We start from the raw sequence: 70,015 nt of genomic DNA on the forward strand, positions 1-70,015 counted from the left end.
CCAGACCTGAACCATTTTTTGGCAGCTTTATTTTATGTCTGAATATGAGGCTTCTTTGGATCATTTTCGAATCATGCACAATCTGTCTGGAAATCTATGTTGAAGGATGTTTTGATTCCCAGAGCAGGTATGTGCTGTCAGTTTAGTTGTGAGGATCCTGAATTTACTTTTCAGAAACCTTTCCTGTCCTGAGCAGACAAGGCTTTTTGATTTTCTTTCTTTTTTTAAATGTAAGCATTGGAAAATGACTGCAGCAGTTTTGCAAAATAGTTAAAAAGAAGCCCTCATTTAAGGGTAGAGATAGAACAAAATGGCACCACTGCACTCCAGCTCTGAAGATAAATTTGGACCCAGGTCTGCATGTCATGATTTGGATCATCATGACTTTGATCAACCAACATGACGTTTAATATGTCAAAACAAACTACTAAACTGCCACATGAACTGCTGAAACCTCAATTTTGGTTCAGATCGGGATCTGATCTCAGTAAGCCAGGCTGTGGCGGTGCTCAGCACTCACAATGACATAAATCGGTACATATATATTGCAAGTTTTATCCCTGGGGAAGAGAAAGAAGAGTGTAGGTTACTCAACTGATTTCACATACAGAAGGATGGCTGTTCAAAGCTCTAGGCATACAGGAGACCAACTCTACCTGACAGAACAAGTCATACCCAATCGACACGTTTTTCCTAGGTGGCTCTGGAGAGAGGAGACGTACCAGCGTAGTATCCCAACATCTTGCACTTGGAGTCCATGCAGCTCTTGGAGAGATCCCGTGTGGGGCAGAAACAGGAAAAACATAAATAAACCCACCCTTTTGGTTGTTCAAAGAAACAGAAGTGATTACCTGTACACAGATCAATGGTGCTATATGCATTTAGTCGTGCAAGAGGAGACAATGAACTGAAAGAAAAGTAGTGAGAATCCTCATCTTTGGTATTGTAGCTGTTGAGGTTTTGGTTGCTCTGTTCCTTGTTCTTTTGAAAAAACTGCATAGGCACAAATTAAAGACAATCTTCAACTTTAAGATGACTGAGTTGTCAAATGAAGCAGCAATCGTACTGGCTTTGCTTTGTTCTCGTCCTTGTCAACCCTTTCTTTGAGATCTGCTTCCTAAAATGTCCAAGATGTCTGTCAAAACACAGTGTGTTACTCGTTTGCTTCCTGACGTGCTTCCTTGTTTTTTTAATTTTTATTTTATTTTTAAATGGAACAGTTTGTTGCAGAAGAAGTAGGTGCAGAAAACGTTTCTTTGGTTTCGATTAAGTAGTACATAAAAAAAGTCTCAAGTGTCTCTAAAGAACCACGACCACGCTTGGCTTGCTGCTGCGGACTCGGCCGGCGCTCCAGGAGGGGCCGTTCACTGGTAAGTGCGCACATCGAGCGGCTGCGGCCGTTTCGGCGGCGCGGGTCGGGGCTGCGAGGTGCAGGCGGGGCCGTGGCATCGGTGCGGCTGCGAGCGCGGCGGCTGCGGCCGGGGCTTCGCTGACATCGGCTGCCAGCGCTGCCTGCCCGCTCTGCTGCACGGCAGCCGCCGGAGGTGGAGAGAGGGCTTGGAGTTTGTGAGGCTTCCCCATCGCCAAACAACCACCCGCACCAGCGATGACGGAAAGAAAATGGCAAGTTATAAACATCTTTGGCTTGCAGTAATCCTGTCTCTTTGGTGTGCTGTGTTCCCGCCAGCTTGGGTAACTGGTGGATAAAAGGAACTTAGGGATGCAATAGATCTAGATGGCATATTGAAGCCATATGCAGCGCATCTAAAATGGTCAGTGGCATCTGAAGGGCTTGTTTCTGCTTTTTTCCTGCTTGAAAGTACCATAAAATACTGAAAAAATGAACAAAAATACATTGAACGCTAAATACGTTTAACAAGGACATTGTCGAGGAGAAACTAGATTCCGGGTAACTAAAAAGGATGTATTAATGACCTAAAAAAATCTAGATCTTTCAAAACGTTGTGTTTGCTCCATGTACTGTAGCAGTTAAATTGACCTCCTGAGTGTGCATCTGCATTAGGTACAAACACAGAACTTGTGACAAACTGCAAACTGTGCTTGAGGCTCGTGTGGTCACAGAGGTGTTCCCTACCGACTTTGGAAGTTAGACTGCATCTCGAAACAATTGCTGCAGTGAGTCCAGGATCGTACCTATTTCTATAGTTTCTGGCTTTGTGCTTGATACTTTGAGCTCAAGTGAACTGAATTTTTCTGATCCAAGATCAAGCTATACTTGCTGATTAAATTAAACAAACTAAAAAAAACAAACAAAAACTTAAATTTGATCTTTTTTTTTTCCCTAAAACACTTAACAAAACCATGCCTGAGTTTTAAAAACAGGTTCTCAGATTCTTTAGCGTCTACGTGTCAGACTTTGTGCTCCATTCTCGCGTGGCTGCGCCACGGCGGCGAGCTTTGGTGCAGGGCGGTGTGGCCAGCACCGGCGCCCTGCCGGCAAACGCTGGGCACGGGCAGGCTGCCCAGGCTCGCAGCGGCACCCCTGCCGGCCAGGGCTCTTTGGGGCTCAGGAGAAACTTGCCTCACGAACGACTCCCCTACGTTTCAGACCTGCTTCGCCTGTCCTGAGCATAGTATTGTATAGAAAGAGGTTAATTTTTAACTTGCGCCTGCTAAGACTGACTAAAAGCCGTAAGAAGTGTCCTCTGTTACAGCTGGGCTGGGGTTTGTTTCCAGGAGGATTGTGCTTTAAGTCACCAGTGAAGGGCCCCGCTGCGAAGCCGCTCTCTCCGCCGTGCTGCGCCGTGCCGCGCCGCGCCGGCTGCTCCCCATCACGCTTTGGTACAGGTGCTGGGGGCCGAGGAGGAGCCCCCGGAGCTCAGGTCGTCCTGCCACTTCTCCAGGCTGCGCCGCCGGGCGTTCATGAAGAAGTTGCTGACGGTGGTGAGCTCCAGGCCCAGCTGCTGGGAGATGGTGATCTGCATTTCTTTGGAGGGGCGCTTGTTCTCCTTGAAGATGGCGAAAAGCGTTCTGCGCTGGAGGTCCGTGAAAACCAGGCGAGATTTCTTCTGGGAGTTGTTCCGCTCTTTGTTCGGCTCTTGCTCTTTGCGTTTGCAGGCTGGGGAAGGGGTGGGCAGAGACAGAGAGAAAGCGAGCGTCAGGACGCGCGTGGCTGCCCGCAGACCCTGCCGGCCGCTCTGGGCACTGAGACTGGCACGTGGCGGGTGCGAGCTGTCACCCTCCTGCAGGACCCACAGAGCCAGCGGTGCACAGCTGGCGGCTGAGCCAGCACCGTGCCGGAATGTGGGACCCGAGGGCTCGCGGAAGAATCCCAGGGGGGGCTATGCTGGTGTTCGCGCTCGCATCCCAAAAACCTGCATTTTCAGAAATTATTTTGGATGGGCACCTGATTGTTAGGCATTCGGGCATTGAATTCCTAGGCAATTGGAGCGCTCCCCCCGACCATCCCCAGACAGAGCCCTCAAATTCACTTGCCATTTCTGGACAGTGCACAACTTTGAGATTTTCCACACTTTTTATAAAGCCACCATCTGAGAAATGCGTTGCTCTTCTGTTACACCAGCATTAGAATTAACAATTTAGTTTATCTGATGTCAGCCTAGGAAAGAAAATGCAGAGCACATCCTTTTTTCCCCTCAATAGCTAAGACAAAGATTAATTCTTTGCAGAAACTTCTCATGTGCCATAGCATATAACAACTGCAGATTACTATTTTTTAACAAAACTGTGCAGGCCACTATTCCATAATGTAAACTCCACCCCCTGGGTAATGTACAGGACAGAGGAAATACAACTGGAAATTGCTGTTCATGCATTTAGAATAAATTTATCCATATTTTGGGACAGATAGATAGCCTTTTCTTTGATCTGCCATTCCAAACACATACTTAAAACAATTACCGTGGGCACAACGGTGAAGGCGGGAACCCCCCAAACCTGCTTTGTTAGTACAGTGGAAAGAACAGCTGAGCAAGCAGAAACTGCCCCCAGCCTCCTCCCAGTGCTCCCTACACGATTTGCAACACAAAAACACCCTCCATCTGGGGCTGCGGTGTGTTTTTTGGGCATCAGTTGAAATCTTCAGCACACTGAGCTGCCTTCTTGTCTGACAGCGAATGCAGGTAACTCCTGCCAGGCATTCCCCAGGGAACTGGTGCCGACGCATCCTTCTGCACCCACTTCCCCCGCTCACTCCCACTCAGCGGCAGGGTGGGCTGGTGAGGCGGCCCTGGCCGGCAGGAGGGATGCTCGCAGCACCTGCGCCAATGGGATCCTCTCCCAGAAGATGTCTGCAGGACGGAGAGGTGCTGGCGATACGCCCGTGGACACAGAGGGACGGGTAAAACCCCACGGCAGGGGAGGACACGTGTTCGAACTCCACTCCCAGCTTTGCTCTGACCCAGGACAGGCTGCTCCACTCCCCACATTCATCTTTTCCACCCCCAAAAGGAGGCCTGGTTCTACCTCCCCAACAGCCAGGTCTAACACTTGTACAGGAGTTTTATTACTTTAAACACCCCAAAGCAAACCCTAGTCAAAGCTCCCATGGCAGCAACTTCATGTGACCACCACTGGGGAAAAAACATGTTCGATAGCACAAACTGCCACTGTCCAGCTGAAACTTCTGTTTGCTTGTTTTCTCCCGAAAGAGACCTCTGTGGCCACTTTTTAACCATTTACCAATTTATTTGTGGTTTCTATCCACTGCTGCAACAGCTGCTGTCTGAAAAAGCTGCCAAAACTTCAGACATCTGTTGTGAGATAAACTCATAACTTCTGGTGTGAGACCGTTTGCTTATGGCTTCGCGTAGAAATAACCAGACCACCTAGTGTGTGTCAAATTCTACAGCTCTCTGTGGGTTTGCACTTTCATGTGTGTCCTGGTTTCGGCAGGGATAGAGTTAATTTCCTTCCTAGTAGCTGGTACAGTGCTGTGTTTTGGATTTAGGATGAGAACAATGTTGATGACACACTGATGTTTTAGTTGTTGCTGAGCAGTGCTTACACTAGTCAAGGACTTTTCAGCTTCCCATGCTCTACCGACTGAGCAGGCTGGAGGGGCACAAGAAGCTGGGAGGGGGCACAGCCAGGACAGCTGACCCAAACTGGCCAAAGGGACATTCCATACCATGGGGCGTCATGCTCAGTACATAAACTGGGGGAAGCTGGCCGGGGGGGGCTGCTGCTCGGGGACTGGCCAGGCATCGGTCGGCGGGTGGTGAGCAACTGCACTGTGCATCACTTGCTTTGTGTATTATTATTATTATTGTTGTTGTTGTTGTTGTTACATTATTATTGTTATTATTATTTTATTTCAATTAATAAAGTGGTTTTATCTCAACCCACAAGTTTTTCTCACTTCTACTCTTCCAATTCTCTCCCCCATCCCACTGGGGGCGGGGTGGGGGAGGGAGGAGTGAGCGATCGGCTGTGTGGTACTCAGTTGCCGACTGAGGTTAAACCACAACAATGTGGTCTCTCACAGACTACAATGTTGAAAAGCTATGAAAAAACAGAAAGAAGTGAAATCACATCTTTCTGAGATGCCACGGCAGCAGTACCTGCTGTTTAGGCAATGTCCCTTGTCAGCAATTAGCTCTCCACACATCCCTAGATGACGTGGACATCCAGGCAGTCCCATGCAGCCTTTGCTCCAAAGTCATCTGGCAGCTGCCACCTGATGCACATGGTTTACGGCCAACCAAAGGTTCTCCGTCCTGCCTGCAGCCTCCCCCGGGCACCTCATACACCCTGCACAGCCACTGGCTGCAGTGCAGCCATGCTTGCCAGCAGCTCCATCCTCTTCATCACTGCTTCACAGCGGGTTCTTAGACTGCAATGACTGCATTTTCCATAAGCAAACTCAGAAGCATTGCTGAAACCAGGCATGGCATTACACGGCACGATACACTCACCCTGCATGATGCTTTTCACAAGCTGGTCCAGAAATGAGGTAACACTTCCCAAAGGAAATCATCTTTGAACATGCAGCTTTGCTGAAACACACTGGCTGATTTTTTTTCCCAGTGTCTGCTGGCAGTGGTTACCAGAGCCTGTCTCTGTGGAGGTGACAATACCTGGGCTTCCACAGCGGCAGGTCAGGCACTGGCTCGCCTTGGTCCTTCTCCCGCTCCTCCCCTAGGGTTTTTGCCCCAGCGTGACTCCCGGCAGTGTCACCACCCCAGGGCTCTGTGCCTCTTCTCCCTCCGTCCCACGCAGAGGTCGCCAGGGGTCAGCTGCGGCAGCAGCCCATCACACACTGGAGGATGCTTCTCCAGCCACGGCACAGCAAGGCTGTGCAAGGGGAGGCCTCCAGGCATAAAGCCAGCTGAGCTGTCTAGAAACCTGGGCCCTATATATTTGAGTTTATCTGCATTTGGGTTTACAGCATGCATTTTGAAGCGCCTTCCAGGAGGACAAAATAGTCTAAAATACCCTGGATTGCAAATCTCTTTTAAAACAGGCAAATGTCTTTCTTCTGAGAAGAAATCTCCCCTTCCTCCTCAGATTGTTCTTATCACCTTAAAGCCTGACCCTCTGCTTTCCCGGGCCGGAGGTTCAGCAGGGCCATCCTCCCCGCCCCCCAGCTCGCTCCAGCCCAGGGAGCCGGCGGCGGCTGGGTGGGAAGGGCTGAAAGCCACAGGGCAGCTGCAGAGCCCTCGGGCAAGCCGGCAGTGCTCTGCGGGGGTCAGCAGCATCCCTCTCCCCAGGGCATCTCCCAAGGGCAAGGGCGAAGCCAGCCAGAAATGCCCGTCAGAGCTCAGGTCAGGCAGGGCAGCAGCGCCTGACCATTGCTGTGCCAAGCGATGCTAATGGAGCCTAAAAAAAAATCAGTATTAATAGCTGATCTGTATTTATTAGCACAGAGAGAACATCAAGTACTGAAACGAATACCGCTGCCATAGCATACCCAGATTTAAAAATAGCCTGATAAGGCTGTCTACACAGGGCAGTAAGATAAAAAAAATCCGTGTGTTGACATAGTTAGGTAATGTGCTGGGACAAAATAGGTAGAGTGAATTGGTAAGTGGACGGGTTTTTAAGCAGCCCTATTAAATAATTCTGCAGGTCTAGAATGTGAAATGAGAACCTGCTCCAAAAGGTAAAACTCAGACTGTGGAAATGTCTGTAATTAACCCAAACTCAGGACCGTACCCATCTACCTGTGCCTGAGCATGGCACCACAGGGAGCCTGGCTCAGCCGGGTGTATAATACGCTGATCAGTTTAGTTTTGTGCATGGGACAGTATTGAACAGGATTTCTGCAGGAAACTGGAATATTTTGTTGGAGTGGCTGATCCTGACCCCTCTCTTGCATCTGTTCTCAGCTGCCAAATTCCAGTGGCTGCAGCAGAGCTGCCTCTGGGAGGAAGGTCAGGGTCAGACCATTCAAAATGCCCCAAGAGGGCCAAAATGTAAGAGGAGGGTGCTCCGGAGAGTTGGGTCCAAACCCAGACTTACGGGTTATGGGTGAGCATCCCCGGGAGCGATTCACAGCACAGCCCCCCCGGAGGCAGCGGCACCAGCACAGGGTTTCTGCTGGGACCCGAGGGAGTGGGGTGGCAGCAAGGACGCTCCTGCGTGGGCAGGTCGGAGGCTGCAGGGTGAGCCCGTTACTGCATCCCGATGGCCAGACTTGGGTCTCCGGAGGTGATAAGCCCAAAGGCATCACACAGGAAGAATTTGGGTTCCCTGACTGCATCTCTAACCTACCAGATAACACACTCCACAGGCAATGTTTTACTGCCTGTCTGAGATGAAAAAGCAGATTTTAGGCTGGATTTCTGCATTCAATGCTTTACTTCGCCTTTTGTCTGGAATCCATGCGGCAGTACCCCCAGGACTGGGGATGTGACAAGCGCCTGCATCTTTGCTGCAGTTTCTAATAGGTTCCGGGACACTGGGAAGAGTCTAGTGTTTCCTAACATCACTAATTTATGTCCAGAGATACTCTGCGTTTTACAGTTATTGGTATCTTATAATAAATAATGCAAAGGTATGTGCTTTTCAAGGCATTCAGTAAATACTTTCCTTGAGCTGTTAAGTTTGCTCTTGAAAAGGCACCATAAAGGCAAATGTTGTTCCTTGACATGCATTTATCAGAAGAGAAAAATGGAGTGAGCACTCTAATAAAATAAAGATATTATCCAGGAAACCTGCCTACAGAAAGAGAAACATTTTAATAGTAGAGGGAAGGGAAGCGGCCATCTTGATTCTAAGAACAATTTGATTTATTAACTGCAGTTAATACTGAACATATTCTATGGAAGAGAATGGACAACTGGCAAGAATTGAAAGCCATAACTGTGGATAGCCATAACCAAAAAACTTCCCTTTTCTTCTACACTGGACTAAAGACACTTTACATAGAAACAATATAGAAGGAGCTCAGAAATAGATTCAGTACTGCCTCGCTTAATGTTGACTGAAGTGAAAACCCACCGATTTAAAGGGCATTAAGAGTGGTGCAGACCTGACACTGCACTGTGGGGCTGTGTCCCCAAGGAGGAACAGCCTGTCTTCAGTGAGCGTGGTTTTGTCCTGCAGCTAAAACTAAGAGAATGTTTAAAAAAATGTTGCTTTAAAACAGAATTAGGTATTGCTTAGGAATAAAAAAATAAAATAAAAAGAAGCAGCCAGAGTAAATGTGGAGAGGCAGGAGGCGAGTCAGGCGAGGCACCAGGAGATGACGGGAATGAGCCCCAGAATCTCTGCAGTTCTCAGTGCTAATAAAGTTCCTCTTCAGAAAGACAACAACTATTCAGATGTTCAACTTTAAATATGCAAGACACTCCATTGATTTTTTTATTAGCATTGTTGCAAGCCCGAGGTTAAGCATGTGCTGAAATATTTTGCTAGATCCCAGAGATAGGGAGGGCAGAGGCAGGCAGTCAGGCAGTCATCCCTCCTGGCTAACAGATAGAGCAGCTCTCAAAAAGTTTCACCCAACTCCGCCTTCCTGTGCGAGTGTTTGGCAGTTAGGAAATGTGCCACCCAAGTACCGTGCCCTGTTTGTCAGCCAGGGAAGCAAAACCCCGCCATCAGTCCAGGCTGCCCTGTGCAGCTCCAGCTCCGGGAACTGGGTAAAACCCCACTGCTCCTGGCTCATCCTCCTCTGTCTCCGCTGAGCCTTGCTAAGGGGCTGTCTCCCCGAATTCCCTGCACCCGTAAGCCAGCTCCCCTGATCAGTAAGGCCAGCACTCATTTCACCTAACATTAGCCAGGGAAAGCAGGGCATCCCATGTCCTGGCTTCCCCTGCAGCCAGGGCACAAGCGTCCCCTCCTGCAGGCAGACGCCTCGCTGCGAGAGGGTGACAGCGGGGAAGGACACGGCCTCCGCTCGCATCTGCCACAGACTCCGTCGTGTCTTGGGACACACCTCTCTAAAAAATTTCCTTTAAACTGCCCACACTTAATAGCTTTCAATACAACTCACATGGAAAAAAGAATCATATCACACTGCTTTGGAAGAAATCATGACCCCGCTGTAACCAGGAGCTGTAGTGACTGATGTGTACTGCACCAACTCCAGCATCTGCAACCCCACCTGCTTGAAAGGGATCTGCAGGAAAGTGGTGATTTTTTTAAATTTTATTTCTGCAAGCCTGGCTGAGTTTTGGTTTCCTTGTGAACTTCACATGCTTCTAATTTAAGCTCAATTTTTTTTGTCACTGAGTACCATTAAATTGAATATTTCCACTAATAGTTCATTTGTCTCATTTTCTGCAACAATAACTCTTATTTTCCATTTTCTTCCTCAGAAGAGAGGAACCCAGCCAGCCCCTGCATTACAAATAGCTATAAATCCTGAAAAATATCTAGAAATGTTTCAGTTGATAAGTATTGCCTTATAACTTCCGTTTATAAAGACTGAAGCACTGGGAAATTTACTCTATCATTAAAGATGAATGCATGGCAACTACCAGCAAAAGACAGTGGATTCACTAACGCCGCCGTGGGGGTCTCCCCTCCGCCCTCCTATGATAGGAACGCTCATCCCCCAGGAGCTGTGGTGGTCCCCAGCGCCCAGCGCAGCCCTGCCCGGCCCTGCCTACCCCCCCGCCAGGCTGTGGATCCCACTGCGCTCCAGCCCTAGCCCAGCTCACTCGGGAGAGCCGCGGCAGCTGGTGGATCCCTGCAGGATGGGACCCACAGTCCGGGGCAAGTCCTCCATGAAGCTGGTGAAAGCTCGATAAAATGCAATGGTTCAGATCAGACGATTTGGCATTTTCTCGTGGCAGTTTTTTTCACTGAAAGATATCCACAGGCTCCATCGTTAATGGCTGAAACAACGTGCGGCTCAGAGCAATCAATCTGCAGTGCGTAACGCTGGTCTTATGAAACCCAGAAGCAGCGTTGCATATCCCTATAGGCAGCAATAGTTCCTATCAGCTGTTTATGCATGCACAGAAAGACCAGTCCTTTTTATAGAAACTGCTTTTGCCATATGTAGGCCAAAATTGATTGATACGGAGCTCACCACTGTGAGTGGCAGCACTGCAATAGCATTCAGCCAAATCCTGCCCTCCAAACCCTCAGGCACGGGGCAGGGATGCTCACTGGAGTGAGCTGGGCCTCTTTCCTCCCTCAGCTCCTCTGCTTCCCCGCGCAGACTCTGTTGCTCCGGGAGGGAGACAGCCAGGGAGGAGGACATGAGGGTCACCAGCATCAGGAGGAGGAGGAGCAGGACAGGGAGGGGTCCCAGGGGCTGGGGTGGTGCCTGAGCAGTCCTCGGTGAAGAAGAGGAGCTGCTTGCAGAGCCAGGTGGTCTGGAGGCTTCAGAAAGTAAGATATGCAGAGCTTGGGGGTGTGTGTGTTCACGTGATCGCCGCTGGTGGCTAGTACATCCAGAGAAAGCCTATGTCCCGCACCTGAGAAAGAGGATAGGGACTGTGCCGCTGGCAGAGGATGGGGTGAACTCTGCTCTTCTGTGTCAGCGCTGCTTGGAGCTACACTTGTGGGCAAGCATGCCAACACAGAAATAATGATTGCTCAAGCAAAGGGAAAAGTGTTAATGTGAAATCTTCCACTGGCTAATGCCACCATGGCCGGCGCTGCAGGGAGTCTGGGAAGCCACATCCCAGAGATGCAGGAGCTGGTCCATAAGGGAACCCTGGGCGGTGATGCTTATGGGCAGAGGGGCTTTGCCAACCGGGCTTTAATATCACAAACTGTAGAGACAGGCACAGAGGGACCTGCGGAGACTACAGACCCATCCCATTTCTCTTCCGAGAGCCTGACATCAGTTTCCTTCGGATGTTGGAAACATTAGTGAAAGAGATGGTGTGAACTCATGTCCTGTGAAGCACAAACACAGTGCAAGCCCGGCACTCATACAAACAAAACCCCAGCATAACTCTGATGTCAATCCATCTTCCCCCTCAGGTATCTCTACTTTTAAACAATTAGGCGAGGGGGTTTTAACCAGAAATCCTGGAGGACTACTTAGCAGTCTGAAATTTCTGAGGGCCATACTTCATGGTCTACTTTCACTGAAAAAAGCCTCCCTTTGTCCTCACCTCCTCTAAATTTGGTTCCCTGCAGTTTCTCAAGTTAACTAACACCCTCAGAGAATCACCGGTTTCATGATGTTTTTACTCTAATGGCAAAAGTGACTTTGGAACTATGAAACAAATAACAAATGTTAAGAAGGAGCCAAGTAGAGAACAATATTCCCTTAATCCAGCAGTAAGTCATTTCCCTCTATCGTTCATAAGGATAAGCCGTGAATATTGATCTCCTGTATGTGGTTTCATGCGGGTGTAGTACAAAGTCAACTAAACCCAGTTATCTGTCTGATGGAACTAAAAAATGTTCCTCAATTTGATTTCGGACAGAACTCAATGTGAAGGAAATTTAATTATGCTAGTAATACTGAACACAATGAAATGACCATCAAAAGGTTTTCCAAAGGTTTAAAATGTTTTTCTTTCACTATGATTCACTTAAAGCAACCTCTTGTATATCTGTGTTACTACAATCTCTTAAAAACTAGGCCTCAAAAATCAATTTGATTACCTCTCTGAATTAAGTATGCACAAATGAAAGCAATTGAGATCAATACAAATTAGGTTAAGTACTCCACTGTGTACAAAATCATTATGTAACAAGAAACAATTTGAATGAAGATGCAAATGATCACATTGTCGGGGTGTGCAGCCAGTGCGCCTTCACCTGCTCATTTCCATCGGCTGCACATACACGAAACCTTCCTGATTTTTGTAGTCCTGCATAATCCCTCTGACGGCATTTATCTAGAAAAACAGAATGTGCCCACAAATGAGAAGTGTAGCAGAAAGTGTTAATTTTGTTCTGCCAGAGAAGATCCACCGTTATTGGAGATCTCTTTGCTCACCCAAACCAACCCTCCTGTAACAGCAAGATGTTCCCTACACGGCAATTCCTGTTTGGAGATACAGGGATTCCTACAACACTCCGAGAAAGAAGCGCACAGCCTTGCTGTTTCCTGCCAGGAACGGGTTTTCTTGGTACTCAACCTGATTTTTCTCTCTCTTAATTCTGTCACGGAGGGAATGCCTTCCTGTCTAGGTCTTGCCTCCTTCAGCTATTTGAGAAGGAAAGATGAAGGGGTTTAGGGACTTGGTTCTTTTATATTTCTTTCTGGCATGTAGCAGGTCTCAGGCTATTTGTGTCAAATCTCTTGTAAATCTGCTGGGTGGCTGAAATTGGGCTGTAAATTCTGCCGGGCAGAGGCTGCTTCCTCCCGTGCAATGCTGCAACACCCATCTCAGTGCGGGATCTCTGACAGGGGCCTCTAAGTAGTATTGTAATATACTTCCATCATTAATACAGAATAATAAATAATAGATGGGAAAGGGCCAATTTATTGCACTCTAGGGCAAGAATGAGTGGAGGCTTGGTGAGCATGCAGTACAGTTTCAATGTACTCCTTGTCACTGAGCGGTTGCGAGCTCTAACCATGCACTGAAGCAGTTTTGGCAAGGCAGCCTCCCAGTTTCTCTTCTGTGGCCGAGGCAGGGAGCATCCCCTGACACTCAATATCCAGCCCTCTTTACAAACAAGCTTTTCTGTGAGCTGCAAAAGGAACAGACCCGGTTTCTGACAGATTTCTGTTTCAGAGTTGATCGTGAGCTCGTAAGGTCTCCTTTCCAATAGCTGGGGGATGTATAAGCTCGCCCTCCTGCCAGGACCACCATCCAGCGTGGTGCAAGCTCATGCCGTAGCCTTGTTGCAGGGCAGGCACTTATGGGATCTTCCTTCTCTCCATAGACTCCTGTCTTCACAACAAGGGGTACAACCGCCCACAATTACGTGTGAGACCTCTGGTCCTGGGTGCAATGACACCCTTGGGGTACCCCGCAGGGTACCAATGACGTTGTGCAGAGAGGAGCAGTGGGGCTGCAGGGACAGACAGACACACACCCTGCATAATTCCATCAACCTCGTCGAGGTGCCAAAATACACTTGTGGTGGTTCAGAGTCCCAGCTGCTTGCAGAAGCACAAGCTGACAGAAATTGTAGAAGCAGTAGCATTTAAATGCCGCCACCCGACTGTGATGAGCAGCGTCACCCCGTTTGCAGCGCTGATGTACCACCCCCCGGCACCATCAGCTCTTGCAGCAGCAAGACTGCTCAGGTACTCTATCGAGTCACAGCAAAACGTTGGATCCTTCAAACTGCGCTCTGCGAGTCCTTCACTTCTAACGCCTGGGAGATTTATGTTTCCTCTTGTTCTGGAGATTCTCCCTTTTGAATCCCAAAATAGTTTCCAGCTGAATTATAACACTTTTCTGTAACGAGGATTTATATTCCCTTCGTCAGAGCACAGAGCTGAAACCAAACCTTCCCCACACCGAGTGCTCTGCCTGTTGTAGCAGCATCTGCAAGTGATGCGCCAGCACATCCCCTCAAGTACCAGAATACAGCTGTGACCTTCTCCCTGTGGAGAAAGGGAAGTGCTTCAGGCATCTTTTCCAAGAAAGGACTGGGAATTTAAAGTTGAGGTAGGTGAGCAAGCACTGAATAGGAGTCTGAAACCTTAGGGTGCATTAGAATTTGAAATATCTTGCCTTCTTGTTTTCTGCTGATTACATCTAGCAGCTTTCCCATAGCTATGTTGCTTTGACACCCTCCCATGCTGCAGCTCCCTCCTGGCACCTTACACTTACAAGTCAGAGTTGCGAGCTGAGTCCCATGGGCCCTACTGCAAGGGAAAGTACAGATCTACTGAGTTCTTGCTGTGTGCCTCCAGAACCAGCTTGTTTTCAGAAATTCTGACTCATGGGCGAAAGCAGGAAATGATTATTTCCTTTTAATGGCTGTTATTGATAGGGCACAATTATGAAGAACAGGAGACGACAGGAGCAAAGCTCTGCTGGCTTATCTGCGAAAGCCAGACCTGTGTTGCTCTCCTGGCTCTCCGAGCTCTCCTTGCACTTCAGACAATGACTGCTGAATACAGAATGCAAAAGCAGGCCTGGGAGGAGTGACGTTCTTTGCCATAAAGTCAGGTTCCCATTTCCGTCTTCCCAGGGGCTTACTTCACAGTAAGCTTCAGCAGAAGAGGTAAGTGTCCTTCCTCCCCGAGCACCAACAAGGTAGCGTGTGGATGTGAGGAAGGGAGTGAGCTCCCTCCAGGCAGAGGGGCCGTGGGTCTCCCACCTCCACAGTGAACGTGCTACCATGCAGCTGGTGAATGGGAGGTGGGATGGCTCTTCAGCAGGCTATGTGGGTGATAGCAGTTGCATCAAGTAGTGCTCCTATCACCCCAGTGGTACGAGCTAGCTGACACCGAGCGTGGCTCCGGCATCGGGTCTGTGAGGCCATGCCCCACAGGACACCTCTTCTGCGGTGCACGGTCAGGGCTGGATGTGAGAGGAGAGCCAAGAAGCTCCAGGATCCAGGCATGATGGAGGAGAAATTTGGCACTAAAGATGCCAGAAGGACAGGGGAAAAGCTTTGGCAGCTTATACCTAATCTGTGTGAGCCTCTTCACATTGGGAGCCTGTGGTTGGGGTTGACACGGTGCCGTGGTGCCCACTGGTCCTTACCAGCAATAGCTGGAGGAAAGGTGCTTGTGCTGTGACACTGGCTGCCGTGGAAAGCAGCGGTGTCCTGACCTGATATGGGAACAAGTGGGCATGATAAGCACAGAGGAGAAGGAAAACAGAGAAGATGTGTGGGAAGCTCTCCGAGGAAGACTTCCTCATGCTCTTCCTTTATCTTTTTCAGCTGTGTGCTGCTTGCCAAAGCTTAATGCCTCAGCGCAGGCCCCCGTTCTTAAATGCCCATTATGACAAGACGAGATCTGCTGGAAAATCACCACTACTCATAAATATGTTCCCTGCTTACTTAGAGATATTTTGGTCTCAGAGACAATTTGTGTTTTGGGAAACTGCCAGCCTCTATTGCTTGTCTAATAATTCCTTTGTGCAGCATTTACCAGTGGTTTGAGTCCCCTTTTTTCACAATGGAGTAGTTGATTTTATAGCTCAAAACCCCCAAACAATCCCAAAACACTCAAATTTCTTTTTTGATTGCATTTCTATCTGCCATCAGTGAGTTGTCTGGTTGGTCTTATCACTGAACCCATTTGAGATTAGTCTATTTTGTATGATTTCTGTGTACAAAAATCCTCTATAAATCAGAAAGCCTTTTATGCAAAAGTCTGCAAGATTGATAGAGCTGGATACAAAATCTTTTACCTGGGAAAAAGAGATGTATTATCTGTCCCATTGGACATAATGCTTTCTCTGCATATTCATCTCCAAAATATGATGGGGCTTTTTTCTAGAGAAGACAGGGAGACAAGATAGTAGTCTTAAATACAAACAGATTGCTATCAGAAGAAAGGGAGTCATTTTTTTGCTGTGTCTAGCAGGGATAAGATGAGAAGCAAAGGATTTAAAAGACAAAAAGGGAGATTAAGGCTAGTCATTAAGGATTTTTTTGTACCTGTAAGCCCTAGAAGAGATTGCCTAGGTAGCCTGAGAAACCCCCATCACTGGAGATTCTTGAAGAATGGGGCAGACTGTCAGGACAAGTGATGTCTCAAGTCCTTTTCAGCCCTGCTTTCCCTGTTAGATTAATTCTCCGTATACCTGCAGAGCTCTGTTTCCACTCTGAAGGCAGCCACAGGGGAGCTCCTCTGATGCGAGGAGTCTGCTACTTTCAGTGCGTGGAGACTCAGAATAGATGTGTTGGGTTACTGGCAAGAAGCTTGTCATCTCTGAGTAATGTCTAATTGGAAGGGATGAAAAAGCCACTTGCAACTGGTGGATGGCAGGAACATCTAGGACAAGATTTTGTGACTAATACAAGGGAGGAGTGCTAAGGATGAGCAACCGGGGCCACGGTGCAGAAAAAAAGAAGCGCAAAGTTTGAGTGAAAACGCCCCTATAAAGAATGAGGGAAGAAACAGCGTCAGTTACTGGAAAATAATCCTTTTGGCAAAAATATTCTCTCCTTTATGTGTTCCTTGCCGCAAATAAATTCTGTCAGTTTTCAAATGCAGAGAAATATTTGAGTTTGGGATATTTCAGTTCAAATGGTGATGCCCAAGAGATACTAGGAAAAAATGAGATGCTGGGAAAAAAATCTAATAAGGAAATAGTGAAGAACAGATAGGAAAATCTCAGAATGAGTAACACATTGATAGACTAATTGTTTCTTTAAAAAAGTAGAGGGGAAAAAAGATAGAAATGCATTTAATGACAAATGTGGTCAGATTTATCTTTATCAACCAATCAAGAGACTGATAAAGACTGGCTGCTTAACAAAAATGGTATTCAAATTTCTGCAGGGCAGAAATGTCTTCAGAAATAATGTAGTACAAAAAGATAGGGCAGGATATTATTTCAGAAAGTTGGTACATGAGAAATATAATTTATCACCCAGCACCACAATTTACCGCATGGATTGTTCAAACATAACCACTAATCTATATCTGAAGAGAGTACTAATATTTCAAGCCACTAAGCACCTTTCAAAGAATCTTTATGTATCTGTATATTTAGTTCAACACTAAGAAATAGTTTTATATATAGATAATGCACTTGATACAGATGTTGTTATGCCTGAATTTTTAGCTGTACCTACAGACAACAAAATAGTCTCAAAATCCGGAGAAAGAAGCATTAGGTAGAGCACAAAGAGGCAGAGGACGGGCGGATAACAACAGCCCACACATACACAACCCACCCCTCGCAATCAGCTACAGCAGGGGGGCTCTCCCGGGCGCTGGAGGGTTGAAGGGTACAGTAGGGTCAGCTGCACGAGCGCAGCCCTGGCCTTGGTGGGATGCGGAGCCACCATCCCTCGCTCCTCTGTTATGGCCCCCCACGGTTTACCGGGGCCTGGGCCAGGAAGAGGCCACAGCCACTGCCTGCCCCGGGGTGCCTCACCCCTCTCCTGCTCCCCTCTCTCCTCCTTTGCCTTTCCCCTCCTAGCTCTCCTGCTCCCCTCCATCCCTCTCACGCTCCCCCGCATCCCTCCGGCCCCCTCCATCCCTCCCCTGTTCCCCTCCATCCCTCCGCCCCCCCACCTCTCTGCTCCCCTCCATCCCTCCCCTGTTCCCCTCCATCCCTCCGCCCCCCCACCCCTCTGCTCCCCTCCACCCCTCCCCTGTTCCCCTCCATCCCTCTCCTGTTCCCCTCCACCCCTCCCTCCCCTCCCTCCCTCTCCTGTTCCCCTCCACGCCCCCCTCCCTCCCTCCCTCCCTCCCTCCGCCCCCCGGCTCCGCTCCCCACCGCTGTCCGTGGTGCTGACGGATCGCGCTCGCCGCCGCCCCGCCGGCTCCGCCCGCCGCCGCTCCCGTCCCGCACCCGGCGGTCCGCCCGCCGCTCCGGCAAGCGGGGTTTGACGGGCACCCCCCCGCCGGGCGTCGCTCCCCGCCCTTCCCGCGTGGATCGCTGCCGCACCTCCCGCAGGGAGGCCAGAGCCGGCCCGCTCCCGGGCGCACAGAAGCTCGCCGAGCCTCTCTGCGTGGCGAGACCCGCCCTGCGCCCACAGCGGGCAGAGGTCGCGGGGGGAGAAGCAGAGCTCGTCCCTGCGCAGGCCGCGCACTCTGGACGCGCTCCGGGGACGAGACGCCGCGGGGAGGGCGGTCGAGGACCGGAGCAGCGCCGCCCGCCACCCCCTAGCACTCGCGGAGCAAAGGCCACACACGGCCGGGGCTTTCACGCGGGGACCCGGGATGGAGCTTCGAGCACAGCTCCCGCGAAACCGAGTCCTCCGAGCCCGTGGATGGGCGCGCCCCCCGCTGCCCGGGTGCCCGGCACGGGGACGCCGCAGGGCGCTGAGCGGCGGGGCTCCGCGGCGAGAGACCCGCGGGGCGGGGGGGGGGGGGGGGGGGGCAGAGAGAAAGAGAGACCCCCGGCAGCCGCCGCTGCCCCTCGGCCGAGCAAAGAAGAGCAGGGCTGACACAGCCGCCCCCCTCGAAACGCGCTGCGATCAAAGGGATATAAATAAATACGGCGAGGTCAGCGCGCCTGTTTTGCACAAATGAATCATTGATGGTGTTTTGGTACAAAACCGTTTAATCATCAATAACGTGATTCAGCAATCGGGAAATGTAAACAAGCAGCGCAAGCGTTTTGCTGACCGGCCCCGAAAAATGGCTAGTAAAGACCCCTGCGGGGTACGGGCTCGCCCGGCCGTGCCCTGCCTCGGTCACGAACACCGGGGAGCGCTGCCACCGCCGCTGCTCAAGGCCGTCAGCGACTTCGGTGGGGTTACACGAAGGGACTGGGTAAAGAAACGCTTCGCTCTGCCCCGGCAGGAGCTCGCCGCCCTCGGAGCCCGAGGCCAAGCTGCCGCGGCTGCTCCGCGGGTCGGGGACACCAGCACGAGAACCACACGCTCAGCAGCACGCCTTGTGCACCCAAGGGTCTTCACCCGGCATCTCGGAACCCGCTTGAGCCCGGTGGCTCGCAGGAGAACACGGCATGGAGTTGTTTTAATTGCATTCTTCTTGCGTTTACCTAGCAGGGACTTGGTGACAGTGCCCCGAGGTTCAGCGCTTTGCGGGCAACCCAGGCATTAGGACGTGGCTCCGTGTTCAATTAACCTGAACCGCAGTTGAACCCTGCCCTCTGAACTCACCGCGCAGATAAATACATTGACTCGCCTGGAGATCATTAATATTTTTCACCCCGGCAGAAATTCAGGGACTGCCCGACGGGGCCGGAGCCAGTCAAGCCTTCACCGAGACGTTTCCGCGGCCGCGGGCGGGGGGGGGGGGGGGGGGGGGCGGCGGGCAGGGTCCTGCCCGGAGCCCCGGAGCCCCGCTGCTCTGGGGCCGCCCCCGCCCCGAGGGGCAGCCCCGCTCTCCCGGCAGGAGGGAGCAGGAGAGGGGACGCCAGCCCGTTCCGGGGACGAGGTCCCGGGGGCGATGCCGCCGTCGAGGCAGACCGAGAACGTGGGGACCGGTGGGGTTTCTCGCGTTTCGTTTTGCTTTGCGGGAGGAGCGTTCGCCCGAAGCCCAGCGCAGCTCCCCCGAAACCCCGTCCCTGCTCCAGCTGTCCCGGGGGGAGCCCGATCTCCCCGGGAAGGCACTCGCCGCTTCCCCCGGCTGCAACCGCAGCAACACTCGCACGGTCACGCCAAGACGATGTTTCACTCTCGGATCTCCAAAGCGCGCACCGAGCTGCCTATTCACATCGTGCGCTGCCCACACCTCTGCCCGGGCAGCCGGCCCTCCCTGCCCCTACTGCTCCAAGCAGCGCAGCACCGGCGCTGCTTCCAGCACAGGAACGGCCGAGCACCATCCGCCGGCTTAGGAGTCTTTCAAAAGAAGAGCTAATAAGCACAGAAATAATAAGAAATAATAGGATAGCATAGGATAGGATAGGATAGGATAGGATAGGATAGGATAGGATAGGATAGGATATTATTACATATCTTCTATAATAAGAAGAAATAATAAGCACACCCCACTGCTACAGCTCCCACCGGGAGAGGGGGGGATTTCCCTCAAAGGACAACAGATTTTCGTCCCGTTTGGGAAAACTTACAGGAGCACGGGGCAAGTTGGCCGGTTTTCAGAAATCTGAAATACTTTCGGCTTATTCCCCTTGCTCGGAGGGATTTAAGCAGGCGAGTAAAGGGGAAGAAGGAAGCACCGAGGCAATGAGGCTGCATATTCACACGTGGTAAGAAAAAAAAAAAATCGATTTCCCGAAGGGGACGGTAATTTGCAAAGGTCTTTTCCGCTCCGGCTCCCACTCCACGGGGAACCCGTGCTCACTCGGCCACCGAGCTCTCTCCAAACTTTACTCCTGGATGCAAAGGCATCACTGCGACGAATTCAGGGGGAACTGGGAAAGTGGAGATCCAGAATTATATATGCATATCTCCGTGTGTACGGGTGCATAGGTGCGATTTCTGATTTTCTGCCCTATATGTACGGCTCCGTGGGGAACCCCCCACCCGGGACCGATGCTGGGAAGGAAAAGCACCAGCAGCATTACTGGAAATGAGCCGGCTCAGGTTCCAGATCAATGAAAACTGGGTCCACGCGTTTATGCTCCTGTTGCCAGCATTAATGCTCTTTTAATCTTCTAAACATTATCTGCATCGATTTCCCTCTAGATACGCGTTTGTTTGAGAAGGCGACATCACCGCGCGCTCCGGCAAAAAAACCCAAACCCTTTCTGTTCCTCTGATGCTCCCGTTGCAGACAAACCTCGGGACCTTCATTTGGTTGATGATGCAGAAGAACTGGATACCCAGGGGTTGTTGGAAAGGACGGGAGGAGTTTGCAGCCGCTGTTAGAGCCAAGAAGGAGATCAGCATCCCTGCCCCGAGTCCTCCTTCCCCCGTCCCGGCCAAGCCGGGCTCGGGGCACGGTGGTCTTACACCTTCACCTTGAGAAAGCCCTAGCATCCTCCGAGAGGCTTTTGAAGGCCCCAGAGCGGTGTCTGTTTAACCCACAGCATCTCCGGTTGGGGGTCGGGCTGGGATTACGGCCATCAATAATTCATGGCTCCTCGCCCCCCTGCTCTGCCGCATCCCACCCCCGCTCGGCAGCTGCCCCGCATGCAGGGACCCTCTGCGCCCGCCTCCCTGCCAGGGGGGGAGAGCATCCCACCGCCTCCAGACAGGAGAGGGAGAATGAGCGGCCCGGAGTCCTGCACACACTTCTTGTGGCAGAGGGAATCCCGTGGCAGAAGGCGAGGTCTCGGCGCGGTTGGGGTGCGGGTCTGCAGGCAGCCCCGCCGCAGGCAGCCCCCCGGCCGGCCCGAAGAGCTGAGCTGCCGCAGGGCGCGGGGGGGCCGGGGCTCGCCCCCCGCTCTCCAAACCGCATTGTTCCCCCTGTCTCCGCCGAAGACAAAGGAGGGGCGAGCGCCCACCGGGGCCTCCCGAGCCCCCGTCCTCGCCCGCAAAGCCACGCAGAGCTCTGCCCCCGTTACTCTGCGGGCTGTAGGAAGTGCGGAACTACCGCGGCACCAGCGCGGCAGGAACGACACGGTACCATCGCGGAGAGCGGGGAAGAGCCGCCGGGAGGGTCCAGCTCGGGCAGAGACCCCCGCCTCTCCCCTCAGCCACCCCTCCGTGTGTGCCAGCAGAGTGGGCTCCGGGGCGAGGGGCAGCCCGCTCGTACCTGCCCCCTGCTAATCAATAACGCGAGAGGATTAATCCGTCCAGATCGGAATCAACCGAAATAAAAGAAGGACGGACTTGTCGGAACAAACATCCCCAGGGTTCTCAGCTGCGCTTGTGGACATGTCGCTGTCACAGCGGAGAGCCACGCCGGACACAGGCACACACCACCGCGCCTGCGGTCTATGCGTCTGTCCACGCGTGTCTGTCCGTGCCACAGCCCGCCCATTTACCATATATCCACATCAACCAGATGAGCAGTTTCCACGGAGGGGAAGACAGACGCGTGACAGGCTATGTTCCTCAGCAGGCGCCGGGCGGCCCTGCCCGAAGTCCTGCGTTACCGTGGGACTGGACAGAGAAGCGAGCGGTAGCGAACGCGTTTCTGCCGACACCGCTCTGCCCTCGGGCAGCCACAGCGGGGCTGGGCGGCTGCGGATGCGCACCCCGGCGCCGGCACGTCCCCCACCGCGCGGGAAGAGATTTCGCCGGGTCTTCCCCCCTCTGCCTGCCCCCCCCCCCCCCGAGCCCCCCGCAGCGCGGTGCGGGGCGGGTGCTGCCGGGGGTCGCTGCCGGCCGCCCCGCTGCCCCCCCGCCTCCGCGCCCGCAGAACAATGGGGGCTGCGGCGCCCCGCGACCGCGCCAGGGGGCGCCCGCGCGCCCTCCGCGGGACAATGAGGCCGGGCCGCGGGGCTGCGCGGGGCTGCGCGGGGCTGCGCGGGGCTGCCGGCCCCCCCAGCCGCTCCGCCCGGCCCCGCCTGCCCTGGGGACGCGGTCCCCCCCGCCCGGGGGCGGTCAGTCTCTCCCTGTGCGCCCGGGAGCGCTGGGAGCGGCATGAGGGATGCTCGCTGCGAGCGCGGAGCGTTGCGGCAGGCGCGGGGCGGTGCGGCAGGCGCGCAGGGCGCCCTTCAGCACCCGGCCGGGGAGAGCTGCCCCGGCCCCGCCGCCCGGCAGCGGCCGCGGGGGGCTCCAGGCCGGCGCTGGCAGCGGAGAGCGTCTCTTCGCCGGGCCCGGAGCCCCGCCGAGCCCCGCCGGCTCCCGGCCGGGCTGCGCAGGTGCCGGCGCTGGGGGAGGCGGAGGGCAGGCCGGCCCCGAGCCCTTGTCCCCGCGCCCGGCCGCTGAGCGGGCGAGGCGGAGCGCGGGAAGGGGAGGCCGCCGAGCCGGGCCGGTACCGGCGGGAAGCGCCCTGCGGAGCCGGCCGGGGCGGCGCTCGGCTCCCGGAGGGTCGCGCTCCGCTCCCCGCCGGCCTCCCGCGGGGCGCCGGCCCGCACCTACCTGCCAGCCGCAGGGCCGACATCCTCTGGAACTCCGGCTCCTGCAGCCACTTCCACATCCTCCGGAAGGTCTCCCGGCCGGACTTGAGTTTACTCCAAGGCTTAGGGTTCCGCAGCAAGTCCGAGAGGGTCCCCTGAGAGCGGCACAGCACCCGCTGGGCGAAGATGGCCTGCGGGATGCTGTAGCGCTTCAGCTCCGCCGTGATCCTTTGTGCCACTTCTTTGGTGTTGATCTCCTCCAGCTGCCCCGAGCTGCTCACCTGCGAGCCGGAGGAGGAGGAGGGCGGCCGCTCCCGGCCGGCGGGCAGCGCGGGCCCGTGGGGCGGCGGGTGGCCCGGGTGCGCGGGGTGGTGCATGCCGTTCAGGTGGGGCATCATGGCGGGGGGCGTCCCGAGCCCCCGGGAGAGGTGCTGGTCCCCCCGCGCCAGCATGGCCGCGTGGGCGTCGAAGTTGGGGCTGAGCATCTTCTCGTGGCCGGGCGGCCCGTAGCCGTGGAGGCCCTGCTGGGCGTTGTGGAGGGGGCCCAGCCCGTTGCCCAGCGGCGAGAGGCTCTGCCCCATGCCGGGCATCTCCTTGTAGGGCCCGTAGAGGTTGTTGACGGCGGGCAGCCCGCGCTCGTCCCGCATGAGGGCGAAGCTGCCGCTGACGTTGCCCGAGAGGCGCTGGTGGTGGTGGTGGTGGTGGGCGTGCGGGTGGGCGTGCGGGTGGTGGAACTTGTCGGAGACGGTGGAGATGGGCGGCAGGGGCTGGAGTGGCGTCAGGGTGGTGTAGGTGCTGCTCATGCCCATGCCGGGCGGCGAGGACTCGCAGGGCATGCTCATGGCGTGGTGCAGCGGGATGGAGAGCTCGGGGCGGTACTCGGCGGCGCCGTCCAGCAGCGAGGCCATGCTGGACACCATGGCCGGCCGGGCGGCGGCGGGGGCCAGCTCCTGGTGCGGCGGCGGCGGCGGCGGCGGCGGGGGCACCCGGAGCGGCCCGGCGCCGCGGCCGCCGTGGTGGGGGCTGGGGCTGCCCATCAGCTCCGGCTCATGGCCGGCCGCCCCGTGCAGGCTGCCCAGCGGCTCCATCGCCATCTCGGGGTTCATGGCGCAGGCACCCGGCTCCCTGGCGAGGCATCGACGGGCGCTGCGGCCGCTCCTCATTCACTCATGGGGGCGGCGGCCGCGCCGGGGCAGCGCGCCGCGGCCCGAGGCCGCCCGCTCCGCCGTCCCCGCGGGCAGCGGGCAGCGGGCAGCGGCCGCTCAGCCGGGCCCGCGCCGGCCCCGCGCCATGTCCTCGCCTCGCCGCCGCCGCCGCCGTCTGCGGGCGGCGGGAGCTGTCCAGGGCGCGCTGCGCGCACAGCCTGGCCGCGCCCGCTGGGCCGGGCCTGCGCGACTGACAGGCGGCGCGGCCGCGCGGGCCCCGGGGCGGGGCGGGCCCGCCAATGGCGGCGCGGGGCGGGGCGGTGGGACGGGAACCGCCGGGCCCTTAAAGATGCCGCGGCCCTTTGTAGCCGCGCGGGGGGTGTCTCGCCGCCGGGGCCGGCCGGGGCTCCTCACGCACCGCCGCGCCGGAGATCCACGGCCCTGACAGCCCGGCGGCGGCTCGGCTCCTCCTGGGAGACGGTCCGGCCCGGGCCCCGCGGCCCCCGCCAGCCCCTCAGGCTCCTCGCGTCCCCTCAGGTGCCTCAAGTCACGTCAGGTGCCTCAGCCCCCTCAGGTTCCTCGAGTCCCCTCAGGTGCCTCGGGTCCCTCAGCCCCCGCAGCCCCCTCAGACGCCCGCTCCCCCGAACGGGGCCGCGCCGAGTCCCGGCGGGCGGCAATCCCGCTCGGCCCGCCGGTGCCGGTGCCGTCGCCCCGCCAGGCCCGCGCTCCCGGCTGCCCGCGGTGCGGGTCGGCGGGCCGGCCGCTCAGGTGTCGCCTTTGTGCGGAGGCGGCGATGGGGGCCGGGGAGCCGTGACCCGTTTTTCCCGCTGGGCTGCCGGAGGGCGAGCAGGGGCCCCGGCCGGACGGCCCCTCCGGCCGCCGCGCCCGCGGGGAGACCGCCCCCGGAGCGGGAGGGGGCCGGAGGCTGCCCCGGGCGGCAGCGGGTCCCGGCTCCCTCGGCAGCGGGGACGCCTCGCCCCGCGCCCTCGCTCGGCACTTCCTCGGCGGAGCAGCGTGAGAGGTGCGGGCAGAGCCGCGGCGCGCAGCCCAGCCCCCGCAGCCTGCCGCGGGCCGGCGCGGCGGGGGGCGCCGCTCCCCGGGGATCCCGCTCGGCACGGCCGGCCCGGGCTAACGGCACCCGCGCTCTTCTGCTTCACTGTTTGCTTTTTTAAACCAAGGCGCAGTGTAGATCTGCGTTATTAATTGCATTAAATATGGCAGAAAGTACGGCTTAGCAAAAATGCATCATGAACGTACAGCAGTGAATGAACTGGTAACGGTCACAAAAGAAACCTGTGTCCCCGTGTCAGCCTGCCTTCACACAACTGCATGGTTCCTTTCACACACGCACACCCCCCTGCCACACACACGCACATCGTCCCCCTTTCTGAGGACGAGTGGCTTCCCCAGGCCCTCTCTGAGCCCCTGCAGCTGGAAGGCGCAGCAGCACACCTTCGCGCCGAGGAGGCCGAGCCAAGAGGCACAAACCGGCATAGTCACAGTGAGCGGGTTTGAACTATTTTACGTTTACCCTTGCCAAAACCATCTGGTGCACGATTGCAGGGCCATCGATTCGGAGCTGTGAGCTGCGAGCCCCCGTGCCGATCCAGCGTGTTACCGGCAGCCAGCTTCGCTCCCAGCTGTGCCCGCCTCACAGCTCCAAAGGCCCCCGAGTGCCCTGTCCCCCAGGTATGCCGCTGCGCGGGGTACAGCCCATCGCTGTCCTGCCCGGACAGGCCCTGGGGGCAGACGGGGAGTGGGGGCTGCGCTGGAAGGGGAGGCAGCAGCAGGTAACAGCCTGCGGGTTCCCAGAGGGGCCTCGAGCGCGGCCGTAGCCTCGGCACACGGCGGGCACTGCGGGGACTGTGGGGAGAGGCAGGGAGGGATGGAAGCAGGCAGGTGGGCAGGCCAGAGGGAGGCGGGTGGGCAGCCAAGGAGGCAGGCAGGCAGCTGTGCAGGCAGCTGTGCGGGTGGGTGGATGGGGCAAATGGGAGCAGGGCCCGTGGGGACAGGAGCCCCTGGCATGGAGCTGGCAAGCGGGGACCTGCCTGCTCTGCCAGGCCCTGTGCCGTCCACACGCTCCACTGCAGGGCACCCGTGTCGAGACGCGTTGAGCTGTGCCATGCCATCCCAGGCTGGGCTGTGCTGGACTGTGCCGTGTTAAGACATGTCGGGCTGTGCCATGCCATCCCAGGATGGGCCGTGCTGGACTGTGCAGCACCGTGCCAGGCTGTGCCGGAGTGTGCCATGCTGTGCCATGCTGAGCCATGCTGTGCCTGACTGTCGGGCTGTACTGTGCTGTGCCGTGCCAGGTCAAGCAGCTGCTCCCAGCCGTGCGGTTCCCTTTGCTGCCTTTGCCTCCCCCCTCCCGCTTTAATCAGTAACGCAGAGACTTGCGTTTATGTCATCCTTATCTCAGGCCCTGATAACCATCTCTGTGTTTGTAAAGGTCCCACCCCCACTGTGTCTTTCCGGTAATGGAATGGGGGAAAATGGGGGGAAACGTCACATTTTTGATAGGATCAGCGAGAGTTCAGCCTGCGTTGGACACTGGGGAGTAAAATTCTGAAAAGGGGTAAGGGGGAGAGATGTGCAGGGGTGGTATGGCGGGGGGCTGGGGGGAGCTGTGGGCAGGGTGGGCAGTGTGGTGTGGGCAGTGTGGCGTGGGCAGTACTGTGGGCAGTGTGCCGAGCCAACCCGCCTGGGCCCGGGTACAGGCAGGGATGGGGTGTTGGGCATCCCTCTGCTTTGGGACATGCAGAAATACCGTGGGGCTTGTAAAGAAACGCAGCTGGTGAGTGAGAATGGCTGAGTCCAGTCCAAAAATGGCTGTATCGTATATTCTTCCGAGGTAAGACACCATTCGTTACTAGGCCCCTCTCCAGGGTACCCAGAGTCTCTTTACAGACAGGTTGCGTATGATAGCACCCAGTTTCCCTATAGATTTCCACTATGGATCCCAAAGGCTAACGATCCGTTTCTCTCCACACTGCCACCCCCGCGTGTCTCTGGAGCTCACGGTATTTCCAAGCTGCTTTTTGGCCCTAACCAAGTGGGAATAAAGTGGAGGTCCCCCCACCACAGCTACCCCTGCCGTTGTCAGCCTGTGGTGGAAAAGAAAAAAGGAAGGAAGAAGAAAAGGAGAGCCCTGGCGTGAGGTGCCTTTGTTCAGGGCAAGTTATGCGTGAAATCTTTTTGTCCTTCCTAAAGGAAGGCAAAAGTTGCAGTTGATTCGGGGAAAAGAGAGGCAAGTGCAGCCCGCCGGAGGCAGAGGTGCCGCAGTGGGCAGGCGGGGAGGGGACTGGGTGGGCAGACCCTGATGGGAGCCAGGTGCTGCAGATGTGATGGCGTCCTTTTCCTTTTTCCTTTTCCTTTTCCTTTTCCTTTTCCTTTTCCTTTTCCTTTTCCTTTTCCTTTTCCTTTTCCTTTTCCTTTTCCTTTTCCTTTTCCTTTTCCTTCTCCTTCTCCTTCTCCTTCTCCTTCTCCTTCTCCTTCTCCTTCTCCTTCTCCTTCTCCTTCTCCTTCTCCTTCTCCTTCTCCTTCTCCTTCTCCTTCTCCTTCTCCTCCTTCTCCTTCTCCTTCTCCTTTTCCTTCTCCTTCCCCTTCCCCTTCCCCTTCCCCAGAAGCGCTGAGGTTGGAAGGTACCTCTGGAGACCAGGCACTCCAACCCCTGCTCAAACCATGTCACACAAGTGTGAGCTGGTGGCAGGACATGCTTTTTTAGATACTCAACTCCATCCCCTCCTGCCGTTCCTGGGAACTAACCAGTACTCTCTTAGAGAGTGGAAACTGTTACCTAGAAATTAAGATTAATCATACTTTGAATTTTAGCTCCATAGGATTGCAAAGATCTTCTAACACGTTTCATAACTTAAATGAAATACAACTTTTTGTTGAACAAAAAATGAACTGCACTGTTTTACTTGATTGTGTATTGATCCCCTTTTCTTTCAAAAAGCCAGCTGCATTCAGCTCTCTCAGTAGGCACCTAGCCCCTCTTTTTGTTAGTTGGGGTGGTACTTGGCTTTTGTGGGGTCTGTGCCGGTAGGCATGAGACTTGGAACTTCCATAACTCAGCAGGAACCCTGAGATTTGTGGATAATATGGTGGTTTATTACAATTGCAGGTGAATATATATTGCTTGATGCTGGGAACTGTCACTCACAGCTCTCTGAGCCTAAGTTTCCCCCATCTTTAAGATGAGCTGGTTTGTTAAGCATTTTGAGTCAAACTGGGCAGCTGCTCTGTGTGAGAACTGGTTGCTATTACTGTAATTATTAATTGCTGGGTGCATTTTCACTGCCTTTAGGTTACTTTATTTGCTTAAAGTGCTGCAGAGTTTTCTTCCCTAAAAATAAAAAAAATCAAGGCTCCCGTTCTGGTCAATGCCCGCCGGTGATGCGGCTTACCCCGGCTTCCCTTCAGGGGCTTAACTGTCCAGCTGGCAGGCTGCTGCCTTCTTTTGGACAACAGGCAGGAACAACCGGGCTCGGCAGAGTGACAGAAGCAGTGTTCCGGCAGCAGGGAGCAGAGCGGCCGCGTGCCTGCCGCGGTGGGGCTGCAGGCTGGCGCAGGGGGTGTGCAGGTGGAAGGGGCATTTGCCAGCGCCTTCGGAGGGCTGGGCTGTGCCTGTCATTTCGATCCATTATGCTCTCTTTAAGTTAACAGAGGAGAGATGAGAAATTGATTTTTTTTTTTCCTGACAAAACGATGTTTTCAAAATTCAGGAGATAAGGCCTGACTTCGACCTTTTCTTTTTAAACCTGTGCCTGATTATTGCGTTCCGTGATTATGTCATATTACACATGGTAGTGTCTAATTCTGGCATCTTGCCAAATTGATGTCAAAATCTTCCCGGTAATCAACCCACAAATGTATAAATATCAGCGCACAGCGCAGTTGTAACCAACATGGTGGGTACATCGTGGTGTGGCTCTGCTCGTGTGCTGCGTTGCCTGTGCTCTGCCTGCCGTCTCGCAGCTGGCAGGCAGCGCAGGCACTGCCAGGGGGCTGCGGCTCGGTGGGAGCTGCGAAGCCCAGGGCTGCCGTCAGCCCCGCTGGAGACAGTGTGAGGGAGAGCTCTGCCCTTCTGCCCCGTCGGTGCCGCCTGCTTTGGCATCCGCCGTGGGACTCCCCAAGGCACCCGTGCCCGCTAAACCTTTCCTCCTGCGCAATGGAGGGTGCTCGGGTGTCCTTTGGCGCCCACATGAAACAAACCCCTGCCGTCAGCCGTGTCGCTGGCAGCAGGCGTGGGCACGGCTGGCAGGAGCAGTGCTGGAGAGCTGGGGCGGCCGGTTGCTGCTTCCAGCCTAACGAGCTTTGGCTGCCCAGCGGGAAGCGGCGTTCCCTGCCTGCATGGCTGCTTTGCCAGAGGCTTTCCCTCTCCGCTCTTGGGGGAGGGAGGTTTCTTTGTTAGCTTTCCTCCTTCTCCCTGCCTGTAGCCAGGACTCCTTGTGCCGCTGCCGGGTACCCTCACTTCTCCTGAAACAGGCAGCAGTGCGGTGCCCAGGGGCCGGCAGGACGGGATGGACCTGGGGGCTGACCTGGCCTGGCCGCATTCGCCCCAGGCTTTCTTGCTCGGCATCCTTCTTTTTTTGGCTGTGGCTCCCCTGGGTATTTGAATTTTAATTCCTCTCCTCTTTTGTTCACCAGGGGTTCGACTCTGCAGTTTTCTCCAGCACCCACACCCGTCTCTGAGGGCGGGAAAGAGAAGGCCCTGGCCCTTCAGTGCTGCAAAACTGGCTGGCTGACCCAAACCACCTGTAAAAGGGTGAGTCCAGGGATTCGTCACCTGCGCTTACAGCCCTGCATGCCCCGCTCATGTTAGTGCTGCATGTGGCACAGGCACGGGTGAGCTTTCCCTTAAAACAGCTAGCACGAGCTGGCCAGGGACGGCACACATAATTTTCACCTGCTTTTAAACAAATATTGCAAGTGTTTTCTTTTGGTATTTTGAAATTGCTGTCGCAAGTCCCTTCTTCTCTGCAGAGGGCAGAGGGGCCAGCTCCAGCCCCCCGTGACGTCTTCCCAGTGATGGCAGTGCAGCTGGACACGGGTCCAGAGGCGACTTAAACCTGTATTGGCCCCAGGTGTATCTGCTGCCCAGGGTCTAAGTTTTGCTCATGAGAAGCAGAACCAACCTTCCTTGTGATTTTTCTCCCCCCAGAGAGGATTTCAGTTATTTAGAAGTAAAAACCCAGTCAGACAATATGGGATTTTTTTTCCCAGAGTTTTTTGGGGGGCAGTTTAGAGGGTAAAACGGGCCTGAGAAAGCTGTAGCCGGCTTTCTCAGTGCAAATTGATAAACAGGAAAAATGGCTCAGGGGCTACCTGGGGGAAGCGAGATCCTGGCCGGGCTGCTTGCCTCCACTGCCAGCACCCTCCGACCCCGGCACCGAGGGGCTGAGGGTCTGGGGAGCCTTCCTCAGATTTATTGGTGGGAAGATGAAGGAAAGGATTTTTCCTTTCCCATCACTACACCAGAAATTGGGTTATGGGGCAATAAATCCCAGCCTGAGTGGTACTTGCAGGGCTGCTCTTGCTAGGGGTTTCCCGAGCAGCCACCAGCCCCAGTGCCCCCTGTCCCCGCGCATCCTCACCAGGCAGAAACAGCAGCTCTTTCAGGGATGGGGAGTGCAGTCCCCGTGGCACAGTGTGCCGGGTAGGTGTGCCCCTGGCAGGGGCCGGGGCAGTGGGTGGGTGGTTGCTTGCTCGGGGGTTTCTGCTCCACACCTCTCATGGACAGCCCCAGCTTGGTGCACCCCGGCCCCCACTGCGAGAGGGGCAGCGGGGCCATCCTGGCGTGGCTGATGGCATACTTGGCTGGCGAGGGCCATGGTTAAAGATTAAAACTGGATCCAGTTTGCAATATTTATCTTGGGAGCAGGAGGGCCCCGGCTTGTTTGATTTATGGGAAGTGTTGGGAAACAGTGACGCTGGCGTGGAGAGAGCTGGCAGGGCTGGCCCCAGCGGGGTCGTGGGGTCCCGGCAGTCCCCGCGCAGTGAGCGGGGAATGTGACGTGGCCAGGATGGGACAAAACCCAAGGGAGGGGCCCACATCAACGGGTGCACCCCACAGTTAGGACGTGGCTGCTCCCCTCCCACGCTTTGCACAGTGTCCTGCCTCTCAAATGGAGACAGTGGCACCTGCCTCTCTCCCATGATCATTTCAAGGATAAATATATTAGATATATTAGATATTAGTGATGGGAAGCATGCAAGTAGCATAGACAGATAATGCTTTTTCATTTATATTGCACTAAACATTACCTACTAAAACATTTTTCAAAGATTAACAACTGGTTGCCCAAACTATTAGCCCTACTCTGGAAACGTCCACACAGATGTACCGGGACAGTGAGCCTTCCAGTTTATACAAAAGTGTGGGGTTTAAATATATTTTGGTGGTGAGGATGCCTGATGTGCACAAGAGTGACAAATGTTATTCAGGAGCTGACTTGCATTTGTGCTGTGCCAGCCAGGCAAACCTCTCCAGAGCAATTTGTGCATCAGAACAAATCCAGAATGAGCTGTCCCAGACAGAGGTGTCCTGAGGTGGGTTTGAATACCAGCCACATTCAGAGAGCAGAAATGCTCCGAGAAACAGGGCTTTGGCCAGCACGGGCAGGAGCTCTCAGTCAGCCCTGTCCACGTGAGTTTTACCCTGACGTTACTGCTGCCTCGGCAGTCAGCCATTATATTTAAAATCAGATTGAATGAAGTAGTATAAAATGTGTTGTAGAATACTGTCACTGCATTAACTGGGAAGGAATCAGACTGTGTGACAGCTTATTTCTTTTTTTTGTATATATGATTTTACGAAGAGTTGTTGGAAACTGCTTAGAAATTTTAGATATTCTGGTTAGCACCTAAATTGTCACTTTTTACATAATTTTGGGGTTTGGTATCCCCAAAATATCCCATAGCGACTATTGCTAGGCAATAAATGCTGACAGTGTAGATGGATTTGGCAATTGTTTAGGCTTCAGTAGCGATTAGAGGGAGAACTAGCGCAGCTCCCGCCTGGCCAGTGTTTCCCAAAGAGCCGCACCGCTGCCGGGGCTTTGGTAAATCTTAACGAGGGACGGGAGGGAGCCAGGACATTCCTGCACTGCTCTCACAGGCACTGGAATAGGCAGTGAAGAGGAACTTGTAGGTACAGGGAGAATGTTGCCGTTACTGGACATCCTCTTAATTTCATAAAGGCGTAAAAGGATCCGATACCCACAAGCTGCCTGTATAAAAGACTAGAGATACAAAGCACATATTTAGTGGTGGGGAAATAACCACGATGAGAACTTAAAAATAAGGCAGTGGTTTCTGCAGCAGTACAAGTCCTTAAATCAGTCAATTTAAAATCTTTAAGTCCTTAAATCAGTCAGCACTGCCTTTCAGCTGCAGCACATGGGCATGGCACCCAAGCCCCTGCGTGACATGCTTGGGGCAGTGCAGTGCACCTCTGGCCAAGGGTCTGCTACGGCCCCTGCCAGCCTGAGAGAGTCTATCGCTGTGAGTTTACGTGAACTTGCAACAACCCACGGCAAAGTTCCTCCAGGAGCTGGTAAGGACATCGAGCAGTGCTGGGGCAAGCAGCAAGTCCTCTCTTGGCCTGGGAACTGGCCACAAGGCAGAAATAGAGCAGAAAGGATCGATCAGCTCTGACACAGCAGGATGACAGCTCCCGGGGCTCCAGACTCACCTGCAAGGAGGCCAAGAGGGCCACGGCTCAGGCTCCACTCAAATAGGCGTGAGTCCGCTGAAATATCCCCTGACACAGGCAAAACCAGGAAGAGCGGCTGCTGACCCCTGGGGCTCGGGGCAGTCTCCAGCCCTGCCGGCGAGCCAGCTGCGCCCTTGGCTGGGTGCAGGCGCCGCCCCTGGCAGGGCTCCTCGGCATGTCCCAGCGCTGGGGCTGTTGGCTGCGCTCCGCCATGGCACACGCTGGCCAACCGGCTGGCTGGCCCCTTCCATGGACATCCCCCTGCCCGAGAGCTCACCGGGGGCTGCTGCCTGCTGCAGGGTTTGGTGAGAAGGCATCAGGACAGATGTGCTGTCCTCAGGGTCAAGGGCTGCTGTGCTATAGCGTCCGCTGGAACAGAAGGTAAAACTCACAGGCTAAAGCGGGGCAATCTGTCCTTCTTACTAGTGTTTTGTAGGTAATGGAAGTGGGTTATAAGATGTTCTTGGGAATGTAATTCACTTTAGTGAACAAATACCCTGAGCCAAGCTGAGTGCTGATTTACATGCTTTGTAACGACACATATTTCATGGGAGTGCAGAATTTGATCCACCACACTAAGCATATTGCACTGTATAATGAAATATTGGGAGCAATAAACAAGACCTTTGGCAACTCTTCTGATGAAGTTTTCCAGTAAAACCTTTTGTTTAAGGCCAGATCCACAGAAAAGCTGACATGCTGATGTGCAGAACACAGGCCCTGGAGTCCACAATTGAGCCCTCAAAATCGCTGCCTGCCTGCTGCGTGCTGCCCATGCTCACCGCTGCTCGCGGCACTGGCACGCACCCGCATGCAGAGACCGGCAGGGTGGGAGCCCATGAAAAGCAGAAGAGGAGAAGTTGCTCAGCATGTCTGGCAGTCACCTGCAGACAGGGGGTCAAGGGCACAAGCCCACCCTGACCGGGTGCAGGGAGAGGACAGGAAGGGTGCTGGGAGAGCAACTTAGTCACAAACTCTCCGAAAAACCTCAGCACAAGCAAGTGGTGTGTAGTTGATGGCTAAGGACAAGTATAAAAGAATAGCACCAAAAAAGTAGGAACACTATCAGAATGAAAGCCAGCTAGCAAGGGAGTTAAAAAGCACCAGTAAAACTTTCTCTGAGTTCTTAATGGCGAGAAGGCAACCAAGGAGAGTTGTTCTGCTGCTCTGTGGGGAGGGACAGCTGTCAATGGGGAGCAGAGGCTGTTACGGGTGCTTCGCCGTCAGGATGGGAGGAGGTGCTGGGAAGGGTTCTGTGGGGGTCTGTCCTCGCCAGCTACTACCCGATATTTTCATTAGCAGCCAGCGTGGTGGGGTAGAGAGTGCGCTTATTAAACTGGTGGGCAGCACTCGGCTGGGAGGAGCCGTGAGCGCACTGGAGGATGGGATGAGAGTTAGGAACGATCCTGCGGTGCGGTAAGGAGGAGCCCGAAGGAGTGTGGTCGGGAATAATTCACATCACAGCCAGGGACGGAGATGACTGCCCGGGTCTGCAGAAGAGAGGGCGGCTGGCCACAAGCCCAGCGTGGGTCAGCCGGGTGAGGTGATCAGGAGCAGGCGGGGAGCTGCGGCGCGGGTGATGCTCCGAGAGAGCCCTTCACCCCGTAGGGCTCCCTGCATCAAAGGAGAGCCTGAGAGTGGCCCCAGGGACCCCTCCTCACCGCCCCCACGCAGCCCTGGGCTCGCCGCCGCTCCCCGGACCGGCTCCTTCCCAGCTGCGGGGCCGGCAGGGACATGCAGGTTTTTGCCTGCTGCTTGGCTGGGATGGTGCTTTTCACTCTTTGCGAACCAAGCCAGTGTGCCTGCAGCACGGGAACATTAAACGCTGTTATGGGCCACGGTCCTTCGCAATCACACCACCGGTGTTTGGTTCATGCCGATTACTGTCGCTCACCCATCATTAATCCATGCAAGTATTTCTGTGGGTCAGGTATTCCTGTGTGGGGATTTTTGATGGGGCATTTTTGATGGGGCATTTTTGGTGTTATTTAACATCGATTTCACTGGCCTAAAATATGCCTGGAGCTTGCACAAGGGCCATGGAAACAGAACAACTACAACTCCATATACCAGCTTGAAGTGAAAAACGTGCAAGTCAAACTTTACTCTGTATTATTGCTAGTACCTGGCTGGAGGTGCGTGGGGCTGGACTCCCCTGGGCAGCTCATCCCAAAGTGGGTGTCGGGAGCGGGGCACACAGCAGCACCCCGGGTGCCTGTGCCTTCCCACTGCACCGGCAGAACCCAGGGGAGGGGCTCCACCGCAGGCAGCTGCCTGGGGACCCCTAACAGCCGACGGGTTTTTGCATTGCGTGAGCCGGGGTTTCCTTCTAATCTGGGGTGCGTGAAGTCTCTCTGCAACAGGGATCTCCATCCCCTATGGAAAATCCCACCTGCAGAGACCTCGAATTTGGGAACTTTTCTGAAAACGGGACTTTGCTCCCTTTTGGCATGCACTGGATCTTGGATAATTATTTCAGTCGGATTATTGTCGAGCTGGTAAGTGTACTTGAATCTGTGAATAGTCTCCGTGTTTACCCACTCAGGAGGAAAAAAAATCAGTTATAGTGGGAGAGAGCATTAGCTCTTTGGGCTCGTTAGCGTCAAGGGTAATTTGTGCTCATCAGTGTGGTGCAGAAGGAGGGGGGGGAACTCTGCCTGTTGGCCGGGTGGCACGGGGGGCCGGGATAATGGCAGCCAGTCTGCCTGCCACGCCGCGGCTGCGGAGATGCGGGGCTGAGACCACGGGGAGTGAGTGAGCCCGGCCATGGGCGGCGGGGTGCGCCTTGGGCAGCACTGGGGCCCTCCGTGGGGGTCTGTACACCAGGCACAGGCCTGAGCAAAGCAAATGCCATGTCGACCACAGAGCATCTGTCACCGGTGTCCTGAGAGGAACCAACAGCGGGGACCTGGCACCAAAACCTTACCTCTCTCACAACCGACTCCTGTTAGTCCAGCACCTAAAATAAAACTTGGACTGAATGAAGCCATGCTCCTATTTTGCTAGGGTGGAGTATCCATGGCATGCTTGCATACAATCTGAGCACATTTCCAACCCCACAGAGTAGCCTTTAAAATACGGAAGGCTTTTTGATTAAAATGACGATCTGGTGCTCAGCAGAGCGTGCCTACAGCGCAGAAACCCTTCCAGTGCAGGCCCTTCGTTATTATCGACAGTAAGCGGTTCAGGAAATAGTAAGAAGGAAGAAGCGGACACAGCTGAGTTTTACAGACTTTCAATGCACAATAAAACATTTTATTTAAAAACAATGCATTCAATATTGTGTTTTGGCACGAGTCAATGTTGCAGGCACATTCACACCAACGAATCACATTGCTGAGAGATCCCAAATGAATCGTCGCATTGTTCTCCACAAACGATGCTCACGACGAGGATGCGGTACTCCGTCACGGGAAGAGCCAGGGCCTTGCTCACCAGCGTTGCCCACGTGTTTACGGGCACGATGCACTGTGCAGCCCATGCTCGGGCCTTGGGGCTGGGGCCACAGCTGGTACGAAGCACATCAGCCTGCGGGCCCGATCCCGGTCCCTCCGGCGCTACAGAGGCTCTCTGTGGGAGCAAGGCTGAACACCAGCTTTGCCTGCAACGTACCACGAGCAGCTTTGCCGCCCGCCTGAGACTGTGCCCTGGCCCTTTACGAACATTAGCCATTTAAAAATAAATAATGCTTTTAGTATGGCCGTTAAACAATGAATCCTTTATTACAATTATGGCATTTTTTTTTCTTTTTTAAAAATATTTATCTTTTTTATTGAAAACAACTCCATCAGGCATTGAACTGTATAGCCATTAGAATAAAGACACATTCATTTACAGAAAACCTGCTTTTTTCTAAACGATTTGTTTTTGCAGCCTTCATTCACAGTTAGTTATATTTCACAAACGCTTGCTTTTTGGTATACTCCACAATTAAAACCGGTAGCCAAAATGACTTTGTTTTAATGTATCTTGCTACCATTCACTGAAAAGATGCAAGCAACAAAAATACAAACCCAAGATGTATAAAAGAAGAGAAGGTAACGCACGTATTTCCACTCTTATGTACACCCCCTCTTCACACCCCCTGCCCGGCGGCCCGATCCCCCCCGACCGCAGCACCCAGCCCCACACAGCGCCCGCCCCGAGCTCCCGCTGGCAGTCCCTGCCGTGGGTGTGGGTCCTCAGCACCCATCCCATCGGCAGAGGGGCTGGAGCAGGATGAGGCCACCGCTCGCCTCCATCTGCCCGCAGCACATGGGACACTGTTCTGGCAGCCCAGGGCTGAGTGGGGTCTGCGTCCCGCCGGACCCTTCCCTTGGAGCTAGTCAGAAGGACTTCTCTTGATTTTGTAAACTAAAATGTTTTGTACTTACAAATATTGATCACATTGCATTACGCGTACTTTCATTTAGCTATATTTGCTTGTCTAGACATTCAGTAATGGTAGTGAGTATTTTCTCTGTCGGTGGACAGAGGCAGGAAGATTTTGGGCCAAACAGAAGGGAAAGAAGAGTCTAGCCAAGCTCCCAACCCAGGGAGCTGCGTTTGCTAGAGGGGAGCAGCTTGCTTATTTAATGGAAAAGCATTTTCTGCCGGAGAGAGGCAGATCCAGAGAGCCTCTCCTCCTCAGCCGCTGTCTTCTCTGCAGCCTTCGGTCCTCACCTCTCCATCAGACCCCACCACAATCTATCGCCTTCCTCCCGAAGTGCAGCAGCCCACTGCGAGCGGCCAAGCCTGGACCTTCTCTGAGGGCACCTCTGAGCTGAGGGACACCAGCCAGCGCCGAGGGCCCCTCCAGGGCCCCTCCCCGCCACCCAGCATTGACTTCCTCCAGCTCAAAGGGAGACCTGATTTTCTACAAAACCAGAATTACACGTGCCATAAGCCCGGCGATGTGAGAAAAGGACGCCGAGCCCAGATCTGTCAGAGCAAACACTTGGGGGGGGGGTGTCACCCCACTTTGCCGCTCTGGGATGCACAGTGCCCTAATGTGAGGTCCTACAAGAAAACCAGCCTGAAAATGGGGGTTTAGGAAAGAGCCCAGTCTGACGGCGAGGCATCAGGAGGGTCTTTTTCTGCCTGGGGGAGCAGAGCCCACCTGGGCCGCTGCTGGTCCCACCAGTCGGCACAAGCTGCCCTTCCCCTCTGGTCTCTCTATAAAAGCAGAATTCAAAGAGCGTCTAAGAAAACAGGCAAAACCAAAAGATGCGCATTTTAAGATTATTTTCCACATTGCAACAGCTTGGACAAAAAATATTGATACTAAGAAGCAATTTACTTTGGGCTGTATTGCGCCATTGATTTTGGGGCAGAACTCCCCATTAAAATCAATGATTCTGAAATGTTCAATGTGGTTCTGAAAAATCGATGGGGAGTTTTGCTTAAAAATCAATGATATAATATGGCGCTCTGTCAATAATTTTTCTGTATTCCCATTTCCGAATATTTGCAGTCGTTTTTGTGCTTCCTTCTCCACACTCAGTGCCTCTTTGTGCCTCTGCAAAGTTCCAGCTGTGTTGTGAGGGCCATCCCCTGGGACCGACGGGGGGTCCCGTCCCTCTCTGGGGGCAGAAGGGGACTGCAGAGCACCAGGGCTCCCCCCCGAGACCCCCCAGCGGGGTCTGTTGCCTTCAGTCATAATGGGACCTCGCCACAGGTGCGATGAACCTGAGAGAGATGCTCCATTTGCTGAAATTAAGCAAGATCAAATGAAGGTACCATGTGTTAAAACACCTTTCCATCACCATCCTCTCCACAGTCCGGGGGCACGTGAGGCGCTGTGTCCCTGGTGCTCTCCGGGCTGGGGGTGAGTGGGGCATCGCAGACCTCCCAAGCACAGCCGTGGGAAACAGGCTGGGGGCGTGAGTTGTGGGGGGGAACAGAAATTCCAACTGTGGGCAATTTTCCCAAGTTTATTGTGATTAGGAAGGGAAATCAAATTTAAAAAAATAAATTATGAAAAATTAAAAAACTATCCCGGGTCAATTTAGGTTTTTGGTTTCAACTTCTTTTATGTTTTATCTTCTCTCCCGAGTGCTCTAAAGCAGTAGTTTGAGTGGAGAGAAAATGTGCACTGCTCAGGAAAGACCGACCGAGGCCCTTGGGCATGCCAGCACTGATGCCTTCTCCTCCCGCACGGGCTCTCGGGGAGAGGCAGGGTGCTGCAGCTCCACACAAGCTTTGCCGCTTAGGTGCAGCAGCCACGCAAGCCCTTGCAGCGCCTTCAGCATGGGGAAATCCACTTCTGCCACCAGCCCTCTCTGGGGATGCTGGGGACAGGGTTGGGTCACAGCAGGTGGCCCATCCCATACGGCTTCCCAGCATCTCACAGTGCACCCGTGGCCAGTTTGACTCCAGAGACTTTCCCATCCCAGTTTCACTACGCAGTTACACGGCAGGTTCATCTGTTTCCACACTGGGCGTGCTAGCATCCAGTGCCCTTGCCAGTGTCGGTGCCCCGCCAGCGGTCCCGCTGCCGTTAGGGGAGGAGGTGTGTGGAGCCGCCGGGGGAGATGTGCAATGAACCATCTCGCCCCAGGCTGAGCATCCCCATTGCAAAAAGGGGACCTTGGAGACACAGGAGGTGCATGGACGGAAATACGTTTGTTTAGGCTAATGAATATTTACTTGTGACTACACCTAATTTAAAGTAGTTATGTCATGTAAACGCCGTGCAGCAGCCAAGCAGGATCTGCCAATGCAATTTCCCATTGGGAGCCAGCAGCCAAAAATTGTATAGAGCACATTGGCCTCCACTTTCATGCCAATAGAATGATAATAGTTCACATTTCTTTACTTTGCTGATTAAAAATGATCGTTCCCTACATGAAATTGATAAAATGCCTCTTAATTAAAATATCTGGCATTAACCTGAAGCCAACAGGCATCACTCGGGGTTCAGGGTGACCGTTCTCCCCCGGTGGGCTCTTTGCCGAGCTGGGTCCTGGCCGCTGGGCACACCTTCACCATGCACCTCAGTGACCTGCAAAGCGATCCGCCTGCCTTAGCGAACATGCATCTGCTGTACAGCTCAATAGGAAATTATATCAGACATGATTAATTACTGTACTTCATTAACAACTAGTGCAGAACTCTTCCTTCCCTGTGCAATTTCTCTTTTTCTGTTTTTGGGCAAAAACAATCCATGTGCTCCAGCACTTAGAGAAGGTTTCCTGCAGGACTTGGTCAGGACTGGTGCTGCCTGGCTGTTCCCGGCCCCAGCAGCATCCTGCTGCCTGCTCGGACACGCGGTCCAGGCATCCAGTGGGCATGATCCCACAAACCTCACCGCCAGGGCCTGCAGGGGTCAGAGGGACTCCGTCCTTCCCCCAGGGACGCAGGCAGCTGCGAGTGATGGGGACAGCCTGTCCTTGTGCTCTGCGGCGGTCTGTGCCCAGCACAGCCAAACTCTGCTCCCTGGCCCGGGCCCTTGCGCACGACTACGACACAAATAATACATGATAATATCAAGAACAACTCATATGGCACCATATGGCATAAGACACCACCATCACTGCACGACTATGTCTTCATAATAACAGTTGCTAGAGGTCGTACTCTGCTGTAGGAACAGTGATGAGCGCAGGACCGACACGACAGCACGGAGAGCCGGAGCCCCCGGGAATGCTGAGCCAGGCTTGGCAGCTGGGGAGGGAAGTGCCGCGGTTCCCTGCAGGAGCGGGTCTGTGCACGCTGCGGCACGGGGGAGACCCCAGCCCCTCCACAGCGCACCCCAGCCCTAAACAGCCTTTGAAAAAGCAAAAGCCAGAAAATGTGGGATAATTAAAATGGGGAAGAAAGCCTCCAGCTCCTCCTCCACCCGGGGCACGGGGGAGAGCAGGGGCACAGCTCTGGGGGCCAGCGGAGCTGCGGTGCCGCAGCAGGGTGGCGGCTGGCACCGGGAGATACTCCGGGCCGCTCAGGTTTGGTGTTGTACTTGAGATCTCCTTCCTCACCTCCTACGTCTGCTTGGAGGTAAAGAGGCTGAGAAAAATTAATATGTGCCATTTTAAAGTATGATTTTAAATTGGATTTTGCATCTTCTTTCAGTGTATAGTCAGTTCTCAGCATCATACAGAATAGTAGAAAAATGTTAAAATACTTGTAAGTATACTTGTTGTAATAAGAAACCCAGTTATTTTACAGGCTCCTTTATCCTGAGACAAAAAGGCCAACATTTTCAAACCATAAGTGACCCTAAGGTTTGTCCTCTCTACAAACAGCCTGGTTTTCAGTGGTACTGAGGAAGCCATGTCTTCCTTTGGCTGCCTTGGATGGCTGTTGGTGACGGGAAAATGGGGCCACTAATTTAGTTGTCTGACCGTGGATTTAGAGGTGTAAATGGGGAAATGTGGCAACTGTATTTCCTCTTCCCTGCACTCCTGCTGCGCTCACTTCCCTTTGAAACCAAGTTTTAAAAATCCCGGTGCCTGGCTGCCATTGCTGCCCGGCCAGTCGGTCCCTGCCCAGCCAGCCCCGCTTGTGGAGCCAAGGGCCGGGCGCAGGGCAGGCTGGGCACCCCTGCCCCTTGGCAGGACCACCACGGGCTGCGGCGAGGGGACAACCGGAGCCTCGCTGACTGGTGGGGCTGGATGGCCCGTCTGCCCCAGCACCGTTAATTGGGCTCATGAAGGCTATTACTGCGCCCTACAGACCCTGCATCGCTGGGCAATGCACCCCATCGCCACCACGGGACGGACGGCACTTTGGGACATACCGAAACACAGAGAGTGCCGACACTTGCAGCTCTGCAAGGGGAAACATCGCGCTTACCACCGTGGCGGCTGTGCCTGGCCAGCTCCTTGACCCGTGGTGCTGTGGGGTGCAGCCGGTGGTGGGACCGCGCGCACAGGGAGGGGGGAACGGGGAGCACCGGCGGGCTCTGTGGGTGCAAAGGGACAGGCAGGAGTTCCCGTGCTCCCCGCTCGGAGGGATCGTCCTCCCGAAGGACCCCTCATCGTCGGAGGGTGCGGAGAGCAGGCGCAGAGGGAGGTGCGCCCGCGCGGGGGTTTGGGGCTCTTCTCACCTAACACATCTCCAGAGAAACCTAATACTGTTTGTCCTGGTGGTTTAACTTTAAAATAAAAAGACCAAATAGTATCACATGGATGGGAATGGCCATGTTTCAGCCTGGCTAATTTGGACTAGGATTTGGCCCAAATTGAATTAAATGCTGAAGTATTCTGAGAGCGATATAAATGCTTAGCTAAGGTACAAGTCATATTGTGACCTTCTTCTTCACGTTATTCTTAAAAAAATGTAAAATCCAGTAAATATGAAAATATGCAAGCGGTGGAAATCAGGATCCACACTGAAGAACTTGCAAGTGACGATGAACCGGAATTCTGAACTGGCTTTCTCAATTGGCCACGGCAATATATGTACGCTGAGCTATTGATAGCAACATATACAAGAGAAGCAAAACCTTTTAAAATTAGCATTTCTAATTCTAATTGGGAAGGGACAATAAAATTAAGAGATTTAGGGCATTTAGTGGAATGCTAAAATATGAAAATATCTTAAAACATACTTAGTAGCGTATCTATAAATGCAAAATATTTCAACTTTGCTGCTGCATGAATAGCATCCACAGAATTTGATAAATGCTTCTGCACTGCTAAATAAGCTTAAACCCTTTGATGAGCAGTGACAAGGGTGACTAAAAAGCATCTTTATATTATGGGGAATATTTTAGGGTTGTTGGTTTTTTTCTTAGAATTATATCTGAAGAATGTTTAATTCGGTTTTGGGCACTTTTTAGACAATCATTTGGCACTTCAAGATTTAGGTTCTTAGGCACAATGCGACAAGGTGAGTTTGGCCAGTCCTTCACCGTGCATCCTGTAGAGCAGCTGGAACTCTGCAGGCAGCTGGTGGGACTCCTGCCACTTGGTCGTGAACTTTGTTCCCTTCTTATCATAGTAGTGGTACGGGAGGTCCTCCCTCGTGTTGGGGTCGAACCCAAAGGGCCAGAATCCATACAAGTGGATCTCTTCACATATGGCAGAAGCAAGGGTATACATGAGAATACCTGTGCTCAGCCGCTTGGGTGACAAGTGTTTGTTCTTCCAGTATCTGTGAAAAAAATAAAGGCATGTTAGTGTGGGGTACAAGTAATGCCACAGGTTTGCTGTGAGAAAAAAATAATGCTACTGCCTGGAGACCATCAGTGCTGACACCTGATAGCCTGGGTAAGGCAAGGATTGCTGCTCAGGTCCGTCTGTAACGACCGGGAATGCAAAACAACCTTAGCAGCACTCTGACCGATAGTCTCTTGTGGTCCCCTTCTGAACGTTTCTGGTTTTTAACCAGGAGAGGTAGAGCCTTATCCAGAAAAGTACCATTCACTGGCTCCTGCTCACACGTGCACTTGCTAATGAGGTGGCAACGTTATCCTCCTTTGATTTATTACAGTTTTCCTTGGCCCACCCTGCAGCTGTCTGTCAACATCCCTATTTGCTAGCTGAGAAGAGCAAGCTCTTCCGTAAGTGCAGCGTCTCACTCAGCTCCCCCGTACTCCTCCCGTCTGTGGAAGCAGCGGCAGGAGCAGAGCCCGGTGATCGACCGTGCCCCGGTGTGAACAACCAACCCACCTCTGCTGTGCTGGGTATACATCTGTAAAGAAATAACCGAAGTACTTACTGAAGCAACAACAAACCCGCATTTGCTCTAAAAGCAAGCAGTATCGGGTCCTGACTTGCTAGACAGTGCCTACCAGATCAGGCATGAATAGAAAAATAAATACAGTTGTATTTGTACAGAGAGAGAGACGCATTTTGACAAGTTAAAAGCAAGGCAAAAATACACACCTGTTAACATGCTGCATTATATTGCCTGGCCAAGCCAACTGGACCTTTAGTTGCCCTCTATGCTCAACAAAGAAGTCAACCAGTGTTCTCGTGACTGTTGCTGACGTGTGGAAGAAAAAAGCAGGGATCCAAAGAATGGCCCCATCAAGCTTTTTCAAACTTAAAAAGAAGTTGTTGCGATCCTGAATGGTCAAAAGATTGTTGTAATACTTTTCCAGGATGCTGGGGTTGAAGGTTGTAAGATTGGTTTTCCTTCCAACATCTTTTTGGAAAGCCTCAGTTGGAGCAAAATTGCAGCGAAAAACAAAATCAGATTTATCTATTTCTTGCCCGCACTGACTCCCGGTCAGGATCCCACTGTTTCCAACCACGGCGCAAATGTTGTAATGCTTGTTCAGGATCGGCGACACGTCGGGGAGCAGCGATCTGAAGTTATTGCTAATAGAGAAAACATACTTATGGCTGGAATAATCGTAATGCATCAGCTGTCCAATCCGAACACTATTCTTGGTCAAAGAAAAATTTTTTATTACATCGACATGCTGAAGGATTTCTTGCCTAAAATAAAACAGAAAAAGAAAAGAAAGCATGGAGTTATATTTCCCCCCTTTCGGTGGTGGAGAGATTTTCTTTCCAGCTAGACTTACGTTTTTCTTTTTTTTTAAATGTAGTAAAGTAGTTTCCTGAGCAATGTGATGCAATGGCTTTTAAATTAGTATAAATAGACAGGAATTATGACTGACTCCTTACCTAGTGCTCTGCTTGGCTTTACTGGGTGGTCCTGACTGACGCCAGCTAAGGATGTGTCCGTATCTCTTGGAACAGTGTCAGGACTAAAATATTGGATTCACCGTGTAAGTCCAAGGCGTGCAGCTAACAGCACACCCCTCCCACAGCCGCCTTGCTGAGGGGTGGTGCACAGCACCGTTCTGCTTGTGCTGTGATACAGGCCTGGTGGGTAAGTAAGTCTGCTGCTGGTGCTCTCTGCGTGCGTTTCACTCTTGGTACAGGACTGGGGATCTTTGGCAATGATGGGTACCATGTTTGCACATGAGGTATGTGAAGCAAAACCAAGCAGTCCAGGATATTCAGTTGAATTAACAGTAGCTGATTTTTAAATACATGTCGTTTTTGTGTTCTCATTAAGAAGCTTTGAATCACAAAACCAAGTGACTGTTGCTGTCTCCATTTATGTAAACATAATTCCTTAATGTCTTATTTGGGCAAGCACGCCGGCATTTTTACAAGGGTTATTAGAGATACTTAAAAACCAAACAAAACCAACCCTGCTCAGGAATTTGCCTCGCAGGGCATAAAATTAGAAAACCAATACCACTTTATTTGCTCATGTTTATGGAAAACAAACAACCCTTCTTCCAGCTCGCATCCTCCAATGTCTAAGCATTAATGGAGTCCCACTGGGTGCCCTAATTATGGGTTATGGCTAACAGACAAGCGCAAAGGCAGATCCTGAGGCATTAGCTAAAATCACCAGAGGGGTGGCTCAGGCACAGACTTATGAAGGATGTGCCGGTGGTGCCGGGAATGAAGCAATACGAGGGGTGGCCACTGTCACACCAGCCTGGGAGGTCCCCAGGAAAGGATGGGGCAGGGAAAGTGACGTCTCCTCTCTATGGCCCACAGCTCCTTAGGGCCAGCAGGCAGCGCTTGTGGGCACTAGAAGGCCATTACTCGCCCGGCTGTGCCAGCAGCAGCGCTGACCTGTGACCGGAGAGTGACCAGAAGGGAGGAGAGAAGCCCCAGCCCTGCCTGCCAGCACTGAGGGGTGCAGCGGCCCCATCCTGACTCTGCCAGCTCTCTGGCCGCTGAGCGGAGGGGCCTGGGTTCCTGCTTCTCAGGTGGGGTATGTGAGCAGAGTCTCTAAAACAGCAGGCATTTGTCAGGACAAAATTGCAGTCCAAGATGGTAATAGCGATCTTAAATTGCTGAATGTTTTTCTTTTCTTTTATAGAATGTCTTTTTCCTATATATATCAGTAAATATATATATATTTTAAAAAATGGTATAAAGTATATATTTACTGATCTCTTTCTCTCTCTCTCTCTCAGTAAAGTCGATAAATAAAAGAGGCTAGCCAGACACCACCAAGTTCACATCACAGTGAGAAAACTGAATGCACATTTTACTTCCCGTTAAGTACGGAGCAGCTTTGAGGAAGCTGAAGGAACCGAGAAACCCTTTCCATCGCCACACAGCAGGAAAGTCAGTGCAACCTGCGAACAGCAGGGAGAAGGCGATGCACAAAGAGTGTGTCTCCGGTGGATTCGGGCTCGAAGGCCTCCATCCGAACCCCTCGCTCTGCCCGCCCCCTCAGCCGGAGCAGTGCTGGAAGGCAGAGCAGCACTGCACTTGCTCAGAACTGCCGTTAGCTGGGAAGTTCAGCTGGGTGTGTGTTGGCCTCCGTGAACACGGCATTGCACGGCTGTTACAGTCCGATTTGTTTCAAGTTTTAAAAACCCAGCCATTTATCTTGAAGTAACGACAATTTCACTTGCACACTGGGAAACTGGGTCACGTTCTGTTTGGTAAAATAATGCGTGTTGCAGCCTGGTGTCCCGCTCTGAAATAATCAGTTCTTTCAAGATAGCTTAACCATCAGGGGAAATGCTCTGATTCAGCCTTTGTCTCTCACCGCTGGCAAATTACTCAGAGCTCAGAGTGTTTAGCAGTCCCTGATTGTATTTTCTTAAATCCTGGGGGGAAGGGGACAACCTCAGGGAGGGTGACAAGGGGAGGCGCGGGTGCGGCGCCTGGCCGCACGCTCACCTCTGATGTGCGAAGGCGGTCCGGTTGAAGGCCCACTTGGAGGGCTTCTCCTGCAGCTCGTGGGTCAGGGAGTTCGTAATGGGGACGAACGAGGGGTCCAGGAACTTCAGCGCGAACTGGGACCTGGAAACGAGCGCACAGACCCACGCAGACACACACGCACAGACCCACGCAGACACACACAGACCCGCAGCCCGTTACTGGCCGTGCCCGGCCCGCCCCCCGTGTCGGCCGGCATCAGCACCGCGGACAGCGCCGGCCGCGCCGCGCCGCTCCCCGCCGGGCCGGGCTCCACCGGGCTGTACCGGGCTGGGCCGGGCCGGACTGTACCGGGCTGCACCGTGCCGGGCTCTATCGGGCTGTACCGGGCCGGGCCGGGCCCGGCTCCATCGGGCTGTACCGGGCTGCACCGTGCCGGGCTCCACCGGGCTGCATCGGGCTGTACCGGGTCGGGCTGTACCGGGCTATACCGGGCCGGATTGTACCGGACCGGGCTGTACCGGGCCATGCCATGCCGGGCAGGGTGATGTCGGGCTGCTCCCCACCTTTCAGCACCCCCGGGGCATTGCGGTTCCCACGCCCGGCCCGGGCCCCCCCCGGTACCGCGGTCCCCGGGGGGCTCTCCCGCTCCCCGCAGGCCCTGGGGCACCTCCGAGGGGCGCGGAGCACGGCCGGGGCTGGGTGCGGGGGCAGGGTGCGGGGCGCGGAGGGAGCCGCATCCCCGCTGCGGGCGAGGGGCTGCGCCGAGCGCTCGGGCCGTGGCCGCGGGGCCTCCCCGGGCCCGCCCGCCGAGCCGGGGCTCTCCCCGGGAACAGCGCGGGAGGCAGCGGAGCCGGCGGGGGGGACGGCGATGGGAAGCGCGGACCCTCGTCCCCGAGCAGTGCCGTGCCGTGCCGTGCCGTGCCGTGCCGTGCCCAGCCGGGCCGGCCATTCCGAGCCGCGCCGCGCCGCGCCGGGCCGCGCCGCGCCCTCACCTGAATCCCGCGTGGAACATGTACATGCGGGGCCCCCCCGGGCCGGCGGCGCGGGGCGCGCCGAAGATGTTGTCCTTCTTGAGCGAGACGTAGCTGATGAGGGAGAGGATGAGCAGCGCGATGCTCAGCATCACCAGCCCCAGCACGCTGGCCACCCGCACCATCTTGCAGCTCCTCATGCCGGGAGGCGGCCCCGCGGCTGGGCGTGTGCGGGGGGGCTGCCGCGGGGCTACATGGGGGGGCGGCGGGCGCGGGGGCGGCCGGCGCGGGACGGCGGCGGGGACGGGGCCGGCACCGCCGGCTGCCGGAGAGAAAATGGAGGGACCGTGCGGCGGCGCGATGAAATGGCAGCCGGGAGCGGCCGCCCCGCCGTCCCGGCCCCGGCAACCCCGGCAGCGCCGCCGTGCCCCCGCGGCGGCCCCGGCGTGCCCCCCCCGGCAGCCACGGCGCACGCACCGGCAGCCGCGGTGCCCCCCGACAGCCCCGGTGCACCCCGGACAGCCCCTGTGCCACCCCAGCAGCCCCGGTACCCCCCCGACAGCCCCGGCGTGCCCCCCAACAGCCCCAGGTTCCCTCCGTGACAGCCCCTTGGGTGTCTGCCCCAGCAGCGCCGGGTACACGACCTGGCATCCCAAGGGTGCCCACCCTGACATCCCCGGGGTGCCCCTGACAATCCTGGGGTGCCCAGAGTGCCCTTCCCACCGCCTTGGGGTGCCCTGCAGTCACCCCCCAAAAGACCAGGGGTGGCCCAGCCTGGCAGCCACAGTGACCGCCCGACAGTCCCGGTGCCGCAGTGACCCCCGAGCCCCGTGGGTGCATGTGGGGGCTGAGCATGGCTGCAAGCTGTGCCACTGCCTGAGCCGTGGGGAGCCCAGACTGCTTGGGACCCTGTGCCTTCACTGGGGGACCAGTGGCTGGGTGGGTGCACAACGTCCCCCTGCCCCACAGCACAGGGCTGCGGGGCCGCGGCATTTCCCTGTGATGCTATAGGTCACCGTATGGCATGTACAGCACTGCGGGAGTCTGCGCCACAGCCTGCACCCAGGCAATGCAAAACCCGAAGCTGGCTCAGGACACCCCTCGATCTTTAAAAGCCTGGTCTTTAGGGCACGCTACCACCTAAAAGAACCCTACCTGTAATTAAACTGCCCCATAAATCACACAGCAAATTTCATATGAACTCCAAGAGACCCTGACTTCTGTAATTTGAGGAATGTCTCTTATGAACATGACTTCTGCATGCTGCAATACTTTCAGTGTTTCTTCAAGCTACGGGTTTTTTCCTTATAAAGCTCGCCCCCATAGACAGCTCTGCCTCTGAGCCCTGAGTTCATAGAAGTGCCTTATAAATAATAAATACCGTCTTTGTAGCACCATCCTTGCTCTGGGCTATATCCTACAAGCTCTCCATGCATGAAGCTCTCTTTGAAGAGGAGGAACATGAGGAGCTTGCAGGGTTGGGTTTTATGTCACAGCGTGGTTCTTCAGCCTTCGGTGGGAGTTTGGCTTGAGTACAGCCTGGAGGTCTATATCCTGTTCCTGTGGGATACTTGTGTCTTTGGTGGAGAGAGAAAAGGATGGAAAGGTAGGAAATAACACTGTTTTGTTACAGGAGATAGGTTTTTTACATGACTCTTTACATGGTTTCTGTTGTCGTCCACCCATGGTGTATGACATGGTGTACCCAGCTTCAACATGTCCACCCAGGCATCCCAGGATATAACATCCAGAACTTTTTGCCTTTAGATATTTTGGAAATCAATTCTATAATACTTAACACCGTCTTGCGTAGTTTCTGACCATGTGTCCTGGGGCTGGGTATAAACCTCAGAGTAAGACTGTACAGTCCTCATGTCATACACGTTTCCACTTTTCTGGCATTCCTCAGGCAGAAGAAAAACTCCCAGATGTTGGGTTTTGTACAAAACTCCCAACTGCCTCCATGAAAGTTAATGAGCGAGAGCAGAGTATTTATTGCCAACAGGCTGCTGGACAAGTGGGGCTTTCCCCCTTCTGCCGCTGGCCCTGCGATGTCCTGGAGCATGCTAAATGTGTCACCCAGCAGTTGGGCACAAGCTGTGAGTGGATCAGAGGCTTTTTATCATGAGTGGGTGAGCAGCATGGGAAGGCTACGCACTGTCCTGGTGGCCCAGGCAAAACCCCTGGCAGCAGAGGCAGACGAACCCTGTCAGGAGACACTTCCTAGGCAGAGCTTTGGTGCTCGGAAAGGGATGTGTTTGCAATGACAGGACAGCGGGACAAGCAGCAGTGCTCCTGTGTCACTGCTGTTGGGGACAGCTCAGCCAGAACAGCGCGGAACTGGAGGAAGGAGGTCGGTGGCGCGCCAACCTCGAGTTTGGACCTATTTTGCCCCCTGATCCTGCCCAATCTCTCCGTGAAAATGAGCTCTGAGAGGACATTGGAAAGGTGCTTTGGCAAGAAATGTTTAAAAACACTGCCGTGTGCCACAGCCACTCTCCTTTTGACCCCCTTGCGAGCCCCGGCCCCGGCAGCGCCGTCCCCGGTGCCTACGCACGCCAACAAGTTGCAGTGGAAACAAAGGCAGTTCTTGCTTCAGATTCTTCAGAGATAGCAATATGTCAGGAGCCCCTGGAGAGGCTGAAAGTAAATGAATCAGTGCTAGAAAGTGAAGGATATCATCCGCGCTGAATGGTGAAAAGGAGTCCTGAACAGTATCTTCATTGATTTTCCTGTAATTGACACAGAAGCTCGGCTCGCCAGAGGCTGCAGGCGAGAGGAGTGGGGAGGCCCAGGTACAGAGCTCCCTGCCCCGGATCCTGGGAACATTTCTCCTCAATTAGGTGGCTTATTTTTTGTGTGAAGCTGTGAAAGAGGCGGTGGGTTGGTAAGCCAGCATTTTCACTATTCACAGGGTGTTTTGCAAGCTGCACTGAAGACAAGGGGCAGAGAAGGATGTGTCCCGTGCCCTCACGTCACCAGCCGCTTCTCACCACCCCTGCAGTAGCGGTGAAAGCCCTGGTGTGCAGGTTACACTGAGTCCTTGGCTGGTGATAAATACCCGTCCTTAAGTGAGCGCATTTGCTAGAAAATACAACAGTGACACACAGTAGGAAATTTGTAGGAATTACTGTTTAGATTAGATTTGAGGCTCTCCAAGGAGGAATGTGCCTTCCATATGGAACCTCTCTGCCTGCAGCTGCAGTGCCCTAGCATAGGTGACAGACCCTGCTCCCCGGGTGCTCGATGGACACCTTGCCCCGCCGGCCGGCACCCAAGCAGGGGATTTCTGAAAAGAGATGTCACCGCCGGCCCAGAGCAACTCACAGTAAGGGGTGCGTGCTCTTTCCAGTGGCTCTGATGTGCCGCACGTGCTTGGCCCCGACGAGGAGGTGCTGGATTTCCCTGCAGGCGATGTGTGCCTGGCAGGCGCTGGGTGGAGTGTTCCTCCAGACCTCTTTCAAGTCATAAAAAATCAAATCTGCTGCAGCAAAACACAACCCGGCCACGACTTCCCTCCCTGTGCCCGAAGGAGGAGAGTGGTCCGCGGGGCTGGCAGTGTGCAGACCTCCTGCAGCCATCCCAGGCAGGCAGGGCTGGCACAGCCCTGGGGCTGCCGGGGCTGCTTGTTGTAACGAGAAACGGAGTCTGCAGTGGGTGTGGAGAGCAGGGTTTGGGAGAGGGAGAGGGTCTGGCTGTGACTGCGAGCAGCGTTAGCATCGTGTCTGGGGCAGCTGCCAGGGAGAGGTGGGTGCTGGGCAGGGCAGGAAGACCAGCCTGCAGGTCCTCACCAGCCATCAGCCATGAGCAGTGTTTGCCCGGTTACCAATAAGAAAACAACCTCCAGCAGATGCATCTGACAGGATTTTTACCGACGCTAGAAAAGAAATGTGTTTGAAACAGGGGCAAAGATTCAACCAGCTGGAGCAGAGGAGAGATGATGTTTCAGTGGAGGAGAAGCGCAGCTATACCACATAAAAGAAGCCAGGAGCATCAATTCACTTTCAAGCCCGACCAAGAAAACACCCATTGGGTCGGGTGGGTGCTTAGGAAAGGTTCCTGACTTAAGGTTTTGACTTATTCATGGAAATGGGACATGGTCTTTTTAACTCTACAGGAAAGTTGTGCTTTGAAGATTTGCCCCCACTGAAATCGACCTTTTCTGGGCTATCTTTGCAGTTTCCTTCCCTCCTTTGAAGCTGGTGTTTAGGGTTTCCAAGCATAAGGGGGTCTCGGTCTGACTGACTGCACCCAAAATAGTTTTAAAGTCTCTTTAAAACCAGGTGCTTGTCAGCCTGCTGGTGTGTGAAGATCTATGAATTTATTACCAGAAGCATTCTCCCTCCTCAGCTGCGTTTAGCAGCCAAGGCTGCTGGTTTGCAGCGTCTCCACTTGTACTGAAAATGCGTTCCCTGGGGAAGGCGGTGAGGAGCGAGCCACCTGCGGCTCCCGTCACACTGCCGTGCTAATGAACCACCCTCTCCCCAAGTCTTAAAGCAGTTGCAGCAGCCAACGGAGGCAGGAACCAGCTGCAAACAGAGCGGCACAGGGGACGGCACTGTGGTGGGTGCTCGGGGCCTGGTCCCCACTCCGGCGGGGACACCCAGAGCCCCACCTGGGGCTGTCATGACAAGAGGACACAGCAGAACTACCTGAAATGGGGTGGGCATCCCACAGGCTTTGCTACCTGTGCCTGGCAGGGACATCGCACCAACCATGGGCCGTGACAGCAGCAGAGGGTGCCTGCAAAAATTGCTGTTTAGTGGCCATATAAGCATAAGAGCTGGACCCAGACCAGACCCAGGCTGGACCCAGGCGGGACCCAGGTGGGACCCAGGTGGAACCCAGGCCAGACCCAGGCGGGACCCAGGCCAGGCCCAGGCTGGACCCAGGTGGGACCCAGGCGGGACCCAGGCCAGACCCAGGCGGGACCCAGGCTGGACCCAGGCGGGACTGAGGTGGGACCTAGGCGGGACCCAGGCTAGACCCAGGTGGGACCCCGGCCGTCTGAGCACCAAGCCCTTGCAATTTCCCTGAGTCACTCCCCTGAACGAAGGCCCCGAGGTTTCTGCTGATGCAGCGCTGGGGTAGCTAAATGCTTTGCTGAATGCCTGCCCGAGTGTGCCTAAGTGCTTTCAGCCTGGGTGGCTGCTGAATTGGGTTTCCTGGGACAATTATTTTGAACATAAGTACCCAAAGTCTGCTTGAGTCCTTTTCTAAGTGCTTAAGTTATTTTGTTTTAAAAATCTGGCACTACATCCTTATACCTGTGGTCAGACCAGTCCCAGATATGTATTTATTTTAATTATATTTGCAAAAATGCTTGCTGGACATAAAGGGTACGCGTCTCTTTCTGACTTTACTATGTACAGTATTTTCTTTCAGCCTTCGAGCCCTCACTTTTCTGGCAACCCCAGGAGCCTGCTGCCCGGCCCCCCCAAGCCCCAGGCAGGGGCTGGCCCACGCGTTGCTTGCATCCCACCGGGAATGTGCGGGAATTCAGCCCCAAGCCGCAGCGGGAAACAACGTCAAAACCCAGAAATAATCCTGGTGTGCTGACAAGGAGGGAGTGGTGTGCATGCAGCTACCTCCTCCACTCCCTGCTGCTTTAAAGGCAAGACAAGGGTTAGTTAAGTGGGGCTTCGCAAGCCTGGCAGGTGAGAGTTAGGCAGAAGTGACAGCCCTGAAACGGGGGGAAGCTCACATGCATGCAGGGGATGGGAACAGAAAGGCTGCAGGTGTTTGCACCAGTGCGGTGGGCTCCATCTCTTCACCCCCACCTCCAGCTTTAAAACAAGGCACACCACCGGAGGTGGTGCGGGCAGGCAGGCAGGCTGCTTTTGCCCAGCCAGTGGCTGCCTGTGACAGCCGAAGGAGGTTCCTGGGGACTCAGGGGAACATGGAGACAACTGCCCCAGGTCTGGGGAAATCGCCAGCTCCCAGATTATTATTCACGCTTCACCTAGTTAAACCACCAGGAATTTACTAAAGGCTTCAGGATTTCAGCTAGTCATCTCTTTTAATAGTTTACTATGTTTTAAACCAGCTGGTTTGTGGCACTGCATTAGAAGTTTCCCATGCTAATTACTGCACGTCCCTCCGAAAGCAAACCAGAAAGATCCCAGAGTGAAAAGCGTGAGTGGTCCCACACCAGAGCCTCCTCTCTGGAGTGGAGCAAGAGGCAGTGAGCCCAGCTGTGCCCCCAGCCCCTCTCCGCTGCTCGCTGCAGCGATGCATGGCGCTGCAGCGATGCATGGCACTGCAGCGATGCACGGCACCGCAGGGATGCATGGCTCTGCAGGGATGCATGGTGGTGCAGCAATGCATGGCATTGCAGCAATGCACGATGCTACAGGGATGCATGGCACTGCAGCGATGCGCGGCACTGCAGCAATGCATGGCGCTGCCACTCGCCCGAGCTGCTGCTGTGGATGTTGTCCTCTGCCTCCTGGGGCAAATGCCCGTGGGCTGGCACATGGCTGTGGCTCTCGGGGACGTGTCTGACTGTCTGCGTCGGCCTGACCTCACCAAGGACAAACAGCTCTACTATGGAAAACACTAATGAAAGGGCTAAAGCTGGGAAGAGTACGGGAGCGATTAGTGGTGTGCATACAGCTGAGCTTCCTGCAGATTACTTGTATTTAGACCTAATCCTCTGCATTCAAAAAAAATCCCAAATCTCTTCATTTTTTTATGGAGTGATTATCATAGACTCCGGAATGATTGTGTAAAAATTAATCCTGGGGAATGAGATTGGTTTTGGAGCTGCAGTGTGGTGCTGGCCAGACATATAAGAAGCCGGTAAACAAACCTTTCCCAGAGTGAGGGAATTAAGCTCCGGTCAGGTTCCCTTGGTTTCGATGTGCTGTTGGGGCTTATCTGATCGCTTCAGCCGGGTGCACGAGCAACGGTTTCACGGGGTGGGCCGGGGATGCCCTACAGCCCCAGGTCTCCGAAGAGCTTTCCAGGGTTTCCCCGGAGGCTGCGATGGAGGCGGGTGGGGGGCTGCAGAGCAGGCAGGGGGCTTTGACAGGAAAGAGCCACGCCGCCCACGGGGACAGCGCGGGGCACCCCAGTGGTCTTGTGCTGAATGTGGTATTGATGGGGACACAGGCGAGACAGGCTGATGACACTGCCTGGTGGCCCTCATCCCCTCCCAGAGACCTTTGCCTTTTCTTACGGGAAACATCTCTGGCCTCATCGGCACTGCTGGAGGAGACTCCGGGCTGCCCGCGTCCCCCAGGCACCACCCAGCCACTGCAGGCATCGCCGCCTGTCCGGCCGCTCTCCAGGCCAAGCTGTGTGGTCATCCTCAGGGCTCCGGTTCAAAAAGGTGCTTAAGCCCAGCATTAGGAGCATGCGCCATCCTGCTGCCAAGTGTGATGGATCTGTAACTATTCTGAAGTGATCCATGAATATTGCATGTGGATCCACTTACTGGAGCCTCCGCTGCATGGATGCCTGGGTCTGCTTTAATAGGTAGCTGTCAGGAAATGCAAGCAAGGGAGGAATAGCTCGAGATAAGCCCTTTTGCTGCCAGCAGCAGAGGGCTATTAAGAGGCGGCGAGCAGCAGGGCAGGGGAAGGAGAGACTGGTGGGTTACCCGTTGTGCTGAGCCCGGGGCGGGCACATGGGCAGGCATGGGCGCTCTCGGCTGTTTTAAAATCTTCCCCCCTCCCCAGCTGTTTGATTCCTAGCCTTAAAGCAAACCGCAGGCAGGTTTGGGAGGGCTGCCTGCTGGCAGACCCCCGGGCAGGAGCGCGGGGCCGGGGACCACCAGCACGGTCCTGCCGGAGCGGTGGCACAGCCTGGGTGGGGGTGAGGAGGGATGGAGGCTGCCAGCGTGGCCCCCGCCACAGCACCCAGCCCGGGGCAGCGGGGAGCTGGCAGGTGCCCAGCTCCAGGGGCTGAGTATCCAACAGCTCTGATGGGCAAGGAGGGAGAGGGAAGGGGGAAGGGGGAGAAAGGAAGGAGGAAGGAGAGGCGACAGTGACCTCAGTGTCTCACTGCAAACTTCTGCAATCATTTTTAATCCCCAAAAGCAAAGCCACGGGATCTGGCACCTGCCGGTGCGATGGCAGAGACGCTGCTGGTTTCCACAAAGGCAGGGTTTCACCTGAGCATCTCGGTTCAGTTTGGTCCCCTCCTCAGTGGTCCAGGGTGGCTGGAGGGGAACGAGCAAGAGGTGAACTGCACATGGAAAAGCCACTCCGAGTGGGGTTTTTGCAGTAATTTACTCCCTGACATTTAGTCAGAAGTTGGAGATTATGCCTTGGTTTAATTTTACGCATTAATCAACAAGAGAGGGAACATTTTATTTTTACATAGATGGCCGCTATTTCTCTCCCATTTACACCGTGCAGCTCCATTGATTTCATTAGGATCCGCCAGGCAGAAATGAGAGTGGAACTTGGCCCCCTTAATTAAGACGACTGTTGCTAAAGGCGGAATGATGGAAAATAATTAACCCTGTAAAAAACACATGATGCTGAGAAGGAGAAATACATAATTTAGGAATCAGGAGGCTGTTATGCAATATTAATTGCAGACAGCATGTCTGAACAGCACGACGTACCGAGAGTTGTTCTGCTCGTCACAAAGCTGCTGAAGAAGGCCAATTTTGCTCTTGACATTAAATGAAGAGCCCAAAAGATGCATCTCTAGAGTAAATGGCCACCACGGTGGGGCGGGGGGTCCGGCTGCGTTTGGGGGGTAGCTGGGGAAGCGGGGGGTCTGCATGGCTCTTCCCATGGCTGTGACAGCCAGGAGACCCCACTGCCTCATGGCACAGGCAGCTTGTGTCTCCCCTCCTAGATCTCTGCCGGGCAGGGACAAATACGCTGCCTCCACTGGTGGAGGCTCAACCAATTTCATTAATTAAAGTTCTAATTGTGCTAAGGGAGCTTTGACCTCCTAGGAGGACCCTTGCCCTTCTTCGTAAAGAAAATTGGATTATTCCTACTAGTGCTGATTGTCAGTGCCTTCTTTGCTGCTAAAATATTCTTTCTACTTCCTAATCAAATGACTTAAAAAGGCCAAACATGGAACTTTCAACAGCAATAACAAATACGCCTATTTATTTAAACAGGCACAAGAAATAGTAATTCAATAGGCAATTTCTAGAGAAGGCTATAAATGAATGCAAACAGAAGGTCCACTTGTGTCTGATGATGCTTTAAGGGTTGGATACTGGATTTAAAAGCTCCTTCAATGCCTTCTTTTTAACACAAAAGCATTACTCAGGAACCAGAGAAATGCCTTAGAGATTGGGATTGTTCATTACACCAGGGATGGGGATAACAGCAGTGAGTAGCTGGGTAATTTCAGGAGGAGGACATTACCACGGTTGCACAGCAAACAGGACCAGGAGTGTAAACATGCTTGTGCATCATATAGACCAGCGGCAAACGAGCACCGGGGGGGTCTGGGTACCCTGGGGGGCCTGCGGCAAAGGCAGGGCTGCAGCAGCGGGGCAGGGAGGGCTCCTGTCCCCTCTCCCGTGTCTGTGCGTGCAGTGCCCGCATCCTGCTGGCTCCAGCAATGAACGCTTGTACCTGCAGAGAAGGGCATTGCGGCAGCATGGGGGCTATGGGGCAGCATGGGGGCTATGGGGCACCACAGGGCTGCTGGGCGGCACGGGAACGTGCTCTGCCGATCTTTCCACGTGGGATCATGCAGGGGCGTCACGCGTCATGTGCATACCTAAGCTATAAAGGCAAACTGTGTCACTGCCATGCTGCTTAATCACTTGTCCCGGGCGTTATTTCACCATAGGTGAAACTTGTTTAGCACATTGGCTCCAATATTGTACACTCAAAGGCAGCTCCATAGTTGTGGGAGGGAAAGATACGGGTGAAAAACCAATTAATGCTCATTTCCTGTATCATTGTCATTAATGGCAAAACTGGTAAGAACCATCTTCTTGTTTAATTGTTGATAGGTAAAAATTACGCATTGAGGAGGGATATAGCCATTGCAAATGGAAGCAGAGCCGTGCCTGTCCCAGCAGCGCTCGGTAGGGTGGGTGATGTGCATTGTGGCCCGGGTGTCCTGGCACATACCCGTCTTCCCTCAAAACTGAATTGGCCCAGACGTGGCATGCAAGGAAGGGCTCGGTGCATAGGGGGAGCCTGGGCTGAGCCATCAGGCTGTCAACCGATGAAGCAAACCCTAACTGAAGTGCTGCCTGATGTGTCTCCATCCAGCTGACCTAGCTGGTAGTCTGTAGGACACACACATACTTGCAAACTCCCATACTTTTGTGAAAAGCCTTGTGAAATTTGAAATCTTGTCTTGATTTCTGCAGTTAGACGGGAATCTTGGCTCCCTTTTACCTCCTGCTTACAGAGAAAAGGCTGAGGATGTGACTAGCGCAGGAGTGCAGATGTAGATAAACCAACAAGAAAATCCTCAGATTGACTTAAAATCTCACCGCTGTTAAATCGGTGGGCTTCAGGAGCTGAATCAAGACCACTGAGCAATTTAATCTGATGAAACTCTGTGCTCCTTTGCTGCCTTACGCACTTCAGCCTAGAGAAAAACGTGTTGCCTTTTATGTAAATCTCAACTTCTGAAGCTGGCCCCAACCTGGAGTTCCCCAGATTTATGTTTTGCTGGCATACCAGAAGCAGACATCTTATTTTAGGGTGCTCCTTCAAGGTCACCATTCTTCGTCCCCATTGCAGTACCAGGCACAAGGTTGTTTGGACCCAGCAGCAGGTGCATGAGAAGGACCTATGTGATATACAGTCGTGTTAAAAAGATGTCAGCAATTATTCATGATAATGAAATAACATGATTATGAAATTGCTTCCAAGAAAACATACCTTGTCTTAGAGATTTCCTCTGCCAAGTCCTCCTGTTGCTGACAGTCCTGTCGGGCAGCAGCTTTGAGGAAGCCACGGTGCCCCACGCAGCGCACGCGCTGGGGCCATCAGGGCGGTGTAGAGTGAGGGGATTTTGAACTTGCCAGCACCGAAGGCTCTGCGCTGGTCTTTGATGAGGCAATGGGCATTTCCGCGGGCTCCTGGGCGGCTGCTGTGATTGTTCCCCACCTTTTTGTTTACATTCATGAATAACAGGCCAAACTTCAACCAGATAGAGATGTCTCTCTACAATTAAAACGTTACCTATTATTATCCATAATTTTTAACAAATTATTTATGGTAGTTTTATAGCACAGGTAAGTGCAAAGGTGAAATAAAGTAGACGCTTAGGGTTTTAGTGTTGGTGAGTCACTGCAGGGCTCACAGTTAGGAGGACTTTGGAGCTGAGGCTGGCGCTGCCTCAGCTGCTGTAAGTCCCGAGGCAATGCCCGGCGCTGGCTTTTGTACGTGAGCCATCATGTCCAAAATACGGATGGGTTCCCGTGCACCTGGAGGACGCCATCCCTCACCCGGCGCATGGCGACCGGCGCCAGCTCAAGTGTTGGCGAGCGGAGCCTGTGCTCCCCGGGATGCTGGCAAGACCCGCGGCTCCTCCGTGGAGGGGACCCGGTGCCGTCCCGCCGCACGCGGGGTGCGCAGCGCAGCGCTGGAGGGGGATGCGGTGACTGCAGGGCAGAGCTGGACGAGGGAGGAGGCGGCTCTGTTTTCCCCTCCATAAGCTGTGTCAGGGCTGGACGAGCCCTTGACAGGTTGGAAGAGGCATAGCTGTGCCGAGCACCCAGGCCTTGCGCCAAGCCCCCCCCTCCCCGGGCAGAGCTCCGCGGTCCCTGCTGGGCGGCACACGCTTCCTCTGTCCTGCAGCCTCCTTTTCTTAAACACTAAATCAAGGAATTATTTCTTAAATGACCGTAATTTTATTTTCTAGTCCTAGCTAATGAGCTCTTTGTGTAATGAATCATAAATTACTTAGAGCAAGATCTTTCTTTTACTTAGAATGGGTAAAAAATAGGTGGCGTCTCCAGCCTGCGCCCGCCGTGCCCACACGGTAGTGGATTTTTCCAGCTGAAGCTCAGATACGTGCAAGCCCTAATTTTGCAGATAAACAGCTTCTATTTCATTAAATGAGCTCTGCACAGAATGTTTGTCTTAGTTATTTCCAGAAAATTAATTCATAGAGTTTAATCTGTTTAGTATCTGATTAATGGGCTTTTTAATCACCCATGATAATGATAATAAAAGGCTTAAAGTAATAACCGAGGAAAAGGTGTGTATTTGTCTTTGCTATTCCCATTGTCCTGACAGTCATCAGTGCTGCACAATAACTCATGATATTTGGCATTGTTTCTTTCAGATCTATTGATCAGATGAAAAAAACAGACCTTGTTTGAATCCGATTCATTTAACCATTTTTGTAAAATTACCTATTATCAGGAGAGGTAGTTTTAAAGCAAGCATTTCAGTCTCCTTGAGTCAAGATACATCTGTACCGTTCACTCCTGTGACACAAATACCATTAAGCCCATGTCTCCAATAATTAAATGCCTGCTGCATGACACCTAAAATCATATTTGTTGTCAGATATGGCACAGGGTACAATAGTGATATATTATAGCATAAATTTAGTGTAAGAGTAACCACGCTACGGCAAAGACATTTGCCTCTAGAATGTTATGCTGGTGTGTATTTGACTTTTATTTTGTTAACCCTCTAAAAAGCGTATGTCATGCGGTATGCCAGAGCACACACCGCCGGCATTATTAGAGGTCCCGCCTTGCAGTGAAACTGTACAGAGCAGCCGAAATCAAATGCAACTCATTGAAGACAGGGACAGGGCCCGTCCTTCTCCTTCAAGGGATTTAATACACTTGCTAAATCCTTTCTATGGTGTTGCAGAATGGCCAGGTCTGGGACAGCCACCACGGTGGCTGCTGCCATGCCAGGAGGGGCTGGGGACAGCCCAGGGGCTTGGCTCTGCCTTCCACCGTCCCCTTTCCCTATTCTCCCGTGGGATGGCTCTGCTCCCCGGCCCTACACCGGGAAGCCTTGCTGCTCCGCGCTGCCAACTGGCCCCCTTCCCTCTCGCCAGGCCATTCCAGTGCCGTACGGCGGGGCCGGGATGGGATGAAACTCTTCAAGCGCTAGTGCCCATCAGGTTTTGTCTCCCTGCTGCAGACGGGAGTGACTGCTTGAGAAAGGAATTTGTTTTTTAATTTTACTCATTTATTTATTTCCTTACTTTTTAAAGGAAAAGATGGTTTTCACAGGATCAATCATTTTCCTGTAGTTGCATGTAAATATGGTGCAGGAATGTTACTGAAATGCAGAAATAATGGAAAGACGGAAAAGGCGGAGCAGCTCTGGCTGTCGCCTGGGTTGCCGGCGTTGGTGGCAATCCCGTGCAGCCCTGGGGCACGCACAGCCGCAAGATCGCAAGCTGCTGTCCTGGCTGGGACAGCCTTCACCTTCTCGAGTGGAGAAACTGCGTTTTTTTTTGTCTTGCAGAGACTTGAAGCTGTGTATTTTTGGCCCTGGCAGGGTGAGCTGGAGGTCAGGGTGTGAGCGCAGCCTGCTGCACTTTCCGGGGAGGAATCAATACTCCCGACCAGCTGCACTCGCACGCTCTGAACGGGGAGCGCGCCGGGGGCGTGGGGAGGAACACAGAGAGGCATGTGCTAAGAGTGGCAAAAGGCATCCTCTGCCTCTCACCAGGCTCCTTCCCTCTCCCGGTCTGAAATTGGAAAGAAATGGATCGATTTTTTACTCTTTTCGGGGTGAGGGGAAATTGCAGAATGAAGATGACTTGAAAGAATGAGATGGATGGGAGTAACTGGAGCTCATCCTCCACGGGGGAGAAAAATGCAGCACAAATGATGATGTTAGCTATCCATCCTTCAGTCAGGGGTTTTACATGGAGGTCCATCACAGAAGGACACAAGTATGGGATGAGCGTGGGCTCTGCTAATGCAGGCGCCTGTGCAACCTTAATAATCCATTGCCAGCAAATATTCACAAATGGTAAAAAATTTAAAATCCTCGCGGGGTTGTCCGGGGAAATGGGCTGACTGTTCCTGGTCCCCTGGCTCTCCCCTGAAGCGTCGGTGTCTGTGGCCAGGCTGTCACCCCAGCAGAGTGGGGCCGGGACCAGGGTTTTGTAAGGACTTGTTCTGGGGGGGCAATGCCACCGAGCAGACCGGGGGACCATTGCAACCCCATGCCAAATTACTCTCTTCCATTCAGCCCCAGGCTGGGGAGGGGAATGAAAAGGGCCACAGAAAGCGAGGGGAGGGCGCTCGTCATCCCTGCGATGTGCCCTGCCAGCTTTACCACTTTGCCAGGAGCGGTTCCAATAAATATAACCAATCAACCACAACCACCGTTTTCCCTCCCCTGAACAGTGGCTGGCAGAGCTGGGCAGGAGACGTGGCTGCCGCACACAGGTTTTCCCTGGGGAGCACCGGGGACACAGTGGGACACCCCGCTCCGCACAGGCCAGGTGGCACTGCAGGAACCGGAGGGTTTCCACCGGCGGGTGCAGATGTCCCCCCTGAGGCAGGCAGCGGGTGCAGACCGTGGGTGGCCACCCCGGGAGGGCAGTAGCCCGGCTTCGGTGCTCCCGGTAGCGTGGCAGGTCCTTGCAGGCGCTGCGCCCTGCTGGGGGGCCGGGGGGGTCCACGTGCCCGCAGGCAGGAGGAGGCATCCGCACCGGGCTGCAGCGAGACTTCTCCAACCACGCCTGCAAGTCCTTCTCCAGCACAAGGGGCAACAGCCCGGGTGGCATCACCACGTCCAGGGGTTATGCAGTGCCTCCCAAATGCCCTTTTCCCCTCTTTTTCCCGTGAGAATTCCCTTTTGCCCACTGGAGACAGGAAGGCATATTCCTAAGGGAGGCGCTCCCAGCTATTTCCACAGATGGCTGTCTCCCAGCAGAGGCTGATTAGGAAGTCCATCGCCATTTTTACTCTCCAGACTTAGAGCTTCTTTGAGGGAGGCTGCTGGGGGACAGGGGAGGCCCCGGTGGGAGCGTGCCCCCCGGAGGGGGTGTTCCTTGGGGGGATGGGAGGTCCCCGTGGCTCCCGGGGCTGCATCCCATTGCCGCTTCTGTAGCTCCTGCTGAACGGAGGGATGAGCTCTCCCTCGCAGAGCAGTTATAAATTCCCAGCTTAGCAGGTTTCAAGCTGATTGCCTTTCCTCACGGTGTCTCTCTGTAAATGAGGCTTTTCACAGATGACGGATAGAGTTGCTCCTCTGGAGCATAAATCCTCACCAGCCCAAAGTACCGCCACAACCTGTTTAACAGCCTTGCTTCCCAGCCAGCCCAGAGTTCAACTCCTCTGGATGACACAGTGCTCTGATGGCAATTCCTCATCAATTAGCCCTGTCTGCACCGCTGGGCCTCCCCGCCGCAGCCTCTGCTTCGGGAGTCACCCTGGTTTGAGCAGGGTACTAACCCCAGCTGCCAAATAAACCTCCCACCAAGGGTTACCCCTCTCTTCCTCTGGCCAGTCCCGTGCTAACCAACCCGGAGGGATGGGGTTCCCTTCGTCCCTGCAGGCTGAAATGTGGCTTTCCCTTCTCTGTCAGGTTCTCCAGGAGAGCTTCCTCCCCCTCTTCCTCTCCCCCCTCGCAGGCTGTCAGACTGCCATTTATCCCTGTTGCTGACCTCTGGAGAAGGCGGCACTGTGGGGTCACGGTGCTCCCCGGGATGTCGGGGCTGAGCGGCCGGCTGCACGCCCCGCCACCAGCACTGCGCAACGGCCGCCCAAGTCTCCCTGCTGCAATTAGTCCTGAGGGCCATCTACCCCAATTAGCGACCTCCTGCGCAGCACCAAAACCCTCCATCACTGCTATTTAGTTTCTCCAGTCTCTGCCTCCACTGTGCTCCCTTGCCATGGGGCTGTGGGGACAGGGACACCCCAGCCCCGGGTCCCTGCCCAGCCCGGCTGCCCCCACAGACCCCGACCCTCTGGCTTCCTGCTGCATCCATGTATTTTGAAAGTGATCCCTGTCCCCTACCGCCTCCTCCGCTCCTCCGTCCTCCCCAGCTCTTCTATTTTTAATGCCTTCAGCAACACCCCTGGCTTCGGGGCACTCATCGACTAATGACGGTCAGCCCTGCTCTTCCCCTTCGTAGCCTAAGCAGAACATTAAGCTCAGTATTTCTTCACATTATAATTTACTGCCATAATTTATACAAGTTTCATCTTTTATTTATTGTTTGAGCGTCTTTCCCCCAGAGGATTTCAGGGTAGTTTTAGTCTCAAGGCCCATTTTTGCAGGCTTTCAGAGAGCTTTCCCCATGTTATTGGCTTTGTTTATTATCTTTGGTTCTTCTATTGGTGCACACAGATTTTCCCTGGGGTTTCAACCCAACTGCTGGAGGAGAAACCTCCAGCTTAAGCACCACGGTGGCCTTGTTCAGCGCAGGTGCAGCCTGTGCAGCGTGGCTTATATGCACACGTCATCTATAGGTGTATATCCAGCCTTGCGTGCGGGGCACGGCGACGGGTCCGTGCCGCGAGTCGCCGACCTGGGTGCCTGCCCTGGGAGCTGCGGGGAAGGACCACGTCTCACCCATGCGCAGGCAACCTCTCCTGCCCTGCGCCGGTGCTCCTGCGGGACTGGGCTCAGGGTGAGGGCCTGCAGCACGCTGGCTGCTTTACCGGCCAAATTGCTGTGATTTTTTTTCCTGCTCTACGAGACACATCAAGCCTGATAAGACCGGTGTATAAAAGCTTCGTAATTGTTTTATAACAGAAAAGCGAAGCTATTCCACTTTGTCTGTGCAAATCAAGCCCCTTCCCTTGGCCAGGGCCGTGGAGGAGCGGAGCCGAACCCCACGAGGCACAGGGCTGCAGGGGCTGCAGGGGGGCTCTCCCCACGCATGGCTCAATACAGCGTGCATTTATTTACCCAGCAGGGTGAATTTGCATGTAAAATCATGGGGTCACCTTTAAGAATGGTCAAGAGCTTCTTGGGGAGCCCTGGCAGAGCTGCAGGAGGGTCTGTGTGTGCCGTGACTGCCAGAGCATGGGGAGGGCGGGCAGCAGGAGCACATCCACGGCGCAGGGATGCTGCCGGTGCTGGGGCACTGTGGTGGACCTGCGACAGCGACGATGGGCAGTGCCAGGGAAGGGCACGGGGGGCCCAATCCACAGGCGATGTAAATTGCTGTAGTTTGCCTGAGATCAATACAGCAATGCTGATTTACACCCAGGAGTGTTGCCAAATACGCTAGATCAGAAGGCACCTCTTACCCCATAAACTCAAAGCCCAGCCCAGCCCCGAGACCCTTTTCACGCCGATGCAGATCAGGTGCAATGCTACCGAGGCATGATTTGGAGGAATCAATTTTGCCAGTGATTCAGCATACTTCTTTCTGCAGGACCATGCCACACACAAAGTTTGCAAAGGAAGACAAACATTTATGAAATCATCTCCATTTTCAAAGGCGAGCTGGTTATGAACCTGTTTGCGAGCGAGCCCGCATTCCTGCCGAGGCAGGAGACACAGCCTGGTGCTCATTACTCTGCTCCCAGATGAACAGTAAGTCTCTGGAACAGTACTTACAGCCTGTAATAATATTACTGCTCGGTCTGCTACATGGTCCCTCAGTCATTTTTTCAATTAAAAAAGGACCAATGCTCTATTAACCTTTTGCCTGCTACTCCATTCTTCATACAGCTGCTGGCCTGAGATTGCAAGCCATGTATTAAAAAAGGCATATATTACTGTAAACCATCTCCAAGTTTTCTGTCATTAGAAAGATGAAGTATCATTTTTTCATTTAAAAATATGAGACAGTTTATCAAATTCACAACCTCTGAACTCGCAGTGAAATCTCTTTGTTACTCATGAGGCAGAAGGTAGCTGGTGTGAAGCCTGCCTTGCAGTGCCGGGGGGCTGCCCAGCCAGCCGGGATGCCCGTGGGCTGCTGGGGCTGGGCAGTGGGGCTTGCACTCGGGACCGCGGGTTAGCGATGCTTCTGACAGCCTTTCCCATATGGACAGCCTACAAAATCATTTGCAGGAAATGACGGCAGCTCGAGTAAATAATATAAATAATACAACTATTTTCATCAAGCCGGTATATGGATCCCAGGAAGGTTCGTAATTGGGAACTGCTGTCCCTGGCCATCCCACGGCAGTGGCAGCCTGCCCAGTCTGCCCAGCCTGCCCCTTCCAAACAGCCCTTTCTCGCACCTCTGTGGCTGAACAACTTTATTTCACTTATGATTTGACGAGGGTTTTACGGGGCAGGGTTTGGCATACAGACCGAGGGGAGGGTGCTGCTGTCCCCCGGGGCTGCGGCAGCGATGGCAGGACCCTGATGTCCCATCCCCACCGCCACGGGCTAGCACAGCCTAGCCCCTGCCCTCGCCATCTGCGAAGCACACTGGTTTTAATTTTGTTTCGAGGTTGATTTGTTGCTTTTATTCCTTTTCTCAAGGCACCAGCTACTGGCTGTAACTACAGAGACCCGTTAGACAACCGCTCATATATAACAGTCCCAAATACAACCTCGCTGATATATCATCCCTCTGAACCAGCACAGTGCATCCGCAGGGCAATCTTCTCCCCAGCACAGCACGCGTAGGGGAATGGCCGCTGGCCACACCGTAAGCGACGGCTCTCGTTGCACCGCGCTCGCCAGACCCTGCGAGCCGTCCTGCTGGGAGTCCCTGCCTGGGGACGGTGCTGCCTGCCCCGCAGCAGCCCTGCAGGGCTGGCGGGAGCTTAGACCTTGCTGCCACAAAGTCCTAAAAAATATGGAGCTAATTGCTAGAATTGATCACTGATTTTGCAGAAAACACAGAACCTGGTTGATGGTGCACAGATCATGCTGGAGTTTTTGCTTGGCAAGTTATAAGCGTTTTATACACTTACTATGAGGTTGTGTTTGGTTCTTTTATACTTTCCATGGCATCCACGGTAAAGTATACAAGTTAACTGTAAAACTTTGGAGACTTTTCCCTCTATTGACACATGGAATGTGTAACGGTGTGAATTCCTGATCTGGGCTTTTTCTTTTTGCTGACACTGTTACACCTGCGTTTTCACCCTGTGTTTTAGGGCTTCTCCTTTTTGCTGCCATAAATTTGTGCTGGCCTCCTCTGTGCTGACTTGCAGCGTGAAGCCATAAACAGATTTTAAAGAAAGTCCTTTGGCTGGTGTGGGGCCATGCTGACAGGCGTGGGGCCGTGCCCCCCAGCCAGCCCTGCCATGGGGCTGCGGTTTGCCAGGAGCAGGCCGTACCCTTCCTCTCTCCCCTCTTTCCCAGGTAATTAACAGGTCTGTCCTGTGCACTGACCCACAGCCGGGGCCCCTCTTTACCCCAAAGCCCAGCATTTGAGATCAAATGTCCCTCCCTCTGTTTTATACCACCCCCCCTCTCTCAAGTCCTCTGTTGGGGGCTCCCCTAGCTGCCCACTGGTGAAAGCGGTCCCGGCTGAACGGTGAACCAGTGCCAGTGATCGGCATGCAACGAACGCCACAGCGGTGGGCAATGGATACATCTGTCAAGCAGAAACATCAGGGCAAGCCCCCTTTTAAATTAAATGCACCACGAGACCTTTAGTGCCAACACATGTCAGACAAGGCCCTTGTTTATGGTTCTCCCCGAGACCCCCGAGGGCAGGGGGACATGGCCCTGAGGCACACGGCCAGGGCGGCCGTTTGTGGTGCTCAGGGCTGGCCGGGGACACGTGCAGGGAGGACTGTCCCAGTGCCTGTAGGGGAATGGCGCCGGGCGCCAGCGCTGCCCCGTTGGCTCTGCAGCAGCGAGGGCAGTGTCCAGGCGGCTCAGGCATGTTTCCCCTCTTTTATTTCCAGTGACGAAGTGAGGAGCCAGGGCTAGCAGAGGAAGGATGCCATTTATCTCACGATAATCAATGAAACCCTCATGAACAAATACACTGCATCAAGGAAAAAACACAAGCGAGGCCCCAGTCCAGGTGTGCCCGCTGTCCCCTCCCTTCCTCCCCAAGGAAGCTGGGAAAGTGGATCAGGGTCTGCCCGGGAAAGCGAAAGCCCAGCCCATGGTACGGGCCCGTGCTGCAGAAGGGGACATGGCGCCGCTCCCCCCTCCTGCTGCGTGTTTAATCTCTCCTGGCGCTCCCGCCGCTGCCCGTCCGGGCTGTACGGCCCCGACAAACCTGCACACGCCCTCCTGGCCTGCACCCCTGAGCCCGGGTCTGGGGACGCTCGGGTATGCGTCCAGCGCTCAGAACTGGGCCATGGGTGCTGTCTGGAGCCAGTGCCTGGCGGCTTCGGTCCTCGTTATTCCCAGTTCTCACGTAAAACGGAGTATAAGGGTTTTACTTTAAACTACAGGCAACCTCTCGGGCTGCTCCTGCTCTGCTGTGCCCGCTGCCCCAGAGCCCCTCGGCATGGCAGCAGCTCTGATGGGGGGTCTCTGCCTACCTCTGCATGGCCTCCCCCTGCCCCGATCTGCACGGCAAATAAACCAAAAGTATTTGTGCACCAAAAGAGCAAGCCGATATCCTCTGGCAGTGACCAGCTCCTTGTTACCAGAGTCTGCTCTTAAATAAGCGTGTACTAGTGAGACCCGGACGCTCCAGTTCGATTTCCAGGATCCACAAATAATGGTGTACGGTACCTTGTTTGCTAGAAATTACCCGAAGCTCCGCTCTTCCGAGATCACTCTGCTGTACAGAAAAGAGACCCTGTTGCAATCAATAGGTTTTCCATGGTCTCCGACTGTCCACTGGCCATTATTTTACTGGTTTTATTTTGCTTATGGTCTCAGCTGCATCAATATAAGCATTCCAACTGTTTCTGGTTTAATTGTAGCAGCAGTGATCAGGGTGCTTTTTTTTTTAAGCTCTAACCCTTCCCCTGGCAAGGTTACAGGTCCTTCATCTGGAGAGAAGGAGGCAGTGGAAGACAGAGAGAGAGAAATGCGCTCCCCGAGCTTTGTCCTGACTCGCAGCGGTTCCTCATTTCTGGAAGCACCAGCCTCCTCCTGTCACCGCGGCTCTGCACAGCCCCGGGCTCCCACTCGCCTTGCCTGCTATCTCCCTCCTCCCTGCTATCAAGGATGCGTGGGAATGAACAAGCCAAGTACATTTTGAAAAGATGATGCCCATATGATACTGCTTCAAAATGGTCCAGCTATTATGTGGGCAAAAATGCACAGCTCTATCCCAGCGGTGGAGAATGCAGAAGAACAGATAATTTGCAGCAGAATCTCAATTTTGGGCAGTTCCTACATAGGTCTGCTTCCCAAGGATGTGTGAAATGACTCAGATTAAATGAGAGTCAAACCAGTCAATCTCATGCACCATAAATCGGGAGATAACTCAATATGAATATTGCTATTGAGCTTTTATACTACAATGCCGTATTGAGGTTCATAGATGGTTCATTTATGAAAAGTCTTTGAATTTCACTCATTAATCCTATGTCGTGCCCAATAGTTTGTGCCTGTGTAGAACGTCTATGGGGAAGGGCATCCAGGCTGGCACAAAACACCAAAGCTACTGCCCCCTTGGGTAGTTTGTCCCCATGGCTTTAATTTGGGCCCCTCTTTCCTCGTGGAGCTGGCCTCAGGTTAAAGACATCTTGTTATTCCATCTTTTTTTCCTGCAGAAGTTCCCATATTCTGTAATCAGGGCATCTTTCACTCTTTTCTTGACAAGCTCAACATGTCAGGCTCTTTTAGCTGGTTTCTGTGCAGTGTATTTTTGGCTTGCAAGTGATTTTTATGGCTATTTTCTGTTCTCTCCCCAATTTCTCAACATCCTTTTGGGATGTAAGTACCACAACAGGCTATAGCACTGCAATATCTGTCTATAAGTGCCACATGCTGAGATAGGAGCGGCTCGCCTCCTTCTCACCCACCGTGTTCACATTTAGCCAGGGCTTCCATTACCCCATTTTTCCACAGCAGCTTTTTGGGTATCATGTTCCATTATTTATTTGAGGATAAACACCTAAAAGCTAGAAGTTTTTCAGAGCCGTTGCTCCCCAGAGTAGTCTCCTCTGCGGTGCCCTCCCATTCACGTCCTTTGCACTAGACGATGTTGAAATGCATCGGTCCGAGTGACCCTGCCGTAGCAGGAGATCCACGCTTTTACACAGCAGCAGCTGCTGGTCCCCAGGGCTGTGCCTGGCACCCCACGCGCCTGCCGGAGCCCTCGCTGGGGCACGTCATAAATGTTTAATGGCATGTAACGCTTATTTTCGTCTTCAGGTCTTACTGTTTCCTTTCCAGCTCCTCTACTCTCTCCCTGCTTTTCTTCTTGCCGGGCCGGGCCGCGCCGCCTGGGTGCTGCTGGGTGTGCAAAGCCTGCTGCCCCTGCCCCAGCGGTCACTGTCTCACCCACGGGTGGTCGCCTCTTTTCATTTCTTACCTTCTCTCTAACCATCAGATGGCTGACGGTGAAGATCAATGTGCCTGAAGGAAATTTTATTTACTTTTTCTCCTGCACAGGGAGACACTGTAGCCAATATTCCCAGAAATAAATTTAATTCAGGTGCTTGTGAGGACTAACAGTGCTCCTGAGAGGAGCGGCTCACACTTGTGAGCGCTCAAAGGGCTTCTTTTAACTTTCTCCATTTGGCAGCGCCTTGCATCGTGGCATTTCACATCCCAGAGTGCTGGAACCCAGCGTGACACGGAGCGACGTGGCTGAGGAGCGCGCGGGAGCACACAAAACCCTTAATAAAAGGAAGATCACTTCCAGGAGTTGGCAGCGGTTCAGCCCTCTCTGTTATCTGCCAGTCCCCTCTGCCTCCCCTCGAAGCCAGGCCCTCTCCCAGACCCAGAAATTCCTTCTTCCCTGCGCCCCGCGGCCCTGGCCTCATGGTTGGGTTTGGCTGGGGAGCGCAGCCCGGCTGGGTGGCTGCAGTACCCAGGGATGCTCGGCTCTCCCCAGCCTG

General features: G+C 54.1%; 2 protein-coding genes across 2 annotated transcripts; both read right to left on the reverse strand.

Moving 5' to 3' along the window:
* Positions 1 to 1,545: 1,545 nt before the first annotated feature.
* On the reverse strand, positions 1,546 to 23,980 carry LOC143171942 (one cut domain family member 2-like). The gene is made up of 2 exons (XM_076361129.1): positions 22,840 to 23,980; positions 1,546 to 3,079 (listed from the first exon to the last, which is right to left on the reverse strand). The coding sequence occupies exons 1-2, from the start codon at positions 23,978 to 23,980 to the stop codon at positions 2,793 to 2,795; spliced, it is 1,428 nt and encodes a 475-aa protein (XP_076217244.1). The 3' UTR covers positions 1,546 to 2,792.
* A 15,979-nt stretch (positions 23,981 to 39,959) lies between these two features.
* LOC143172084 (alpha-N-acetylneuraminate alpha-2,8-sialyltransferase ST8SIA3) lies at positions 39,960 to 47,455 on the reverse strand. The gene is made up of 4 exons (XM_076361327.1): positions 47,251 to 47,455; positions 46,277 to 46,399; positions 43,490 to 44,047; positions 39,960 to 42,755 (listed from the first exon to the last, which is right to left on the reverse strand). Exons 1-4 carry the CDS (start codon positions 47,427 to 47,429, stop codon positions 42,473 to 42,475), a joined length of 1,143 nt encoding a protein of 380 aa, XP_076217442.1. The 5' UTR covers positions 47,430 to 47,455; the 3' UTR covers positions 39,960 to 42,472.
* Positions 47,456 to 70,015: the final 22,560 nt, after the last annotated feature.

The sequence above is a fragment of the Aptenodytes patagonicus genome, chromosome W, assembly GCF_965638725.1.
Source record: "Aptenodytes patagonicus chromosome W, bAptPat1.pri.cur, whole genome shotgun sequence".
In the NCBI taxonomy this organism is placed as follows: Eukaryota; Metazoa; Chordata; class Aves; order Sphenisciformes; family Spheniscidae; genus Aptenodytes; species Aptenodytes patagonicus.

Bases quoted from the DNA above. Each gene is read 5' to 3' on its own strand.
- LOC143171942 (XM_076361129.1), bottom strand. From the start codon at position 23,980: ATGAGGAGCGGCCGCAGCGCCCGTCGATGCCTCGCCAGGGAGCCGGGT. The intron at 3,080-22,839 runs GTAGGTGCGGGC...CCCCTTCCCCAG, and splicing joins GTCGGCCCTGCGGCTGGCAG to CCTGCAAACGCAAAGAGCAA.
- LOC143172084 (XM_076361327.1), bottom strand. From the start codon at position 47,429: ATGAGGAGCTGCAAGATGGTGCGGGTGGCCAGCGTGCTGGGGCTGGTG. The intron at 46,400-47,250 runs GTGAGGGCGCGG...GCTCGTTTCCAG, and splicing joins ATGTTCCACGCGGGATTCAG to GTCCCAGTTCGCGCTGAAGT. The intron at 42,756-43,489 runs GTGTGTATTTTT...TTTTTTTCACAG, and splicing joins ATAATGCAGCATGTTAACAG to ATACTGGAAGAACAAACACT.